Here is a 72,089-nt window from a genome sequence, read left to right as displayed (position 1 = left end):
CAAGGAAAATCTTGTTATTGGATCTTACTAAATTCAGAAAAAAAAATATAATTATTAGACAAAATTCCACTCCACTCTCCTGCGAGATGCTAAAATGACATTTTCCTTTCCTCTATTTTATAAATGTACATTTTCTTCTCTTCTAATTTTTAAAAAACTTCTTCTTTAATCCATTTTAAATTTTTTGTATTAACTAATATTAATTTTATCTATTTTTTAAAAAAATAAACTATTTTTTAAAAAAATACTCGTTAACAAAAATTTTATTTTTTATCATTAAATTTTATTTACTAAAATACCTTTTAATATCCTTTTATCACGTTCCCTCTTTTTTTTTTGGTATTTAAACGGGGCTAAAACGCCCAAAAGGAAAAAACCAGAAACTAAATACAGGTAGAACGGGGTAAGGTAGCCCCTCTCTCATCCTCCTGGAGAATGCTAACTAACTCTGGGAATGGATAGTCCTAGAACAAAAACCCAAAATCAAGATCAATACTCTTCTTAGCCAGGCAATCTGCACACTTGTTGCCTTCCCTGTAGTTATGTACAAAAAAAATTCTCCAATCAAGTTTTTTCAGCTCACTAATCCTTCTAATAAGAGAATTAGGGTGCCTTTCTAACTTTCTTTCCTCATTCAATAACTTCACCACTCCCTCTGAGTCACATTCTACCATTATCTTCTTCATCCCCAATCTCCTTGCCATGTTCAGCCCTTGCACAACACCCCACAGTTCGGCGATGAGGGCAGAGCAGTTTCCAATCGTGTGAGTGAAGTCCGCAACCCACTTCCCGTTCTCATCCCGCAAGAGGCCGCCGCACCCCGCCTTGCCCGCATCCCTTCCCGATGCTCCATCGACATTAAGCTTCAGCCATCCCTTCGGCGGGGTTTCCACCCCACCCGGCCCAGTCTTCTCGCCCGCGCTTTTCCAACCAGGTAAGCTTTTTCAAAAGCTTTGTTAATTTCCTGAATTTCTTTGATGATTTCTGTGTATGGCTGGATTGGTCTTCTGTAGTTGTCCTCATGATTTTCCTTATTTCTCCAAAACCAGATTTTTGAGCATGTAACCATGTATATATCCTTCCAATCTATATTTTGGTTCTGTCCCAATTGTTTTGTTAGGTTAGCTTCCACCCAATCTCCCCAATTAAGACTGAAGAATTTATGCAATTCCATAGGATTAAGAAAATTAACCCAAATTGTTGATGCTTTAGGGCAATCTCTGAATAGGTGTAGAAGATCTTCTTGCACTCCTTGGCAAACCTTGCAGTCTCCACTTCCACCAAACAGTCCTGCTATTCTCTGATTTGTAAGAGTTCTCTTATACATAACAGTCCACATGAAAACCTTGACTCTTTGGGGGCCTTTCCAACTCCATAGGTGACTCCAAATAGTTTTATTGGGTTTGCTCCAATTGTTTAGAGCTTTATAGGTCGATGCAATCGAGAAATCTCCCTCTTCATTATGCTTCCACCCTTTTCTATCCTCATCTGCCTCAGAATGAGGAGGGTATGTTGCTGTAATTTTCTGGACAATCTCTTCTGGCAGATAGGTATTGAGTTTTCTCCGGTTCCATTCTCCATTATCTTCCACCCATTCTGAGACAAGGCTATTGCTATCTGAAATCTGTGTTTTGGCACTCTCTTGCAGTGCTCCTACCCCTTTAAGCCAGTGATCATGCCAAAATCTAGTACCCCTTCCATTCCCAATAAACTTAATAGTGTTTGATTGAAAAGTTGGCCACATCTTGAGAACTTCTCTCCAGAAGCTTGAATCTGTGTTTCTACTTTGCGTGTCATCATCAATTAGGTTTCCATCATAGTATTTGTGCTTAAGGACTTTCACCCACATCTGCTCTGAGTTTTCATCCATTTGCCATAAAATTTTTATAAGGAAAGCATCATTCATGGATGATAGCTTCCTGAACCCCAATCCTCCTTCGTGCCTTGGGAGACATATAGTCTTCCATCTAATCAGGTGCAATCTTTTTTTTATTTGGTTCGTCTCCCCATATGAAGTTTCTTTGAAGTCTTTCCACCTCTCTACAAACTCCCTTAGGTACCTTTTCGTGCTGCATCTGGTAGTTCAGAATCAGACTAATAGTTGATTGTGCAAGTGTTAACCTTCCTGCCAAAGAAAGACACTTAGTCTTCCAGCCTTTAAGTTTGCTTTGAACCCTTCTCACTATATCCTTATACCTCTCCTTTCCTTCCCTTTTGTCAGAGATGCTCGCTCCCAAATATTTTCCTAGCTCTTTCTGTTCTTTAAATTTAGACAAATTTAGAATATCCTCCCTTGTGCTTCCAGCTGTACCCTTAGAGAACACAATAGCAGTCTTCTGTTCGTTTATTTTCAACCCCGAAGCATTGCAAAAAATTTCCAAGACACCTTTTATTCTTGCCATTTGGTCTTGTGTTGCTTCCGCAAAAAGAAGAAGGTCGTCCGCAAATATAAGATGGGAAATTTTTGGTCCATCTCTACCCACCCCAATCGGCTTCCATTCCCCGTCCAGCACATTTTGTTCTATGAGATGCGAGAGCTTGTCCATGCACATAACGAACAAGTAGGGCGAAAATGGGATCCCCTTGTCTCAATCCTTTTCTTGGAATAAATTCTTCCGTCTTATTCCCATTCCAAATAACATTGAACGATACCGTGCTCACGCATTGCATTATAATCTCAACCATCTTATCCGGCAATCTGAATTCTTCCAATCTAGTCTTGAGAAAATCCCAACTCATCCTGTCATAGGCTTTTTCGAAATCTATTTTGATCACCATGAACTGTTTTCTCCCCTTCATTCTCTTCATAGTGTGAATAAGCTCCTTTGCAATGATGATGTTGTCTTGAATTTTCCTTCCCGGTATGAAACTTGACTGGTGCGCCGCTATTCTGTCATTCAAGTGTGGTTTTAACCTTTCCACTAGCACTTTTGTTATGACCTTATAGCACACATTGCATAGTGCTATAGGCCTGAACTGGTTAATCAGCTCTGGATTGTTGATCTTAGGCACCAAAGCAATGAGGGTGGAGTTTGCTTGTCTGATAGTTTCTGGATTCCTCCAGCACATATCTATGAATTCCTGTACTTTTCCTTTCATGCTGTCCCAGTTACTCTTATAGATGAGAGCAGGGAATCCATCACTTCCAGGTGCTTTCAGGGAGCCAATGCTGAAAATGGCTTTCCTCACTTCTTCTTCATTTAAAGGTGTTATGAATCTCCTGCAATCATTATTGGTAAAATCAGGTGGGGCATAGTATTTTAATTCAAAAGGAACAGTCATTACCTCATTTTGATAGATATTTTTGAAGTGGTTAATAATGTGGTCTCCTAGCTCCTCCTCTTCTTCGATCCACTCCCCATCTGTTCCTTTGAGCTTCATAATTCTATTCTTCCCCCTCTTGACAATTATTTTAGTATGGTAGTATCGGGTGTTTCTATCTCCATCCACGATCCAATTCTCCCTAGATTTCTGCAACCAAAAAGATTCCTCTTTGTCCAGAATGTCATCTAGCTCTCTATTAAGTTTTTGCTCTAGATCTTCAAGGTAGGGATTCCTTCCGTAGCTATTGCTTCTTTGAATTCCTTCAATTCTATTAAGAAGTCTCCTTTTTGTTTTGAAAATGTTGCCAAAACTGTTCTTGTTCCATTCTTGGAGGTCCTCTTTGAGCTTATTAAGGGCACTGCAAAGCGAGGCCTGATTGTTCCAGCTGTCGTTAAAACAGTTCTGAAATTCTGGGTGAAGAGTCCACATAGCCTTAAACCTAAAGGGTTTATTGTTGGCTATATGTGTAACTCTCTCTGTTTTAATCAGCAGCGGGTGGTGATCCGATCTTCTTCTCGTAAGCACCTCGACAGTAGCATCATGCAATCTCGTTCTCCACTGATTATTAGCCAGACCTCTATCTAGTCTCTTAAAGACCCTCTCTTGTCCCTCCCATTGGGGTCCTCTCCAGGTGAACCGGGAGCCGATGAAACCGAGATCAATTAGCCCACTTTCATTGATCCAATTAGCAAACCGGTTACAAGCATTAAGGTCAATAGCCGCTCCACCTTTTTTCTCTGAGCTGTCCTTGATCTCATTGAAGTCCCCTGCTATTAGCCATTCGCCTCTCATAGTGTTGGCTATATCCAGAAGCTTTGGCCAGATCAATATCCTCATTTGATAGTGTGGATTAGCATAAACCGCAGTAAAGAACCATTCTTTCTTTCCATCTTCTTGTATTTTAGTGTGAATAAATTGTGCATGGGATTCCACTATGCTAATATTCAGGTCTGCTCTGTTCCAACAAATCCATATCCCTCCTGCAAAACCCTGGGCTTCTTCCCAAATATAGTTGTTAAACCCAATCTGTCTAATAACATTCTTTGCATTCTCTCCACTGCATTTAGTTTCTAACAAGATAGAAATATCAGGCTTGTGTTGTCTGATTATTTCTTTGAACGTTCTTCTAAAAGCACTACTTGCTGCTCCCCTGACATTCCAAATTAAACTAATCATTAAAAAGATTGGAAGGGAAGTAAAAAACAAAACAAAATATTTAAAACAGGCACTCAATAAAAGCACAGGAAGCCCAACACCTGGCACCCTAATTGTCATCCATTTTAGCGTCCTCAAGAGCACTGATGTGAGGAGTAGTGAAGTCTACTCCCTCCAACAATCTTATATTCAGGTCTTCTGTCTCTTCCTTCATTTCCATGGGAGCTGGACTATTTTTCTTTGTATTATCTAAGTCAGGTGGTCTTCCATTGGTTGGAGTGTTTTGATTTGATAATTCAATGCCTTCGTTCATAGTGCATTGGGTAGAATCAACTTTATCTATCCAATTTTCTTCATGATGTTCTCCCTTTTCTTGTTGTTTAGTCATGCTTCTGCTTTCATTTCCTTTTCCCCCCTTTTCCTTATGTTCTGTGTTGAGTGTATGCTGTTGCTGTTCAACATTGTTGGCTCCCCCTATGCCTTTTCCTTCCCGATTCTTCCTTTGTGTTTCAGGTTTATTTTGCTGAATCTTAACCCTCTTCCCTTTTGCATTATCTTTCTTTCCTTTTTCCTTCTCCTTTTTTCCCTCTGATTTTTTCCCATTTTCACCTTCAGTTGTCTCTTCATTCACTTCCTCAATATGCAGCACACTAAATCTGCTCTTATTTTCTGTCTTCGTACTTGTTTCTTTTGTCTTGCTGGATCCTGCCTTTTGGCCTTTTCTTCCTTTTTTTGGTCTTTGGACAACCATCCAATCACCAAAATTTTCTTGACTTTCTTGCATGACTTGCTTTCCTTTATCCAGCTTCTTTCCGTCTTCCTTATTATTCCTTTCATCACTCATATGATTTTTCTCTGGTAACTCCTTCTCCCTCTCTCCTTGAACACTTGGCACATTGTTTTGGGCTACTTTTAACGGACAGAGCTTTTGATCATGATCTATCCGTCCACAAGAAAAACAGATCTGATGTATCCCTTCATATTCCACCCTATACTCCCTTCCGTTGATTAGGTACTTCCCCACAAGTGGCTTTGTTAGGTCCACTTCTACGCACATTCTCGCAAACTTTCCTCTACTTAGCTCTGCTGTATTGCTATCCACTTTTATTGTTCTTCCAACTAAATTTCCAATCTTTCTTAGCACCATTCTGTCATACAGTTCAATGGGGAGTCCCGGTAGTCTTATCCAAGCAGTTACCTTGTCTATACTTGCTGTCAGGGGATTGAAGTTTGGTTCCCACATTCTCACTGTGAGGTAATGATCATAAATCTTCCAAGGTCCTTCTAGTAGGGCAAAATCAAAATCTTCCATCGAATAGAACTTTACTAGGTAGTATTCCTGGCCCAAGTCTATCACATCAATGCATCCTTTCCTACCCCACATAGTTTCTAGCCGTCTCTTCATTGCTGCGTATCCAACCTTCCTTCCTAATAGCTTTACAATGAGTGTATTCCACCATGGCTTCCATAATCTTCGTTCTGTTGTCTCATTTATGATTATATTGTAGAGCCCTTCCTTAACTGCCTCTACTCTTATCTCTGGGCTGGTTTACTGATCTGTTTCCTGCACATTTTCTGACCCTTCAACTCCTTCTTCTTCTGATGACATGGAGTCATCTTCCAAGTTATTTTCTGTTGGTCCATTCTTTACGGTTTGTGCAAACGATCTTTGTCTAACCTGGTCCTTCTTTCCACCTAAATCTTCGAACATCCACTCCTCTTCCCTGGGAGTAAGTAGTTGATCTCCTGTAAAACCTCCTTCATTTGTTCTTACTTTTTTCTTTCTTCCTTGCAGTGTTTCTCTTTCCTCCATCACTGGAGGATGTTCTTGGGTAGCTCCTCCTGGATCTCCAGGGTCGCCGGCGCCAGACATCAAGAGCGAAAAGGGAAAAGCACTCACACACAAACTCACTTCAGAGAGAAAAACTAGCCGTTAGAAGTGGTATGACTTTATCACGTTCCCTCTTTATTGGATCTATAACATCCCAAAAATATTTTCACTTTTTTTGTTTGAAAAAATATTTTCATTTTGTTTTTCTTAACAAACCCACAATACCAAACCTTCAACTGTTGAAGCCTGATACCACCAAAAAAATCAAGTAGCCCATAAAATCAATTTCCCAGAAAAGATTACCGTAACAATATTATTATGCGAACCTCGTTAAAATTGTTGCCCAAAAAAAAAGAAAAAAAAAACCTCATTAAAATTAAAATCATTCTCGTGACAGACCATCGAAGTCAAAATCTCTGTTTCTATCAGTGTATTTGTAGCAACTGTTAAGGGTGTGTTTGGGGTTCACGTTGGAAAACAAAAAAGCTCGTTTGAACGTCTTGAACGCCACATTGTTATGTTTGGCAATTTTTTGAAACCCCTAACCCAGAATTGCTTTCACCTGTGAACGTACGTTCACGAGAAGCTAAAAATTCAAGCTTCTGCGTTCACGTTGGAAAAATTAATGACCGTTGGAAGAGTTAGGTAACAAATTTATTTCATATCTACCAACTGTACCCTTCCTTTCTTCTATAAAAAGAATGCACATAACCACATAATTTCACACAATAGTAGTTCTTTCTATGTTCTTAGTTACAAAATTTTTTTTATCAAACTCTTTCAGATTTGTTTCCATCACTGCCAAGGTAAAGATTTTAATTTTCTTTTTAATATTTTTTAGTTCTTTCTTTCATATTTTAATTTTTATGTTTTTTATTGTATTTTTTATTTATATGATAAATATTTTTCATATTATTTTTTTAGTGTTCTGATGTTATTTTTTTAATTTTCTATTGTTATATTTTTATTTTTTTGTTTATATGACAACTATTGTTGATATAAATTTTATTTTTATTAATTTTTATTATGTTTTATTTATATAATTATTTTTTCTATCCTTTATTGTACTATATTTATGTTATGTATAAAATTTTTTATTTTTTTATTTGATTATATTCATATAAATTTTATTTACTTTTTATTATAATTTTTTTGTTCATATGATATATATTGTTGGTTGTAATTATTATATACTATATTTGTATAATTTTTTTTGTTTTTATTTTTTATTTTTATTGTACTTTATTTATTTTTATTATATAGTAATTATAAGTAATAAAAGAGTTATAAATAATAAAAATTTACAGTCTAAAATATATTAAATTAAAGAGTACTCACAGAACTAAAATAAATTATAAAATCTTTTTTTTGTTTAACATTATACAATGTATAGTACTCTCTTTTATATTTTTATTTTTTATTATTTTTTAGTTCATATGAATTTTTTTATCTTTTACTGTTCTTTATGTTTAATATGTAAGATGTCTTTTTTATTTTTATTTGACTTTGTTTTTTTATTTTTTACTTATTTTTATCATTGGCCTTTTTTATATTATTTTTCAGTGTTGTAATCTCTCATCTTTCAGGTATATTATTAATTTTTTTATGGTTTTTTTTATTTCTTGCTCTTATGAATTTTATTTTTCTTTTTTTATGCCCTGTATTTATATTGTTGGTTTTATATGATATATATTGTTCATATAAATTTTATTTTATTTTTATTATATTTCTTTTATTTATATGATATATATATTATTGATTTTATAAAATTTTTATCGTTTTTTATTTACATGAATTCTCGTTTTATATTTTATTATAGTTTATTTTTGTTTTGGCTGAAATTTTTTATTTTTTATTCGATATGTAAAATTTATAATTATAATTTTCATATATTATATTTTATTGTAACTTTTTTATAATATAGATTAATTGATCTCATCAAAAAAGACAAATTAAATAAAAAATATTCATAAGTATTAATAAAATTATGAATGTTGGATGTCAAAAAAGTCTTATAAGAATAAAATTATTGAGAGTATGGTATAAAAAGGTAACATATTTGATTAAATACTCTTATATATATATATATATATATATATATATATATATATCTAAAATTTATATTTTTTTTAATAGAATAATAAATAACAATGAATCTCTAAAGACAAAAGCAGCATGGGACACGGAGACTACTAAACAATTTATTCAAGCATGTTTAGATCAAGTTGCTAAACAGCAACGTAACGGAACCACTCTTACAACTGGGAAACAATATGATAAGATTCAGTTAAAAAAGAAATGGGACAATCTCAAAAAGGAATGGTCAGCATGGTACAAACTTTTTGGCAAAGAAACGGATTTAGGATGGAATTATACTAAACATACCGTTGATGCACCAAATGAATGGTGGGAGAGAAAACAATTGGTACGTAGTAACTTATTATTAAAGTAAAAATTTTAACTTTAATTTTGGTAATAAGTCTTGTGTTGATTAGTTGTACACATGCAGGAAAATCCCTTATATGAAAAATTCAGAAATAAAGGACTTCCTTTTAAAGATGAGTTAACTATATTATTTAAAGATGTTATGGCCGATGACAAATTTGTTTGGGCTCCCTCATCTCGGATGTTACCAAGTAGCATAGAAGAAGATGGTGATGGATATCGACCATACTTTGAAGAAGGTCACGTTGATATAGAAGAAGGTTCTGGAGATAGTGAAGAAGGTATAGGTGCTAGTGTGGGAGTTAGTTCTGAATTTCAACACATAAATCTTAGCTCTTCTCAAAAAAATAATAGTCAAAAGAGTACGGGAAAAAGAAAGAGAGATGTGGTTTGTGAAACAATCAAAAAGAAGAAAAATTTTAAAGTCCCTGCCTCAAAGCAAATTGCAGATGCAATAAGTAGAATTGCCTCTGCATCTGAATCACGCTCAACTATTGTGTCCACATTTCTAGTACCCGGTGCATCTATTGGGGAAGTAATGGCTGAGATTCAAAAGATGGAAATGATTACTAGTAATCTCGATTTTCATAGTCGTTGTTGTCAACTAATGATGTTTAAACCTGTTAGAGAAATGTTTGTATCTTTAAAAGGATATGAGCAAAGATTGTTGGATTGACTCAAACATGCAGCATATAATCCACTACCATTCATGCAAAATTAATCTTTTTTTCTTCTGATTTTCATGCAAAACTAATTTAGTTATTATTGTACTCCATTTTAATTTGTCCATGAATTTTTTGTTCTGCTAGGATAAGACAATTGAAAATTTTATGTGCTACTTATTTAGCATTTTATAATATAATGTTTGTGGTACTTAATTATTGTTCTTATGATATATAATTTATTTCTTAGTTTGGTATTGATAAGAATTTATTTATATTTTTATGTAGGACTTATTTTTTGTTAATTAATTTGGAATGAACATGGAGTATTTACTTGAAGAATATGAAAAACAACAACATGAAGAATCAAAATTACTTTCCATTATAGAAGAAGAAACAGATGAAATTGAAAATATTTCTCCATTAATTGGTTAATATGCAGTCAATTATTTGTGCAAAAAACCATGCAGAACTAGTGAACAAACAGGTTATTTATGGGTGCAAAAAATTTTAGGTGGTCATGACATTCGTTGTTATGAAATGTTTCGGATAGAAAAATATGTTTTTTTTTTCAATGTTGTGATGAATTAATTGAACAAGGATTAAAACCTACAAGACAAATGGGAGTTCAGGAAATGGTTGCTATGTTCTTAAATACGGTTGGTCATGGAGTGGGTAATAGGATGATACAAGAAAGGTTTCAACATTTTGGAGAGACAGTAAGTAGACATTTTCATAAGGTATTGATTGCTTGCTTGAGATTATCTATTAAATATATTAAGCCATCGGATCCTAAGTTTCAAAATGTTCATAGCAAAATAAAAAATACCAACCATTTTTTAAAGATGCTATAGGAGCAATTGATGGTACTCATATACCATGTGTGGTTAGCCCAAGTGATCAACCCAAATTTATTGGAAGAAAGGGATATCCAACACAGAATATAATGGCTGTATGTGATTGGGACATGTGGTTTATTTTTGCTTTACCTGAATGGGAAGACACTGCGCATGATGCTCGTGTATTTGATAATGCTATTACAGCTCCTACCATGAATTTTCTGCATCCTCCTCCAGGTTAATTTTTATCATTTTCTACAAATAAACTATATTTACTTGATTATCATGTAACTAATTTTATTCCTCATTAGGTAAATATTATTTGGTAGATGCTGGTTGTCCAACATCGAAAGGATATATTGGTCCATATAAATGTGAACGCTATCATCTTGCAGATTTTAGGCGTTCTTCTGGATTTACAAATCATAATAAAGTATTTAATTATTATCACTCAAGCTTAAGATGCACAATAGAAAGGACTTTTGGAGTGTAGAAAAATAGATTTGCTATCTTGCGACACATGCCCAAGTTCAAAATTGAAACTAAAGTGCAGATAGTGTGTGCAACAATGGCTATTCATAATTTTATTAGAAGACATTCTGAAACAGATACTGAGTTTAATCAATATGAACATGCAAACATTCTTGATGGAGAAGATAATAGTTATGTTGGTGAAAGCTCAGATCAAACTCTAACCATTAGCTCTTCTGCAGAAATGGATCGTGTTCGAGACTCGATTAGAGATCAAATTATTAATTACATGCAGTAGAAATAATAGTGTTCTTATGTACTAATTTTGTATACGATATTATTTTTTATGTATTTTCATTAGTGTTTTATCTTTTAATTTAATATTTATTAGTGTTTTTATGTATTAAAATATATTTTGTCAATTTTTATATGTTACTTTAATTTAATAAGTAAATATTAACTTTATTATAAAATGAATTAATAAGATCTATTCAAATATTTAAAGTAAAATAATAGAATAATATAAAAAATTATTTTAATTAATGTCTCTTTTAGTAATTTTTTATCTAAAAGTGATTTTGAATAGTATAACCCAAATAATATTTATTTTACTATAATCAATTTTAATATAAAAATTGCCAAACATAAATCACATTAACACAAACTTATTTTTCATCAAAAATAAGTTTACAAAATCACTTTTATGTAAACTCTCGTTTGCAAACTGAAATCCAAAACACACTAAATCTGTCAAACTTGTTATTGAACGAAGTGTCACATAATGACACAGTACACTTAAAATCTATAGATGTAAATATTTTATACCATCTACACCATAAAATTTGCCTTTATATATATGCCTCCCCTGAGACCATAAATATTGTGCCTATCGTAGTTTATTTTTTCATTTTTTTTTCAAAAATTAAGAATTAGTGGAGAAGAGATACATATTGGTTTCATGTTTCTGCAAGGTGATTGCATTGAAAGGGTTATTTATTTAAATAAACTGTTTGAAGATAGATATTATTAAATTGTCCTAAATTTGAATTAATAACAATTATGTCCTCCTAATATTTATATAAATCCTGGGTGAACCGCAAGAGTTATGAAAAAATAAATCTTCAAATAGTTTATTAAGTAAATTATCCTCATTGAAATGATAATTGAATTATTAAGAGTTTGTTAGGACGTTATTTTTAGAAAATATTTTTTTTTAAATTTTTTTATAAAAATAAGAGTGATTTTATGTTTGAATATCTTATGTAAAATTTTTTTATTTATTAATTATCTTTAGATAAAATAAGATAAAAGTACTTTTTATTCATTTATTATATAAAAAATATTTTTTTAAAAATAAAAAATATAAATAATAACTTTTTAAAAAATATATATTTTTATTTTTTTAGTATTTTTATTTTTACTATTAAAAATTTATCAAATATACTAAAAAATAAAAAAAATTATCGATTTAATGGATCCAAACAAGTATTAAGTATAAATGGGGTGAGGATTTTTTGGTTCTGAGAAGAGTATAAGCTTCATAGTTGGTTTAATTAGTTGTATCACTTGAAAATCGGGATTATAATAATAAAATCATCTTTTAAATTTTGAGTTATTTATTATCCTTGACTAATTCATTTGATAATAGTACGTATGTGTTCTCAATATTGTTTAATTTTAAATATTTACAATGATAAATAGTAATATATTTTATGATCTTATAAATATATTTAAAATGAAATTTAAATAATTCTTTTTTATATATTAGGATAATATATACGTAGATAATTTTTAAAATGAAGATACGTAAGTATTATTATAGATTTCATTACCACCATATATATATATATATATATATATATATATATATATATATATATATATATATATATATATATATATTCTGTCTACATTTTATATTGTATCATTTTTTCAATCTATCCTGAGATTTGATATCTTAAATTATTGATAGGAAGACAATTCTACTGAGAGTGAAGACAACCTACATTAGAATATGTTCAGAGTTGTAACCTAGGACTCCTTTAATCATTAAACATTTTTTCCAAAATCCACTCGTGCAATGAAATTATAAATTAAAAGGAGTACATATCATAGTCTAAAATCATATACAATTATTTTAAGATTCATGGCTCAGTTCTATCTTCACATTTTCGAAAATAATTTATTAGAAGTAAACAGTAGTTTGGAAGATTCCAATGGAAACTAAACAAGTAAACACAGTATTATTTTTATTTATGATTCTTTTGGTATACAGAATTCATAGAGAAGTTTATGTATATTCTATTAATAGAAAATTTTATGTATAATGATTAGCACTCAATTTTAAAATATCACAAAAGAATAAAAAAAATCAGCAAAATTGAAATCTCATACATAAATCTCTTATATCATCATTTTAACTACTTGTTCCTCTTTTTTATTCCCTCTTTTTTTAAAATATTATTTTTTTATACATAAATCTCTTATATCATTTTATCTCTTGTACATAAATTTATTTTTTTCTTCAAGAGTGTCGCTGGCCAATAAATTACTGCTTGCTTAAGCGAATGAATACACTGACCACTCGAGTTGGTTTCTCGTTCATCTTTTTAGTCTTTATCTTTTACTATATTCCTGAAAATCTTTCTAACAATGCAATTACTTTCTCCTGAAAATCTTTTACTCTTGGCACCCAAATTAAAGTTAAGTGCATAATGGATAGCATAATAAAACTGTAGCTGCATCTGTATTAATCCTTTAATAACACGCAATCTCTTACCATTCATTTAGGGGTAAAAATGAAACGCCAAAGAATGAACAAGGATAAACTAATATAAGGACCATTATAAACTATAAGCATAATTTGTAGATTAATACTCGTATTTATCCTAAACCCACAAAAGGAAACCTGCTGCTGATATGTGTACGGACGCCAAAATGTTCACTCATCAACTAACTTTACCAAGCTTCCAAATTCATATATGAACAATGCATTTTCTTCTTAATAATTATGATGATGATCTTCATTATCAACCTTTTGTTCCAATTGTAGCAGGATCAGTACCAGGCTTTGCACCAATTGCAAAGAACTCAATAATGACTTCCAAAGGCATGCCCTTTGTTTCAGGAACTTTCAAGTATACAAATATCCATGAAATGATGCAGCCGGCAACGAATAATCCGAAGACGCCAGTGAGGCCGAGGATTTGGAGCAAATAGGGAAATGTAGAAGTGACAATCAAGGTACAAACCCAGTATGTGAGTGAAGTCATAGAAATGCAGATTCCGCGAACACTGGTTGGGAAGATTTCGGCGCATATTATGTTGGGAATAACACCAAAGCCCATGCAGAAGCAGCTTTCATAGACCACAACACTAACAGCAGTGATTGCTGCATTGAGGACAGAACCCATCTGAAACGATTCCCGGACTACTAGTATCACGAGACAAACTATCAGAACAGGGATTGTGTACAACATTATTGACCTGCCATCAGAAAATATATGATGTCATTGTCAGAGGTACATACAGAGATTCTGATAGGATACATCAGGAGGCAAACGACTTTCATTAACTGGCAACAGAAATAACACGAAAGTAAGGACGTAATCAATGTCGTAGTTTAATCATACCTCCGGCCAGCAATATCCATGAGCTTGATGGAAAGACCTATACAAGGCAGCATACAGAATGTGGTAATGACATTTACAAGTAATGAAGAAGATGTAGAACTGATGCCCAAATTCGATAGAAGAGCTCCTACCCCAGCTTGTTCAAGAATTTGGGGAGCATAGTATAGAAATCCATTTATACCAGCAGCCTGCAACATATATTACATTTTCATAATCAGATATGAAGAAACCATAAGAGAGAACAATATGCAAGTGCCCCCTGTTTATATTGTTTGTCTTAGCTACTTTTAAACTATGAGGAAAAGAGCACCCTGGAAACAACATATCAAATTGGCATTCCAATCTTAAAGCTCATGAACAATTATCTTCATGACTATTAAAACAGTAATTTGGGCCTTCATAACATAATCTTAAAAGCTGGATAAACATCCTATTTCAGGATGAATACAAGGGAGATCAAACATAGGAAATAACCAAGTGATGTAATTCTACTAATACAAATGTTAACTAACTGTACCTGTTGAAGAATTTGAAGCCCTATTCCGACAATCAATGCTCGCTTGACACCTGGTTCTAGCAGACTTCTCCACTTTGGACCTTTTTTAGCCACTTCTGGCATACTCAACATATCATGAGTACCTAGAACAGACTGGCTGACTAGAGCAGCAGCCTGATAAGTTTCGACATCTACAGGAATGTCATACCCAGAAGCTGAAACAAATGAAACATGCTGTTCTTGAGACGGTGCAGCAGGATCTGCATGCAAATAAACCCTTTGCACTCCTTTTCCATCATCAGCTGGTTTATAAACCAATTGCCAACCTCCACCGATGTTTGTATTTCTAGGTGTCTCCACAGCATTCCCATGAGCGAAACTGCTTCTCAGGCTGCTAGTGCTCCTGAAACCCAAGTTGTCCTTTGATCTCTCCCCAGCATCACCTTGAAATGACATTAGTGGAGCATGCAGATTGTCGCCAGTACCAAAGGGGCTGGAATCTCCAAAGATGCTGTTTGCATTATGGATTAGCATGCTGCGCGAACCTCCACCCTCAGGGAGAGTGTTCTCATGCAAACTCCCAAAGAGATTGACAATAGGATCTTTAAGACTGCCAGCAGCCTGAGACACAAAGCTTCCTTGCTGCGACAACATACTGCGCGATATCAAGCTACCCTGTCCATTTACTGGGTGAGCAACCAATGACACTCCCTCATTTGGTCCATATAGCTTTATATAATCTTTCCCTGCTTCCTGGTGAACAAGAGCCTCACTGGCTGGGGCAACTATGTACTCTTCCAATGAAGTGGCTTCGCCACCAGGACTAAGACCCTCCGCGAGCAGAGCCAACTCCCCTATATATCAAAGTTTACTCCAAAATCAACAGAAAGTGATTACACAAAAGAAATAAAATAACATAAAAAAAAGAGACTAAATTACAGCAAATTGCTGTCACCTGAAACGTCTTCAACCCCGCGAAGTCTTCGCAGAACTTTTTCAGCCTCGGGGACTCGACCTTTGCTAACAAGCCACCTAGGGGACTCAGGTAGGAAAAACATGGCAAGCAAGAAATAGCCAACAGAAGGAATAGATATAACCCCAAGCATGGTTCTCCAACTAGGAGAAGACAGCAGGGACATCAAGAAAACCAAGATGTAAGCCAGAAACATTCCAGCGGAACACGAAAACTGTGTGACAGTGTTCAATTGGCCTCTGATATCGGCAGGGGCTACCTCCGATATGTAAAGAGGAGTAAGAGTCACGGCAAGCGAAATAGCAACCCCATCTAAAATCCTTGAGAGCAGAATAACAGTAACATTAGGAGCCCAGAGAATCACCAAACCACTGAGGAAGAACATAATGGATGAAACTATCAGCATAGGGCGTCTGCCAAGCAAATCAGAGACCGTGCCAGCAAATATGGTCATGATGGTGCCACTTATGAAGGACATAGATACTATTAGCCCTTCAAGTGTGGGATCAGATTCCAAGTTGAACTCTTGCTTGATGTAGGTCATGCCCCCTGCATAAGGGGAACCAACATGTTTGTTCAATTCTCTGAGTCATTAGATCAAACACCTTACACACTAGACACTACTATCCACAACAATAAAACTGGGGATACCCATTTGAGTTTCATATCATATATCATTAGAAAGAAAACAACATATGCAACAATCAACGAATTGAGAACACAGAATTAAATCAATTAATATTCAGAATGAAACATGATTAAGATAAAAGACCAACCTGCAATGGTTGAACTATCCCATCCAATCAGTAGATTCCCAACTGTTGCAGCAACTGCAATGATCACAACCTGCATCATTTTGTTTCTTCCTCTTCTTAGCTTTAATCCCTCCTCTTTAGAGAAAGAAAAAGCTAAAAAGAAAAGAATAAGCAAACACAATCACTCAACAAGAGCTCGTCATATGTAATGTGAAAAGATCAAGACTTTAATGTTGAGTTCAGATGTTCACTACTCCCCAACTTCACAAACACTGTCAATCCAAATAATGCACTCTTATTTCTTCGTATTATTTATTTATAAGATATTGTGTTTGTTCGGGTGAATTTTTAAAATGAGATTTTTTTTAATTATTTTTTTTAAAAGATTTTATGAAAAAAATAAAAGTAATTTTATCTTTTGATATTTTATGTAAAAAAAAATTTTTATTTATTAATTATGTTTGAGTTTAATAATATAAAAGTATTTTTTTGTTTATTTATTATATAAAAAATATCTTTTTTTTTAAAAAAAATTTAAAAAATATAAATTACAGTTTCTTAAAAAGATTTTTTTACTGCTTTTACTTTATTATTAAAAATTTGTCAAATACAATAAATAATAAAAAAATATTTTTTATTAAAAAAGATTTTTTTTATCCAAATAATCGGACCCAAACAACTAACAGATCTTTTTGTTTATTATATCACCATGTTTTTACTATTTTATTTTTTGAATAAGTTTTTAACTTTATTTACTCACTTGAATTTTACTTGAATTGTGTTGGTGTTCCGATTTTTTGTATGTTTTTTCAAGTAGAAAGATGAAGAGAAATTCTAAATTTTAATTTAATTTTTAAATGAAAAAGTTATTTTTATTTTTTTATATTTTTAAATATAACATATATATATATATATATTCAAATTTTATTTATTTGAATATTAGAAAAATCATTACTCTTTTAAGTAAATTACATAAGTTTCTACAAAGACTTTTCAAATTTGTTTACCAAAATAAAAAAGAATTTTTAAATTTGGCATATATAAAAAATTGATAATTTATAAAATTTAAAAAAACTATGCTATTTGAATTATATTTGATTTTTTTTTTTTTTGTCTTTCAAATCATCTAGTTGTTAGAATGCTATCTGATGATGTTATCTTTAACACCTGAATTTTGTTTTAAGATAATTTAATAATTTGATTTACACAGAAAATTTTGGTTACCAATTTTAGAAGAAAATCCATAAAAACTAGCTTAATTCAAATTTAAATTTTCAGTAACTAAATTAAGTATTTTTGCTTTTATTGTTATTAAACAAAGGAAGATGATATGAAATATAATTGATTTAGGATGATGAGATAGATTATTTTGAGACAAAATCCCACAAATATTAGCAAACAAATAAGATTTTGATGAAGATAGTTGTTGGCTCCAGAAATGAACATGTACGTATCAATCAAAGTGTTTTCTTTCTCAGCAAATCAAAATCATATCTATGGGGACTAACTGGCTATATGCTTAGCTGTCCCAAATTAAATTATTATTATGTTATTCCCTCATAATGATATGATTGCAATTTTTCGTATCTAACAATTTGCATAAAATAATTATTGAGCAATTAATTACTAGTTTAATTTAGAAGTCAAAATCAGATCTAAAATAAAATACAAACAAACGAGGAATGTGGCGTGTGTTTGAGAAGTGTTTGACTCAGAATGTGCCACGTTGCATTTTTGGACGGTCGTGATTAGCATTTGCGTAATCATTCAAAGTACTATATAACACTCTTGTCCACGTTTTTCTACAAGACTTTTCTTTATTAAGTATTAAACAATAAACTAAGATTTAAGAACCGTTTTTAAGCATCTTTTTAATAAAAAATGGAATTTGATTAACATGTACATAAAGGGAAAAGTTTTGATTAAAACATTAAATTAATTTTAATATGATTAACAAGTATCTTAAAGGTACACATAAAGTATTAACGGATTTTTTAGGAGGAAATTTAATTTATTTAATAGGTTGATTTTATAACATTCCATTCTCTTTATGAAAATTTATCTTAAAAAAATTAACAAATACTTAAAGATATTTGCTAGACTTTTTTTTTTTATTTTCAATTTATAGCGAACTATTTATGTGTTGTTGTGGATGAATTAATTTGTTGAAAACACTTGTTATTAACAAACAAAACTACAATAACGGAAAATATGGAAGATATTTGTATGAAATTAGGAGGTCATGTTTCAGTTGAGACTTGAGAGGAAAGTTCAAAGTACATAGAGAAAGCCAATGAAAGATTTTAGGCGGCAACAACCTTATCCAAAACACGTGTTTCTGATTCACTTACGAAATCCAGCAAAAATTCTTGCATAAATGTTGCCAGCCGTTCCCAACTACCTCAACAATTTTGGAAGGGCTCCTCATAAACTAAAGTAAAAATTTACTAAAAGGTAACTTTTTAAAATTTAGGACTTAACTAAGCAATAATTACAAAATACTGTATATATATTTTGGAAAATTTTAGTCTCCAGATTGGAGAATTATTTGATATACTAGTTGTATTTTTTTATTTACTGTTTAGGAAAACATTTAAGAGAATTATTAAGATATTATTTTAAATTCTCGCTAGTCTTATATTTTGATATTAAAAAAAATTAATTTAGATATACTGATAGTATAAATGTTTGATATAATCGTATAATTACACTCATTCTTTTAGATGATCGTTTATGTGATTAATGTGAAAAGTAATTATGTTTACTGATGTGACATTACATAATTAAATATACGTGTAAAAGCATTACACTATTTTATATTGATAGTGTATCAAAATTAAATTCTATTAAAATTAGTAAACAAAGATAATTCTCTATATTTTCCAAAGCTCTTTTTCTATTTTGTTTTTAATTTTGAAATGGGTGATAAAGCCCAATAGAAAGAGAGACTATTTTTATTCATAAAACTTCACCTCTGTGGATATGTCTTTTTTGTCTGGGTTTTGTTATCCGTATCTGAATAAAATTAAAAATAATTATGACCTCGTATTGTAGTGGATCAGCGTTGGGTTAAAGCACTATAGTAATAACTAATAATAGGTTAGATTGGGCCACTGTTGGGCTTTTTCCTTTTTGGGACCACAAAACTTCAATAGGTGCTAATGTAGTATCTTTAATATGGGCCTGGTATGAGTTTCCCAGATAGACCAAAAGTATGATGAGTAGTTGAGTACAACACCAAACTGAAATTTTTTGGGCCAAGCAATTGAACATTTCAAACCCCAAAAAGAAAAAAGATGTATGAATTTTAAAAATATTATGAAAATCCTGACCCAAAAAAAAGAATTCATGAAAACAAAATATTAATCACAATTATATTTATAAATTATAATCCTATTTGTTCCCTCAATATCCTTATTTTATTCAAAATTTAAAAATCATATATATAAAACTTATCTTTAAATGTTTTCAATAACTTTTTTTAATAAATAAATTTTAATTTTTGAGAAAAAATAAAATTTAAAATTTATTATTTCATTCAATATTTCTAATAATAAATTATTATTTAAAATATATTATATTTTTGCTTTTTTCTAAAAGGCATTAATATTCTTAACATGAGTTAAATAAAACATATAGAAAAAGTGTATATTCTAGAAGAAACAGCATTTTTTGTGTAAACGAAATTACACAAGTGAGAGTACTTATTAGTTATTACAAAGAAAATGAAAAGCACAATTGAAAGTGACTTTGGCAAACCAAATAAAAGTCAAGTTATAGATTCAAATTCTGAAATTCCATTTAATAGCACTGAATCATGATCTATCAATCAATCAATATTTATTTAATTTTAGTAACGTGGCCATGCATTTTGCCAAAAGAAAAGCATGGCTATAATACATCTCTTTGCTTATACAACAATTAGAAACTTCTTTCTTTTATTTTTCTTCTTAAATACATTTATTTATTTTATTTATTATTATTTTTCCATTAAAAGAAAGGGGCCAATTTTGAATTGTTCCTCATTGGGGGTTTTTCTCGAACACCTTCTCCGGAAACCCCAAAGAAGTTCCTGCAATATGGGATTGGAGGTATCTGGATTCGGGTTTAGCATTTTTATTTGCATTTACATTTTGTAGAATCAGATTCCATAGTCCTAGTTAGAGTGGCGCGTATCACTGCCTAAATTTGATTCCTTTGTTTGTGCCCACAAAACTATTGAGTGGTCAAAATCTATAGTGTGCTTAAAAAACTTAACTTTGATGAGTATTTTTGTTAGTGTGAATGGAGGTTGAGTTCTTTCACTGAAGAAGGAACGAGTTAGTTCAGTTTTTTGTTCCTTTTTCATTTGGGGTGGCTTGGTTTTTTATCATGGCCATGGAAGGAAGAAGAATCTCTGAGGAATTGAGCCCCAGGTATTATGCTCTTTGTGCTGTTGGCGGAATGCTCAGTGCTGGCACTACCCATATTGCTCTAACTCCTCTTGATGTCTTGAAGGTCAACATGCAGGTGCATTTCAATTTTATGTTATTTTTTTTTTTTTTTTGGTGACTGAAATAAATTAAACAAAGAAAAACAAAAAAAATAAAACAAGGAACTGCTTAAATAGAGGGACAGTCCCGTTTAAGACTACTCTTAAACTCCTCCCAAGGTGAAAGAAGCTCCACATGCGAAAGTTGTAACTTCATCGCCATCTTTGCCATAGTATCTGCCACCGTGTTTGCATCTCTCATAATCAAACGAAAGTCAACACGCCAATTCCAATGCATGATATCTCTTATTTTGAGCACCAGTGGATCAATAAACCCAAAACCATCTTGAGTAACAAGATTAAATGCTTCCACACAATCTGTCTCACAAATAACATCTCGTTGACCCACATCCCAAGCTAAGAGATATCCTCTCCAAATAGCAAACAATTCTCCTTGAAGAATACTATTACTCTCAATCATTCCCAAACACCCCCTTTGCCAGCTCCCATTACAATCTCTAATAACACAAGCAAAACCAACACTATCACCCGAACCAAAATAACTAGCATCACAATTAATCTTAAAAGTACCAATGGATGGGGGATTCCAAAAACCATTTAGAGTAGAGGGAAGGGACATACGTTGTAATTCAAAAATATTTCTAAGCTCCTTTTCTGAAGTTAATGCCAGACAAATGACTTTTTCCGGAGGCCAAGTTTCATGGGGATTAAAGATGTCGTTATTCCTTGCTCGCCATATCCACCAAAGTCCCGAAAAGAACTTGAACGGGTGCTCTCTGCTATGATACAAGAACCAGTTCTTCAAATCCAAAGGATGACAAGGAATATCCAACCTTTGCCAGACAAGCTGAGCTTTTGGACAATCCCGAATACAATGTATAACCGATTCCTGGCTAGAAAGACATCTTGGACACATATCCGATGACGACATCCCTCTTCTAAAGCGAAAACTTGCAGTAGGAAGAGCCTCCTTAAGACACAACCAAGCCAAAAATTTATGCTTTTCCGGAACAAGCTGACGCCAAAGCCAAAGCCAATTCTCCCTCTCCTCCCAACCAAACAGCTGCTTACACAACCACAAGTAACCATTGCGTGAGTCATAGACTTTGGCAGCAGACCCACTCCAATACCAACCCACTTCCGGACCTGCTTGTTCATCTGGATTGTAAGAGAGAATATTATCTTTCAGATTTTGAGATAAAGGAGAATAAAGAGTATCCAAATGCCACCTACCAACCGACCAAATATCCTGTATCCGGAGATTCGAATCAGAAATGTGGACATAATCCATCTCATTAGATAACCGTCCTTTTCTCCTCCAGCTAGAAAACCAAAAATTCTGGTTCAAATCTCCAATACACCAAGCAAACCCATCCTTCAACACTTTCCAAGCCTTGCAAAGACACCTCCAAATGGGAGAGTCCTTGTTCTTAGGATAACTAAAACAGTCATATAGAGATGATCGGTATTTGGCATCCAATAATTGGACCCATAGCTTGTTTGGCTGCTGGAAAAAAGTCCAAACTAGCTTCCCAAGAAGAGCAATATTTACACAATAAGGATCTCTAATCCCCAAACCTCCATATTTTTTTGGAGTAACCAGTACCTTCCAACTAACAAGATTCAATCCTCTTCCATCAACTTGTCCTTTCCAAAGAAAATTCCTCATCATAGACTCCAATTTACTAATGATTCCTTTGGGAAAAATAGAGACCTGCATCTGGTACGTGGGAATAGCAGCGGCAACAGAATTAACCAAGCAGAGTCTACCAGCCCGATTGAGTAAACTCCCTTTCCAGCTTGCTAGCCTACTCCGAATCTTATCCAGGACACCATTGAAAGCTGAACGAGTCACCCTAGAATGGCTAAGGGTAACTCCAAGATACTTGCCCAAATCCTGGACAAATCTGATAGAGGATACCCCAGTGAAAACCTCTTTCCTTCTTGCAGAGACATTCTTGGAGCAAAGCGCTTTAGACTTCTCCACATTAATCTTCATCCCAGATGCTTTGCAAAAACTCTCTAAAACCAACATCACATTTTGCACTTGTCTCTTTGTAGCTTTACAGAATAGAAGCAAGTCATCCGCAAACATTAAATGGGATATTCTTGGTCCCCCTCTAGAAATAGCAACCGGCTCCCACAAGCCCAAATCAACCTGATGACTAATAAAGCATGCCAGTCGCTCCATACACAACACAAAAAGATAGGGTGACATAGGGTCTCCTTGTCTAAGACCTCGGCTAGGAGTAAAGCCATTCAGACGACTCCCATTCCAAAGAATAGATAAGGAAGAAGCAGTGACACAATTCATAATCAAATTAAGTGTAGGAATAGGAAAACCAAAGCTCTTAAGGGTATGAGCTAAAAACCTCCAGTCAACTCTATCATAAGCTTTCTCCAGATCAATCTTAAAGGCCAGTGTGCCTTTCTTTGATTTAGTCTTCTTCATAAAGTGGAGGACTTCTTGAGCAATAATGATGTTGTCAGGAGTTCCTCGTCCCGGAATAAATCCTCCTTGAAGCGGGCCAACAATCTCCGCAAGATGAGGACGAAGCCTATTAACAAGGACCTTCGTGATGATCTTGTAAACTACATTGCAGAGACTAATCGGCCTGAAATCTTTCATAGATACCGGTGATTCAACCTTTGGAATGAGAACCAGTAAAGTCTCCAACATTCTCGGATCAAGAGTAACACCGGAGAATGCCTGCTTAACCATCTTCCAAACATCAAAACCAATGATCTCCCAATATTCTTTGAAGAAGAAAGCTTGAAACCCATCCGGACCTGGAGCTTTAAAAGAGTTCATGTGAAAAACAGCTGTTTTAACTTCCTCCATAGTAACTGGTGCCGTAAGATTATTGCAAGCTTCCTCATTCAGAGAAGGAAGAGGCACATCACCAAGGCAACCCAAATCAACATCATCCAAATGACAGAATAAGCTTTTATAGAAAGACTCTGCTTCTTGACTCAGAACCTCTGGATCAGTTTCCCACACTCCATCCTTGAGAAAAAGGCCATGAATCTTATTATGCTTCCTTCGCGCAAGAGTTTGAATATGAAAGAATCTTGTATTCCTATCCCCGAACCTTACCCACTGCTCTCTGGACTTTTGGAACCATAGGAGCTCTTCTTGCACTAGAGTATTATTATAATCATCAAGCAACTGTTGCTCTTTCTGACGCAAATAAATACTATCCACCACTTCCAAACGCTTTTGTAAATAATTAATCTGCTGCTCTAATTCACATTTCTTAACAAAAATGTTACCAAATACTTTCGAGTTAAACTCTAGTGAATTCTTCTGTACTTCTGAAAGCTTGCCATGAATTCCTCTATTTCCAGACCACCATGACTGGTTCACAATATCTTTATACCCAGGATGAGTAGCCCAAGCAGCAACAAATCGGAAAGGTCGATTCCCTTTAGGCTGAGGACGACCTTTACAACGCACCAGAATAGGGCAATGATCAGACTGAAGCCTATTTAAAACTTCTGCATAAGCCTCTGGAAAGATAGATAACCAACTACTATTTATACATACTCGATCAAGCTTTTTTGCCACGTCAACATAATTTTTCACCCTCCTGTACCAAGAAAACTGCCTCCCGATAGTCTTCAGATCAAACAAACCACTATCCCCTAATGAAGTAGCAAACATGTCTGCTCTTTGATGAGAAAATTGACAGCCCTTAGATTCATGAGAAAATTTGACTTCATTAAAATCACCAAGAACAATCCAAGGTCCTTGAAAAACCATGGATTGTGCAACAAGATAATCCCAAAGGAGAACCCTTTTATTAAATTGAGGACTGCCATAAATACCACTACACCTCCAAATTAAATTATCAAAGTGAACCTCAACAGTAACACCCTGATCAAAAGCATCAATGAACTTACAACAAACACCCTTCATAGAGGATAGAAACCAAATACCTCCCTTATGCCCCTCTGCCTCTACTATACCAACAGAGTGATACCCCAACCTTTCCCAAAATAATTTTAAATGCTGAAAAGGGGAGTGAGTTTCAACCACAATAAAGAAAACAGGTCTAAATTTCCTAACAAGTTCCTTACAATGCACCCGGGCTAACTTATTAGAAGCACCCCTAATATTCCAAACAATCATATTTAAACTATCCATAAATAATAGGGACATAATAAATAAGAACATAAACTCTAAACAGAATCACCAACCTCAATAGGTGGTTTGTCCTGCGGTACTGGCACACTCTGATCCTCAATAATTGCCACCTTTGGACCCCCTGACACTGCATTTGCCATGCTTCCATCTACTAAGGTTTCCTCCGTTGTGCCACCATTTTTATCAACTGGCGAGTTCTGCAAGGAGGAAGGCCGAGGACGCTTCCGTAGAGAAATTCCACGACGTGCAGGAGTTCTGCGCGATGGAGATGGCGCAATTTCATGTTTTTCTTGCTTCCCCATCCTAATGCCAGTTGATTTGCCTCCATCACCATGCAAATTGGGCCTTGGAACCCTTCTCGAACCAAACTTGTGCTGCTTTCCATCTTGGTCCTTCAAACCTGATGACTGGCCCATTGTAAATTTTTTCTTACGCAGCACTTGTTGCCAGCCCTCTCCATCATCCATGCATGCCTCATTAACAAGACCATCAGGCACGTGAGGAGCCAATGATTCCGTAACCACATCCTTCCCTTTAACAACTCCTAATTTCTCACCCAAATCACGAGCTTCTGATTCAGCCTCTTTTTGAATCTCATGATTGTTGTGTGGCACTAGTGTTGGGGCTTCATTATTTTTTCCATCACCAAAGGAATTTATGTTTCCTTCCAAGGACTCCTTCTCCATGCACAACGATTTATCATGCCCATACCGTGCACAAGTAGCACAAATCAACTGTAAACTCTCGTACTCCACTTCATAAGTCACACCCTCCACTATAATATGTTTAATTACAGGCAACTCAAGATTAATTTGAACACAAGCTCGGGCATATTTTCCTCTTTCTGCAAGCTTAGTAGCCAAATCTACTTTCACCGGAATCCCAATTGCAGAAGCAATTCGCAGCATTGCTTGTTCCTGGTAGCACCAAATTGGAAGTCCCGAGACTCGAATCCATACCAGCGTTGATCCAAAGGATTTTTCGCATGGCCTAAAATCCACATCCCATGGCTTTACTGCAACATAGTGACCGTCTATCAACCACGGGCCACCAAGAATGACTTTCTCACGATCCCCAGCAATATCAAATTTAACCAAAAAATATCCAAATCCCACATCCAACAAATCAAACCCTCCTTTGATGCGCCATACTATCCGGAGCTTATGCATGAGAGCCGTGTAGCCATAATACTTATCCAGCACCTTGATCACGATGGCTTCCTTATAAGGTTCAGCTAGACAGCTCTTTGCCTCCTTGGTAAAACTGACACTTGGTGGACGAGAATCACCCTGCTTACCTGTCACCGTCGCGATACCATCCCCAGATAAAGACCCTACTAATGCAAAGGCCTTAGACTTTTCTGCACCAATAACTTTATCTCTAAAAGAGACCTTGGTTGGCTTTCCTAACCCCTCTCGAGAAGAACCCTCCTTAACACCGGATGCACACCCACCCACGCTCTCCCCCTTATCTCTTCCGATGGCATGGCCATCTTCCTCACCGTGTTTCACCCTCAACCGCTCGTCCCCGCTTTCTCCTTCTCTCATTCTCTTTGAGTACGGAGTACGTACTCTTTCTCTGCTAGGGTTTTTGTACAAAATTAATTTAAACAAGAAATAATAATTTTTATGTTATAATTACACTGATTTGTTGCAAAAGTTTTAATATTTTAGGGTGCCCTTATGTCATGTGAGTGAGATATCATCAATTTTGTATTAGCAAACAATTTTGTTAGGATTGAATTTTGTTTCAGGGGGTGCCCTTAACAGCATGAGAGTGTTATGAGTGTTTGTAATGATTAATTGAATGATCTTGTTGTTAACTTGATCATGTCTCTTATGGGGAATTGGTTTTTTGTTACATATAGGTGTACCCTGTGAAGTATTACAGCATTTCCAAGTGCTTTTCTTCCTTACTGAGGGAACAAGGGCCTTCTGCCCTTTGGAGGGGATGGACTGGCAAGTTCTTTGGCTACGGCGCACAGGGTGGCTGTAGGTTTGGTCTCTATGAATATTTTAAGGGGGTTTATTCCAATGTGTTCGTAGACCAGAACAGGAACTTTGTTTACTTTCTCAGTAGTGCGTCTGCTGAAATGTTTGCCAATCTAGCATTGTGTCCATTTGAAGCTGTAAAAGTGAGGGTTCAAGCGCAACCATGCTTTGCTAAGGGCTTGCACGATGGCTTTCCGAAGTTATATGCAGCAGAAGGCACACGAGGGTAAAGAAAGATTGAACTCGTTAAATTTCGTGCTTCTAATGAACTTGTCTCTAGGGGTGATCATGATTATTTATATTCTATGTTTGGTTTACTCCTTGCAGATTCTACCGTGGACTTTTTCCACTTTTGGGTCGAAACCTTCCATGTAATTTCATAATCTCTTAAAACTTGTATTTAATTTAGCTAGTTAGGCTGGTAAAAATTTATACTTGAAAACTAGGGTGTTCTTAACTATCTGCCAGAAAATTCTGCAATAGGTGATTACATCTTGCTTTTCCCCATCTACTTAACATCCCAAAAATATGTTTCTGTATAACTTGAATCATGCTGATACGGTTATTGGCATTAGTTGCCTGATGGGTGATAATTGACAATAATAATAAAAAACTTATTTTAGGCCAATCATGCTGAGTACTCTGTAAGCTTGGACTTTGTAATTGTTAATTTTGTTCATTTGTATTAGGTGAGGGGTAAATAGTTGCAGTGATGATATCATCATATCATCAATGAACTGAATAAGTGTCCTGTTTCCTTTTGGGCAGTTTCCATGGTTATGTTTGCAACATTTGAGCATTCCGTTGATTTTTTGTATCGTAATGTTGCTAAAAGAAGAAAGGAAGATTGTTCTATAGCTCAACAGCTTGGTGTGACATGTATAGCTGGATATGCAGCCGGATCTGTTGGTAGTTTCATTTCCAATCCTGCTGACAATATTGTATCCTCTCTCTATAACAGAAAGGCCGATAGTTTCATGCTGGTACTCATTTTTCCACTTTTTGTTTTATGATTTCTTTTTAAGATTCGATATGTTGTACTAAATGTGATCCGCTAATTCTCCGTGTGCAGGCTATCAGAAAAATTGGGTTTGCCAATCTATTTACCAGGAGCCTTCCTATTCGACTTTTGCTTGTTGGTCCCTCGATAACTTTGCAATGGTTTTTCTATGACACCATCAAAGTTTTAGGCGGACTGTAAGTGCGTTACTCCTAGGCTTTTTTAAGTGATATTTATTAGTTTTCTTTGTGGTCTTCTGTTTGATTCAAATATTATTATTAACTCAACTTTGAATCCAACATTCTGCACTTCGGTTATAATTATATTTCAGGATGTAATTGTTTTCCTCCTTTGATTGTTAATGAGAAAACAAAGGAGGGAGTAAACTGAAGTAACTTGCTCATAATTAATCATTCAACAGTGAATAACTTTCACTGAAAATTTAAATTTGCAAATACATGGAGAAGAAATTTGATCTGATATATCTGTGAAAGGTTCCTTTTCATGAAATATGGATTTCATGTGTTGATTAAGTTTGTATCTTCTAACATAGGCCATCAGCTCATTCCACTTGCACATAGTTTATAGTTTACATCTATATTTGCACCAACATTGAATCATTGATGTTTTTCTTTGTCTCTCTGTCATGACATGATCATACGGAAATGCCGGTATATAAATAACGATTGAATTAGTCATTTGCATAATAGTTTGCTTCAGAAAGAACTGAACTATTTTCAGCTCCAAAAGAAAATTTGGTGATAGGTGGAAGCATGAAAACTATGTCACCTAGATAACATCATTATTTGCTTGAAGGGGATTAACAAACTGTAACAAAATGATCAGCTGGGTCACAAAAGCTATTGTTGATTATTAATCACAGTCGATATCAAATTTGATCTTTCTCTAGTAAGTAACAACAACAACAGAGCCTTATCCTCCCACTAGGTGTGGTCGGCTAATCTTTCTCTAGTAAGCAGAATACAAGAAAAGATTATAACCATTGGGCTATGATCTTTGACTTCAGTAGGGCCTTGAAATGTTTTTTACTAACAATGTAAGGAGTGAATGAATGTATACAAAAAAAACATATAAATCTTTTACTGCAGGGAAGCAGGTTTATGATTTATGTTTTCTGTAGTAATGATGTTAATATTAGAGAATTATCATTAGGATATGTTAACCAACAAAAGAAAAAAAAATGCTGAGAATAGAACTGCATGGCTTTTGAACTTCTGAACTAGCCACTAGCATGTACTGCTTGATCAGAAAAAAAAATGTTATCTAATGAGAAGTTTGGAAAGCCATTAACTGCTAATTATCTAATAGATTTTGTTTTGATTGATCTATGTTGTTCCATTTGATAACTCTGAATCAACCTACCATTTATGAAATCCAAGCATTTTGAAATGTATCTTTTTGTGATCTCGCAGGCCGACTAGTGGCGAAGTTGCAACCGACTTGAGAGATGATGCAAGCTAGAATGGAATTCCGCAGTCTGCAGTCTGCAGTCTAATTTTTGCATCGATTGCAAGACGATTTTATAGTATACACCGGAATAATTTTTTTGTGGCAGCTTTTTTGTTTTCTGCCACCATTTATCAACCTTGAATTCTGTCATGATAGGGTTTCAGATAAGCTTTTGAAGTTTGGTTTTGAAGAAAAGAGCCAATTTCTGTTATTACTTCTTGTAGTAGCCATGGATTTAGCCAAAGAACTTGAACATTTACCAGCAATGTCTTTGCTATCAGTTTACCATTTATGGTGCCATTGCCTCCCTCAATTTTATCTGATATTAAGTTCTCACTTCTTATATTGTTTGTGGTATCAGTTATTTTCATAATATTGTTTGGACCAAATTTTCAATTTAACCTAAAAAATTGAAGCATCCACAATTTAGTCTATAAAGAAGCTTAAAAAGGCCAATAATAACCTTGAAATATAATTTTTTTGACAGATTTCACTAAACTGACACGAACATAAAATAAAAATATTTATTAGGGGTGAGCACAGGTAGCGGGTTCTGATTACCCGTCCGAACCTGAACCGAACCAATTAAATTGGTTCTGGAATCAACGGGTAATTGGGTCCAATCCGAACCAAACCGATAATCTTTGTTAATAATTGGTTCGGGTATCGGTTTTGGAGTGCGGAACCTAAACCAACCCGCGAACTCGATCATATATTAATTAAATAAAAAAATAAAAAATATATATATGATTTTTTCATTAGACAAAAATTATTCACTATTAATATGTTTTGATTTTAATGAATTTAGTTTTTAATGTATTTGGTATTTAACATGTTTGGATTATTTCTATTAATGTTACATGTTTATTGTATTTGTTGAATTTTTAAGATAAAGATTTGTTTTTTTGTTATGAATTTCAAAGTCGGGTACCCAATTACCCGAACCGAACCAATCCGTTCTTAATCGGTTTGGTTCTAATTTTACCATAAACCCGAACCAAACCGACCCGTGCTCACCCCTAATATTTATGGAAATTCACAAAGAAAAAAAAATTAGAGCTTCATACACGACAATTAGAAATTAAGTATTTTAGGTGTTTTAGTCATTTTAGTCGTTGATCTTAATTATAAAATTTATAAAAAAGCTTAAAAGGCCAATAATAACCTTGAAATATAATTTTTTTGACAGATTTCACTAAACTGATACTTAACATAAAATCAAAATATTTATGGAATTCACAAAGAAAAAAAAATAGGGCTTCATACACGACGATTAAAAATTAAGTATTTTAGGTGTTTTAGTCAGCCGTTGATCTTAATTATAAAATTTATATATATAGTTAAATCAACAGCTAAAATTACAAAAATACTTAAAAAATAGTGAAACACTTAAAATGTTTCCAATATTATCCTTGTGTTGATTTGAGTAAAAAGGTAGAGTTAGGTGTTAACTATAATTAGTAGTATATAAGAAAGTGAATGATGGAGAGTATTATTGAATTGAAGAGAAGAAGGATGATGGTGTTCACGAGGAGAGTGGCATGTAGCTGATAAATGAGGGTATTGTCACAACTCACCACATGTCATTGCAATTTCATTATCATTAACATGACTTTGTATAATGTCAATATCCACCAAAACTTTAAGGCAAGGGTTGGCCCCCTTAACTACCCTTCTTTTTATAACACAAGATTCATGATCATGTCTTTGCCATATTCTAACTTTCTACACAAAAACTAGGATTTAGGGCCTCCACAAAATACAACAACCAATTATATTTTATGTATATAAAATATATATTAAAATAAGTTAAGAACTAAATACTAAGTAGAAGCTAGTGAGGGTGATTTTTTACCAAATCTTTTGACGTGGGAAGATGGTGAGGGTGATTTTTTAGGATCATAAAAACTATTTGTATGACGTGTTCTCTCATATAAGAAAGCTTTCACGGGATTCATAGCAAAGTTGTTTTTGATAACCCCTTTTTATATATTTTCGAAAGCAACAAATTTCTTTTTGATTATCATAATATTGACCCAAAGCTCTTATTTCTTGGTCCAAATCGTACCCAGCTTCTATAATAACCAAAAAAAATAGATGATTTGAACTTGTCAATGTAAATCTTCAAGGTGTTAAATTAGCAAATTGTACTAAGTGATGTAATAATAATAATAATAATAATAATAATAATAATAATAAGGTCAGGGTAACATAATTGAATAATTCCCAGTTGTATATTGCCATACACTTTTCTGGCAACCAACCATTCATGCAAATATATAACTGTGAGGGGGGCACACGTGGGGCCACCTGGAACTCCATTAATTATTAATTAATACATATAAGCAGGACCATTCTTCAAACCATCCTTAAGCTTCTTCTAGATCTTGAAGCCACAAATAATTTCTCATTTCGGTTTTTTTTAGTGGTATTTCTCAATTCGATAAATTAAAAATTAATTTATTATAAATTTGAGTTTTATTAAAAAATTAATTACTGATTAATAAATTATTACATACACAAAATAATAAAATTTAAACTTTTAATACTTATTTTAATAAACGAATAAATTCACCACTAAATTAACTTAAATTAGTTGTATCTCAGTTTTTGATCAAGTATAATGCTTTGCAAATCTGCTTCATTAACTCAACCTATGAATATTATTGGTTTAAAAATGAGAAGTACTTCTAGTAAAAATTAGGTAAAGTGATAAATATTTAATCATGTAATTAAATTTGTATGTTAAGATTGAATTTTAAGAATGATGAGTGTGGATTATTGTGCATAAATATGACTCATCAATGTGGGGTAGGGAAGGTTGGGAATTGATCGCCAACTAAGTTATATAATTTTTAAATAATATTCGTGGTGTGTATGCTGCATTTATTAAACTAGTTGCAATGGCCAATGATTAAAGAATTGTTATGGAAGTTGAAGAACCTTCTCCCCCTTCTCCAATCCATTGATGAGTTGATATATAGTTGCATAAAATATTCAATATATTACTCTTTTTCATAATAGTTATCCAAAGATCGAATCTAATCCCACATAAGTGTGGTTAGGTGAATGCTAAACAGGTCTTTTTTTTTAAGGTTTAAATTTTTGAAAAGTGAAGCATTTTATTTTATTTTTGATACATAAAAAATATTTATCTGTTTAGTGTTTGTTTTTTTAGTTTTTGAAGAATTAGAAATATTTTAAAGTTAATTTGTGTTTTTCAAATAAATATTTATATTTATTCTTACTCTTTATCATATTTATGTATATTGAAGTTATTTTAAATGTGAAAAGTAATTTTAACAAACAAAATTTTGTAATTTTTTAAAATTTAAAAGTTTATCCAACTTCACTTTAAAATCTGTGCTTTTACTTATGCATTGAAAAAACAATACTAGCCATCAATTATTAAAGAGTAATAATATTTTATTAAAAGATATTTATTACACTTTCTTTCTTATTTAATAATCTGGTTATCCAAATAAATATTTTGTATACTAAATTCAGTTATTAAAATTAATCATTAATATAAAATATATGTTAAAATATAAAATATACATTAAAAATAAATTAAATAATACATATATTTTTATATAAATACACAATGATTAATTTTAGTAACTGATTTTGATATATACCTAACATGAATGTTTTGTTATTAATAATTATTGGGAGGATATTATTATTAGCTATTGTATCAAAATTGTAAGAAAAGTATTAATCACTTAATATGCTGAATAATGAAAATTACAAACTAATCCAACCACTCCCAAGAATAAAGAAAAATAATACTACTAGGAGCAGTTATTTTTTTTTTCTCAATAAACAATTGTTACGCATCATTTTTAGCTCCATAATAACATTTCTTCAATAACATTAGAATTAAGATTTTTTTTTCAATTAATATATGCTTTCTAGGAACACCATATATGAAAATTTTATGCTCATTGATTAAGAGGGGGGAATGAAAATAACAGATAAATAGTTTAATATCCCTATCAACAATTTATATTTCTCTTGATTCTGATCACTTGCTAGATTGCTACTTGGCACTGATTTATACCAAGAAAGGCTCCGATCCCTCCTCCAATAATTATTATGAAAACCAAAAAATGATATTAAAAACAAATTATCAAAAGGACATTGAAACTCCAATCAAGATTAATGTCCTTAAATTATTTTGCCTTACCTACAAAGGTCAACTTCTATAGATTTTGGTGTCGGTGACAATTTAAAGCTTTACTAGCATGAAAATTTAGCATTTAGATTTTAAATACATTATACTCATATTATTAGTGAAGTGATATTTTCAGCTGTGATCAATCATTATCTTATAGAATGATCTAAAATGTCATTTCACTAACATTGAAATTATTTATTTATTTATTTTGAAAATTTTGAGATTATTACTATTCTTCTGTTCTTATAGTAATAAGGCCTTTGCTTTTGATTTTTCATGTAAATTAAGAAAATGATTGAAAGTGTTAGTGTTATGTAAATTAAGTCACATAATTATCTCAAATAACTATAAGCATGTAATATTAATTTGCTAAATTAACACTTATTTATGAAAAACTAACTCTGAAAAAAGGACACTTATTTGAGAATAAAAAAATATAAATTTAGCTAATATATAGTGTTAAAAATTGGGTAATTCACTTAAATAAATTGTTTCAATTTTAAAATTATGTAAATGCATTATTTCAAGACGAAGACGCAAATACATTGTTTCACATATCTATAAAAATCGCTACTGGCAGTAGTAATTTACATAAATACAGAATCCGCTGCTGCCAACTGCGGATTACGTTTAGTTGTGGTAGCATAGAAACTGCTGTTGTCTGCCGCGATTTCTGCATGATTATGATTGGTCATAAACCGCTACTATCAGTAGCGATTTATGTGCATTGGTTTACGTATGTAAACCGCTAAAGGCAGCAGCGGTTTACGTTGAGTATGAAAACAAATAGTAAAACTAATCTTTATCTAAAAAATAATTACAAAATAAATAATTAATGGTATATACTGTTTAAATAATATCATAAATAAAAAACTTAATTTGTCATTCTCTTTTATTTATATCAACCATACAAAGGAGATTCGAAGAGTTTGAAACATGGGTTGTGTTCTTTGCTGCTGATTTGCCTTTGAGGTTCTAGCTAAATGAATTTTTTTTATTTGTGCAACTTTATTGTTTTATGCCAAAAAATAAAAACTATTTGTATTTTATAGTTGATTGATTGGATAAATAATAGTGATAGCATCATAATTTTGATGAATAAAATAAAAAATATAAATATGCATGTAATAATTTTTTATTTGCATTTCTTATTAAAATAAGACTAAATAGCAAATCAAAGAGTGAGTATTGACAGAGTACTAAAATATATAAACTAAGACTATTTTTTTTATATTCATCCCTTCTAAAACTCATGAATGATAAAATAATTTATTTTTAGTAAAAAATAGTGAATTTTTTCATTAAAAATAACAAATCAAATAAAAAAATTTTACTATTTTTTACTAAAAATAAATTATTTTATCATTCATGAATTTTAAAAGGGATGAAGATAAAAAAAATTAGTCTTAGTTTATATATTTTAGTACTCTGTGAATACTCCCTCTTTAATTTGCTATTTAGTCTCATTTTAATAATAAATATAAATAAAAAATTATTATATGCATATTTATATTTTTTATTTTATTCATCAAAATTATGATGCTATCACTATTATTTATCCAATCAATCAACTATAAAATACAAATAGTTTTATTTTTTGGCATAAAACAACAAAATTGCACAAATAAAAAAAAAATTCATTTAGCTAGAATCTCAAATGCAAATCAGCAGCAAAGAACACAACTCATGTTCTAAACTCTCATAGTCTCTTTTATATGGTTGATATAAATAAAAGAGAATGAAGTGATTTTTAAAGAGAAAAATATATGATTTAGTGAACTTTTGGCTAAAAATAAATTATTTTATTATTTATAAATTTTAAAAGAGATGAGAATAAAAAAAATAGTCTTGATTTATATAATTTAATACTTTGAGTATTGTATTTTTTTAATATTATCTTCCCCATCCATTTATGAATAACACTCTACCTCTCCACATTTGGCTCCTCTATGGTTTATATAGAGAACCCATTAACACATATTAAACGTAAACCGCTGTTTACGCACGCACACCAACCTAACATACATGTAAACCGCGTTTGGTACTAGCAGTTTTTGTTCTCTTGTACCTACTGCCAATAGAATAGAACAATTTAAATAAGTAAATTGCCCTTAAAGATTACTATTAATAAAGTTTTTAAATTCATTTATTTTAATGATTACATAATAAATGCAATAAAATTTTAAATTTGATATGTTCTTAAAAAAATATTCTTAATTAATTACTTTAACATGTGTCTTAAAATACACATATTAACCCAATTCAAATAATATTTAATAACAAAAAAAATTAGCCAAAAATAATCATAATTTATCTTATTTAATATTTATTAATTATTACAATAATTAATAAATATTAAATAAAATAAATTTTGACTGTTTTTTTTCCTAGCATTATTGATAGTCTGATAATAATATACCAATGTGGACTTTATAAACATCTAATAGAATCTGATAATAACATTTATGGGTATATTCGTTGAATCTGAAGGCATCCATAAGTAATTTCAAAAGTGGGCCAATTATATCCATGAATAATTTGAATGTTATTCTCTAATTTGAAGACTACTTTGTATTAACTATCACTAGTATCACCTTTTCCCAAAATTTTGTGAACAATTCCTAAGACAATGCAATAAGAACATGTTTAAAATAGCAATTTGGTGTCCAAATTCTAATTAAGCCACGCCAGAACTTGAAACATTTCAATATTAAAGTTTGACATTTTGGCCTAAACAACCACATAAGCTGAATGTATTTGTCTGCCCCCACAATGCCTTTGACATTATGCTTTTTCTTTCAATTTTTTATTGACAAATAAGTTTATATATAATTATATATGTGTGTAAAATTTATAAAATAATCCAAACTTTAAAAATATTATTTTTCAGTTTTTTTTTTTATTTTGAAAAAGCTAAAAATATATATATTTTTGGATTAAAATTAGCGTTATATATATAACACTGTGAGTGTAAAAAAAATAACAAACAATTAATTGTTTATTGCCACATTAATAACTAACTTTTAAATTTATTATTTAAAAAATAATCTAAACACATGAATCTAATTAGATAACCATGCAAAACTCTTTATACTATTAATTTATCAAAATTAATATATATATATATATATATATATATATATATATATATATATATATATATAATTCAATTTTGTAAAATTATATGTACATATTTTGGATGAAGGAAAGGGATAATCCTTCCATGATGAAACAAAGGCTGACCTGGATATTGAATCCTTATTAATATAAATACACTTTTTTCCTTATAAGAGAGATATAAAATATAAGTATGAACACTTGTTATTATTAGCTGTAAATCTATGATAGTGAAAGCTTGTTGCATGATCTAGTGGACCCCTTCCAGATACTCAAAGAGGTACTTGACACCTTAGAGAAGCTGAGAAATTTGATGTATTTGGTTTGGTTTGATTTAATTTAATTTAAATACAATAATTGACCTCATTTTATTTATTCTTTTTGTTAATTTATGATTAATGGCATGTGATGTAGCACACTAAGCTTCCAATTTTGGATGAAGGGTTGAGTTAGGATATAGGCATGTGTTGGCCAAACTATCTTCTTCCATGGTCACAAGTATATATATTATAGAAAAAGTTTTAAGTGTATTGAAAACACCAGTGTTCTAATTATTTTAACCGTTAATTTTAATTAATATATATTATATATATTTTTTATAATTCAAATCAACAGTCCGGTATTTCTGATACACTTAAAATTCTTCCTATATTATAACCCTTTCTTTCCATTTGTTTCTTTTATTAAGAATTAGCAACTTAGTTGTAATTTTCCCATTAACATTGGCAATGCTTTTGTCTATAGGGAAAACAACCAAAGTTTATGAACATATATATTGACACTAGTGGTCAATGTCTTTTTTATGGCATTAAGTAATTATTTATGATTATTCAACATTTAATTTAAGTTAATGTTTTCTATAGCTGCCCATGTGGTTAAATGAACCATAACTAGGGACCTATGATATTAACTAATGATGATGATAATGATCTTTTTGTCCTTGAAGTCAACAATAGAAACAGAACCAAAGTGAAAGTAGCAGTAGCATATTCATTAATATGAGTGGCATAAAGGTAAATGTTATTCATTTAACAGCTGAGAGTGAATGTGAAACAACAATTTGAGGACACAAATACATAGATAGACACAGATTCAGACACAGACATAGTACATAATCAACCTCGGTTCTCCCCCAACTACCCTCCCATTTTGCCTATTGTACACTTTTCTTTTTGACAAATTATGCTTTCAAGACAACACTTACACAACAAATACAAATGAGATAAAATTGAAAAATCAAATTATACAAAAATAAAGAAAAAGAAAAAGAAAAAATAATCAGAAAATATACTACAATTTTGTGCAGCCAAGTCAAAGCAAATTTGCAAATGAAATTTGCCAATTCATTCTTGTTGTACCATTCCCTTTGTCTTGCTCAGGTTACTGACTGCAAATGACAGATATCTATGTCCCTTTTTTCTTTCCTTTTTGCCCTTCACTTCACATCTTTCTCAAATGGGAAAACAGAAGATATCAGCAGCCATTGTATCATTCCCTCCAGAAGAAATCCAGCCATGTCACAACCAGGGAACCTGATACAAACAGAACAACAGATACAACTATACAATGGTTAAACTTACAGCTAGGACTATTTCATCAACTACTCCCTTCGTTCCGTTACTACTGTCACTTATCCGGTCGATCGCTACAGGGATAAGCGATAAGTGATAGTAACATAAAACGGAACGAGACGAGTAAATTTTGTGGAAAAAAGGTTATCAAACTCGACAGTTCGTCTAAACTAATAAACTCAGGTTGGGACACAAACTAGTAAACTAGTAAGGATTCCCGAGTTAATTCGAGTTTGATAACTTACTTCGAGTGGTGGAAAACGAATTCAACTTACTCAAGGGATCTGTTGCATGCCAACAATGGTGTGATTAAAAAATCATTTCAGGTTTTCACATAATTAACTCCATCACGCTTTCTTTTGTTAGAATTGGAAAAGAAGCAGATCTGAGCCCAGCTCTTTTTCTGCTTAAGTGGCTGGGTTTTTACATCTTTCTTATCCCTCTTCTCCACTAGCTCAGTCATGTACTCCACAACAGCCTGAGATACAACAAGAGTGATTGTGATTTCTAAAAATAGAAAGGTCTATAGCGAAATACCAAAAGAACTAGACGGATAAGGGAAGTTACCTGTGCCCCCTTTTCAGCTATATGTCTTGGTGGAACTTCAAGAGGATTCTCTTCCACTCGCAGGACGCGTAGTCGTGTGAGCATCCTAAATGAGTCCGGAAGGACTCGTATCTGATTGTTACTGATATCCAGTTCCTCGAGCATTTCAAGGTTCCCAATAGATCTTGGTAAGGATCTCATGTCAGCGAAATTGTTTCCTATGTTCATCTTGACAAGAGAGGTCGCGAAACATAAGCTCTCCGGTACTGACTCGAGCTCATTGAAACTCACATCAAGTTCCTTCAGGTTTATTAGAGACGACATTGTTGTAGGTAGTTGCTTGAGGTTATTGTACCGGACAGACAAAATCTCCAGACTCTGAATCTTTCCTACAGCTTCCGGCAGGGCCTTCAGACGATTGTAATCGGCACGAAGCTCTCTAAGCTTGGTACAGTTACCAATAGAATGTGGAATTTCTTCTATATCATTTGTCTCCACATTCAATATTTTTAGGCTAACAAGTGACCCTATGGTATCGGGAAGCACTGGAAGCATATTCGAACTCAAATCGAGCTCCTCAAGCCGTATCAATCTGCCAAAAGAAGCAGGCAGTGATGTTAACTGGTTTCCCCTCAAATCAAGAAAGACCAAGCTGAGGAGACCTCCAATAGAATCCGGGAGCTCAGTGATCCTATTCGAATGCAGGTCCAATCTGGTCAAGGATGAAAGGCCCCCAATGGTGGCAGGTAGGGCCGTAATCCGGTTCTCGGATAAATCAAGTGTGACCAAACTCGACAACTTCCCTATCGAATCAGGCAACCAATCAACCTGGTCCTTCAGTTTGTTCTGCAGCTTGAGATCACGAGTACCTTTCTTTGCAGAGACCTCAATTAAACTAGCAAGTTTGATCAAACTTAACTTATCACTACCATCTTGGCCTGCACAACAAAGATTCATTTCATCAGAACAAAAACCATCCCCACCTATTCAAACAATCCAAGTTCCAATATGACTACCTAAACATAATCAAAATCATCATAAGAATAATAACCCAATTCGAATGTAAAGAAATGAGAAGCATATATGGTTTTACCTGCACTTGTCGTGGCTTTCAGAGATGGATCCAATATCTGAGGCTTGGATGGTAAACTTGATTCAATTCCAAATCCATTAGAGTAGAATGTAGACTTTGAATTCTTCACATAACTATCATCTCTTGTTACCAACTCCTTAGCCTTCCCAAGCTCCTTCTCCGCACGGAACAATATAGAAGAACCAGCAGCAGAAGAGCTCGGAAGGGCGTCAAAACCGGCCTTAGAACCCGAAGCAGACGCCGAACTCTGCGCCGCAAAGCTCGTCGAAACAGAAGCAGTTGAAGCGGAGCCATTGGAGTAACCATGCTTCCTTGAATCCGAAGTGTTAGAAGCAGAGGGACTGGAAGAAACACACCTTGAAGCTCTCTGAATCAATTCGTCGAACAGAGAGTGGACATTCTCGAGATCAAGTAGCTTCAGTGCTTCCCTCTTCTGCTCCTTGCTATGATAATAAACCAAGCTTCTCTGCATCTCTTGCAGCACCATGAAAAGCTCTTCAGGCACTTCGGGACCCTTACTCTGCCTGGAAATGGATTCAATTCTCGCTTGGTCCTCTTTGTCAACGTTCAGAATCAGAACCTTTGCAGCTTCAACCTCGTCAATGGCGGGTCTAGAAGGTAAGGATCTGTGAATCCTCATTATTTCTTCCACCACCGTGTCCACCGACGACCAAGTTTCCATTTTTATTAGCTTCGAAATCACGTTATTCCCAGCAATTCACAGAAACTAAAAACAAAACAAACTTTAATTACTGTTGGGTCCAAAGCTCAAAACTTTACCCCCATCACAAAACACCCAGCTGCAAAAACGACGCCGCTTCGCAGTTGAAATTGGAAATGGAAAGGAAAAGCGAAGAATCAGAAGAATTCCAGTTTCGTTTTTTCGTTGATTGTTCGAAGCTAATTTTGGAGTGAATTTTTTCTCTTTTTTCTTTTTTTGAATTGAAGAAGAGAAGAATTTGAGAGGTGAGTGAGAGAGAATGGAACAAGATCTGCGGGTTTCTCTGCTACTAATATTTACTCCTTTCTTCTTCTTCTTCTCCTTTCTTCTGCTTGTCTTATGCGGCAGTTTTTTTAATGTGTTTCCAGATATGCCCCTGTTATGTTGGTTAAATAACGAGAGAGGACAGAGGGGTTATGCGCCCGCGGTATTATTAACGGTTTTTAAATGCCGTTGGTTATGTATTAAGAGAATTAGGAGCTGTAATGTTCCCTCCAACTCCAAGATTCAGATTCATTCTTATTCATTGATGTTGTAATAAAGCTTTCCATTTTGTTACTGGATAAGAAAGACTTGGATAGTGGAATGAAATCCAATCATGGTGAGTTGGCAAGCATCGGATACATCAAAATTGCTTATTTTGGTCACTTGAGTGTCAGTGTTTTCTTCAGTTTTTGCACTTCTTAATAAATTACCATCATTAACCTTTTCTCTAATCACCGTTATTATTATTATTATTATTATAACTTGGCTAAAAATTAATATAATAAAAAAAGTTAAGATTAGAAGGAGATTGGAAGATGGGGAGTGGGGACAGCTGCAAGAGCTGAGAAGGGTTACACGTTCAAAGGGTGTATCCAGCTGGCAGCTCCCTTTCCTTTTTTAGTTGTTTATGATATCGCAAATCAAAATTTTATTTAAAAATTTGTTATTAGTCAATAAATTATTACATGCACATACAAAATTTAAATTCTCAATCCTTATACTAAAGAACTAGCTACTAGACTAGCCAAAATTACTAATACTCACACTATTTTCACACCCCACAACAATAGACACTATCAGTTTCTCTACTAAATTTCTATAGTACTTAGTCAATATTACACCCATTTAGTTTTTAAGATTTTAATTACACTATTATCGTCTCTAAATCTAAATTTTAGATATTATAATAGTCTTTTATTTTTTTATTTATGATAACTCAACAAATAAAATGATAAATTAAGACTCTTTTATCATGTTAGATAATGATAAAATGACATCCTTTAACTTTAGTGTTCAACCAAAACAAAACCTCCAATCAAAATGTGAGCAGACTGTTTTATATTTCTATATTATCAAAACCACGTTGTTTTATTGTCTAATATAGTAAGAAATTAAAGTGGCAATTCATCACTTTATTTACAATTAAAAGACCACTATAATGCTCTAAATTCATTCGTAGATATATAATTTATGATAAATATTAAAAGTCATTAAAATTTATTAATTTCGGTCATTAATTAGTAATTAATATTTAAAAATATAAATTAAAATATATTATTAAATTATTAAACTAAAATAATTAAATTAACAATTAAAAATAATAATAAAAGATAATAATTTTGATAAATCTCTAATATTTCTCATAATTTATTTCTTTATTCTTATTAATTATTATTATGAATTTATGAGTGAGTGAGCGAGAAAAGGGTGATGATCATGGTGATGGGTGTCATAGCTTGATGCCCTAAATTGAAATAAAAATAAAACATAATTAATTTGTTGATGTAATTAAATGATTGATTAATAGTAGAGAGTCACGTGCTATGGCAATAGATGTCCCCTCACATAGAGGCGAAGCCCATCTTCATCTTACTCGCTTGCCCCCCTTATGCCTTGCTTCTCCATTATATCTTCTTAACCTCATTTAATTTATTACTATATTTATCTCAATTCTCACCAACTTAACCACCACTATTCTCTCATCCACACCTTCCTACTAAAACTTTTATTTTTTTAAATAATTTATAAAAATTAATTTTTAAAAGTTATATTTATCTTATCCGTATTTAATAAATTAAATTAAAAATAATTTTTAATATACACAAATAATAAGTGTGTTTGGTAAAATTATTTTTTAAATTTAAAAATATTAAATATTAATATAAAAATTTAATTTTTTAATTTTGACAAATATAATTTATTTTTTTAAAAAAGTTAATGTTTTTAAAAATATTTTTAACTTTTAAAAACTGTAAGTATAAGGATATGAGTTTTTTAGTTTACTAAATATAAATATCTTTTCAAAAAATTTTACCAAATTAAATTTCATAATTACATAAGTATCCGAAATATAACATACGGTAAATGAATACGACTTTTACAAAAATATTTTCATTCTAATTTAAGTAAAGTTATATCTCGATAAGCTATGTTATAACATCAAAATCATCTTTCTATAAAACGAACAAAAGATCACAAAGTGAGTGGTAAAAAAACTCAATCTTTCCCACAATTTAACTGATTTATATCTCTCTATTAACTTGAGTATTAAAACATTTTTTGCAGATACACACTCTGCGCTCAAGATCAAAGAAGCTTCCAGATACAATCGAACAAGATATATTTTTGGATATATTCAAAGACTCTCAACCAAAAACTTATAGATGTTCTTATTTTTTTTCTTAATTGATTTTATAAGATGTGATTTATATTATATGAAGTTTTCTTTTACATACATTTTTAGAGCCATTTAAGCTTTGTAGGGTAATAAAATGGGAAAAACTTTAGAGGATCCAAATCCAATAAAATCATATTTTATGAAACCAATTAAAAGAAATCAATTTCTCCTGAAACTACAACACGTTCATATATATACATGCCCCTACATTAAATATTCTCTATTATTATTATTATTAATTTTTTTTGGGACATCCTTTTATTTAATAAGTTAAAAATTAATCAATTATAAATTTAAATTTTATTTAAAAGTTTGTCGTCGTTTAATTAGTTATTATATATACAATATAAAATTTAAATTCTGACATTTATTTAAATAAAAGAATGAACTGGTTATTTAACTAATTCAAATTAATTAATTGTTTAATATAATTATATTGTTATTACAATTTGAAAGTTTGTATTTGTATTTATAACAACCGTGCCATATATGAGTAGTGCCATAAATGTCATTGCTCATTTATGGGAATGAAAATTTATTAGTTCTTGATTGAAGGAATAATATAATAAAATGAATGATGTTAAATGTAATGTATATAAGGCAATGTGAGAGAAAGTCGGGTACACCTTTCACCCTTATGTTATCTTGTTAGGCCTTGCCCCCCTTATCATTCATTATTCATGCAATCATATCACCATGCATATAACTCAACATATTTCAATTACGAAATTGTCTACTATATATATGGGTATGTATATAATACAATACATATTCCAATTTCACTCAATATATATGAAAAATTATTGAGATGCGGGATCCAATACACTATTGACCTCACAAAACACCTTCAATTCTTATCCGTTCGTTTAGAGGAATGAATCAATAATGTGTATATATATGCATATAATATGCATATAAAATTATATAGCTCTCAGAAAACAAATTATTTAGATGTATAGTTCAGTTTTTATTTGATTAATCAACTGTGAAACAGTGATAGTATATATTTTTCATCAATATAGTTGAATTAAAGTTGTGATATTGCATACTTTTAAATGGACTTCAGAGTTGCGACGAATTAATTTTTGGCCCATTGAATGAAAAATATCGTAGATAAACAGAAAAAAAACTTGTGACACTGCATGGAATGTAATTTTCAGATTTTTTAGAAATTTAGTGTGTTTGGTTTCTGATTTTTTATAAAATTATGTTATAATATTTTTTGTTTTTGGAATTTTATAATAAAATTAAAATTCTATTTTTATTTTTATTTTATATTTCACTTCTTCTCTTACAAAATTGTAAATACTGAAAAAAAAAAAGAAAAAACCAAACATGTCCTAAACTGGCATCAGTTCATCGGAGTTAGAAGGTATCTTTTGAGTATGAGGTTTAACCATTTTTTTTAATTAATGAATTTATCATATAGATGTAGCTATTTTATTATTGTGTGTCGTGTTAGTGAATGAGTTTTCTTTTATTTTTTTTCAGATATAGATTTAAAACCTAAATCATGATATATTGATTTCTCATCATGCACACGAGTGGGTGTTGGGCAAAATACAAGCAAATTAATTTAACATCCATGCATAATCATAGTAAGAATTTTTTTCAGTTTTTTATCAAAAGAACCAAATGTTATTCTTTTTTTCTGTAACAAAAGATGATTTGTTCAGAATACTAAGAACAGCAAAATTATTGGGAGTGAACATTGAAAAAATATGGTTTGAACTCTGCTATAAAATAACACACGTAAAACAAATAAAGGAATAAAAGTTATCGTGAAACCATTTATTTTAATTATTTGATGTATAATTGTTATTTATTTTTAGATTTTCGTTTCTTGATTTTGAATATACTTTTGGTATAAATTTATCCATTTTTTTTCAAATAATAATATTATAGACAAAAATAAACCAATTATAACAAAAAAGCTTAAACTAAAAACATTGTAGATTTTGAAGGATAAATATTAATTATAGAAAATTGGGCTATAATGTTAAAATTATGATTTTGCCACCACTAATATTCTATCATTTTAAATTTGGTATTTTTTCAAATCTTTTATGGCTGTTCTTTAAATTTTCGCAAAACCTTAAAAATAAAAATTAAATGTCATTTTCAATCCGGGCCTTTTTTTTTTCAAAAGACAAGGCATCCTTCCACAATTTGAAAATTCCAAATCGGTCCTTGATTATCCAAGTAATTAGTCTAAATTACCCCTTTAAATGGTGACTTATTAATGTGTCTAGACTACTTAGATCAATTACTTGGATGGTTAAAATCCAATTAGAGATTTTCGATTTGTGAAGAGATATTTTATCATTCAGACAAATGATTGAGAATCGAAAAAGGCATACTCAAAAGTAGAAAAATTTTGCTAACAAGTAACAAGAACACTTATTAGCAATACAGTTTAGGGAGAATAAAACTTTGAAGTTTTTAATGCACATAAGTATGCTTTTCCTATAACATCATTTCCTTCTAGTGCAATTGTTAGTAAATAAGTAAAAACAGTACCTGCAATGTTGAACCATAGCATTGGGAAATATAATACAGACTTTATTTATATTATCTATAGACTAAATTCAAGTCGAACAAGATTCATTGACATATATCCTTCCACTGAACAAAATATTTTCTAAGATTTCCCTATACACCAGCACAGCAGAAAATAAAACAAAATATAAACAACTTTTCATGTGGTTTTTGTAGCCTGCAAAATTCTATCGGAGTGGGTGCACCTTTCCCGGCCTTGTTGAGGAAGGTGATCTAGACTTTGAATCCTCATGATTTGGAGATGGAGGTCCTCTTCCCAACCTCTGTAAGGCCGAAGGTCTGGTGTTTTCAATTTTAAACCTCACCCTCTTCTCAGCTGTATTTTCATCATACAGTTTTGTTGAGGAAGGTGATCTAGACTTTGAATTCTCATGATTTGGAGATGGAGGAGGTCCTCTTCTCAACCTCTGTAAGGCCGAAGGTTTTTCAATTTCAAACCTCACCCTCTTCTCAGCTGTATGTTCTTCATACAGCTTTGTTGAGGAAGGTGATCTAGACTTTGCATTCTCATGATTCGGAGATGGAGGTCCTCTTCTCAACCTCTTTAACACCTGAGGTTTGGTCTCCTCAATCTGGAAGCTCACCCTTCTCTCATCTGCCATGTTCATCACACAAAGCAAAGGCTTCTGAAAAACCAAGGACTAGAAGACTATGTAATATTTGTGCTCTAGTGGAACTTATTTTAGGGTTCACTTCAACATCATTTAAAAAAAATGGAAAACAATTAATTGAAGACAACTTTGAGAAAGTTCTCATTGTTACAGAGTATATTTAATCATCTTTAATTAAATAAAGCCAATTTTCCCCAAACACAAAAAACAAAAAAAAAAAAACCTCGAATTTGTTGGTTCAAGTGACCTCACAAGTGTATCCTGAAAGTCTTGAGACTAAACAGAAGTGAACTTCACAATACAGTGTTGGTCCTAACTTCAAACCTAGCCCTTTTTTTGCTAGAACAAGAGTTAAAAGGAACAATTATTATATCTAACAAGTAACATTTGGTGTTAAGCAGACTTTTAAAAACAATCGTGCAAATATCATCTACTGGTTTGTAAATACTAAATGAGCAGATGCCTAACCTTCACCAGAGGCATTCGTAACACCTTCCATCTTTATCCTATCAGAATCTTTATGCTTGCAGTCATATCCTGAACGCTTATCGGAAAGATTAACTGTGCCAGGTGCCATCTTTTGTTCTTCATCTGAACATTGACCCCCAAAAGGCTGCATATAGCAGAACCTAAAATAGCAATAATTGCAAAAGGATTAATAATGCAACATAAGTAATCATGAAATATAGAGCAAATTTTCATGACATGAAAACACAGTTACTCAAGCAAATATGAAATGGACTATCGTTTAGGATACCATTGCATAGGTAATTTTTCGACGTCATAGTTATGAGGTAACATTCTCCACTTTCTGCACTTGTCACATTGCACCCATTCGGAATCAGGTTTGTAGATACAATTATCTTTATGCTGGAAAAAGAAACGAAAGTACAGTTCAGCACATTTCCCTAGTAAACAAAGATATATATGTAAAAAATTGGAGTTTGTAGCATGAATAGTGACTTCTAACCCCCTATTTATCCATTTAAAACATCAGTTTATTCTCCCATTCAACCAGAGATACTAGTGTAGGAGGAAAACCAAAGTGAATGTCAAATTTCTAACATGTCTCATAAGATGAACATAACTATTAACACAACGTTTACCTAATTACAAGCAAATTCTGTTACTCAAAACAAGAAATAGCAATGATAAATTGAGAAGCAACCCCTCTATTATTACAATAGAACAATAGAATTTTCAGAAGAGCTTTACCAACTTAAGTGAATCAAAATTTTTGTCCCAGTATTCATCTGCTTTTTTCGCAAGCCACTCCTCAAGTAGCGCATATGACTCAGAGTCTTGAAATCCCTGCTTGTTGTTATGCACCCAAACACGGCCATCCTTATCATCCTATGCCAGTAAGCACAAAACAAGTACAGGAGTTAAGATGTAAAGAAAGTGTGTTTTTAGATAAAATGAACAAATAATTGTTGACAGCATTCAAGTAAAGACTCTGATAACAACATTGATTCCCATAAGATACAGGTATTAGAAAATTCTTTAGAAGTTCAATTGGAGAAATTTACTCAAAGTAAGTTCCATGAAAAGTAGGCAGAACATAAGTATAACTGAGGCTCTTGAGAATAGAAAATCCTTGGCAGAATGCAAAGAACATAAAATAGCATTGCAAAATACAAGGATCAAAGATGGAAACTAATTAAATCAAGAACATGTATTTCCTCATATATGTACTTTTTAATTTTTAGATCTTCATGTCATTAAATATATTTAATTATATTAAATAGTTAAACTATCTTTTAAAATAAAATTTATATATGTGAATTGCATTAACTCATCGTAACAATGCAAGCAAACTAAAATATAATCTAGGAACATCAGACAAATAATTTTTGTTAAAAAAATAAAAATATTAAAAAAAGAGAGAAAGAAGACTTATCATTTAGACAGCTTAACAAAGTACATAATTCCATTTGCAACACACAACCAAATTAAGTAAAACTATCTAAGCATGTAAACATTATTCCCTCGTATGTTTGAAAAATGGTTGGAGTCTAGGAAAAAAAAAAGATACCAAAGCAACATAATGCTTTCAAGGAAATGCAATCCGAAAAGACCATACCATTAAATTGGTCACATCTATGACACCAATTATACCCCGCCCTACATCTGCACTATGGATCATACCACCAACTCTCTTGTAAGCCTACAAAGGAAAACAGACAAATATAAACTCCAGTATTATATAGAGTGAAGCTAAGCATGCACAGTCAAACATGAAAATGTGTTGGAAGAGTAGCCAAACAAAAGAGCAACAGAAATTTTGAAATAAAGAGAAAGTTAAAGTAGCATCTATTGCACAAAAATAAGATAAAATCTAGCTTTTAGTGGCTTTATCATTTTGAAACAATTCTATAATGCTTAAATTGTCAGGTAAAAGCACATCAGTTGTTTTATATTCTAACAGGCACATCTGGAATAATCATAGGAATGATTAATACCCATGAAATCCAAGATCATCAGGTTCATGTATCTTCCAATGGTAGTTTATAAATTATAGCATGCCAAGTTCCCCATAATGGTTACTCCAACAATGTGGACTAACTCACCTCAATTAAACGACCATGCCAGTACAAAAATATTCCACAGTTTCCCTGCTCCCATTCTAATTCACTATATCCCAGAGTTAATTCAACAGGATTTCCCAAGATGTCACCAGATTCCACAACAGTTTTTGTTAGAAATTTTGCTAGTGGTCGACTTTTAACCTGAGCAAAGATAAGAGGAACAATTAGAATGAAGCTAACAAGGCTTAAAGATCATAAATCATCAACTTCCGTGGCCCCTGGCTAGTTATAATGTATAAACAAAGGGTTGTCTTAGTTGCACTTCAATCATCAAGGTGTGTGGAGAACCTTGAAATAATGAGGAAGATTGAGGTGCACTGGTGCACGGATCACTTATAGTGCTCTGTATTAATTTTATATCTCTAGCCAGACTTCAAAGATGTTTAGATGCATTTGAAAATTACCTATTTTCTTTGCGTGATCTAAAAAATTGCGAAGTACCTCAAAAAAAGTTCTCTTAAACTTCAGAATAAGTCTATCTAATTTCAAGATCATATTGATAAAAATAAAATTGCTATATGAAATATTGAAATTTTAAATTTCTTCAAGAGAAAAGAGAAAAAAGAAAGTGTATAATTTTGTGATCACTTTAAATACACCTTTTTTGTCACTTTTAAATGTAACAAATCACAATTTGAATCTGACTAAGACTAGAAATTAATATAGTGCAATATAAGCAATTGATGTTTGCCCCCACAATCTTTACATTAGATTGTATGGTGCAACACACACCTGGAAATTTGAAGTGCACTGAAGCATTCTCCAAAAAGCATAATATTATAAGCAAGCTGTGCAAGAATGGATTACCAGTGTTCCTTGAACAAACATCTTCATTCGTGGAACTAAGAATATGACTTCTAAATAAGCTCGTAGCGAGAAGTCTAGTGGAACCTGAATGCAACAGAACATAAAACAGGATACATAGTTTCAAATGACAAACTTGAAAAAGCAAAAGTGGTGCCAAACCTTCAGACTAACTTGGCCTTGACGAGAACGAATCCTTCTAGAGCGGACAAAAATGTCGCCTTGGTGGAAAGAACTCCCACCAAACAGTCCATCTTGCCATTCTAGACAATAACCTGACCCCCATTCATCAAGGTTCCATATGTAGATCTGTGTTCCTGTAGCACCACAAAACAAGGCTGCCTTCTCCCCAATTAGATACTTGTCAAATGGTGAAAAGTCCTTAATAGCTTTCAAATTGTTTTTTGCCAAAGCTTCAGACTGAACAGCTGTGTCAATTTCCACCTGTTGTCCTTGCCGACAGTAACTAACTATTGGAATCTCAATATTCTGCAGTAAAATCATTTAAAAGGATAGCAGTATGAACTAACAGAAATTCCATCATTATTTAGAATAATAAATACGTGTCAATCAGCATTGGGTTGTTTAATGACATCTACCATCTGGAAGTAAGACGATTTATTTTTAAACCCACAACAACAATTAATGATGTATGAAATACAACAAAACAAAATTTCATAGAACTCTCCATACATCTTTGCCTTCATTCAAAGATTGTGAAAGAAACGCTAAAGATCTGGAGTTAGCAGTCTGGGTTAGAACAAGAACATCCCTCCCAAGCCTCATTGCTCCTGTCTAAGTAAGAAAACCACGAAGGAAAAACAATTATGAATTCAGTCAACGTCAAGCAAAAAGACAAAGTGTAAACTGAAGAGATCTTATTTATCTTATAATTTGACACAAAACAAAACAAGGCTGTGAATTAAAATCTATCTTATATGTCATCCTTTTAACCTGGAATGGGGTTTTGTGAGAGAACAAGGGGTTGTATAAGATCAATTTATGCTTCTGTCAATATCCACAATGATGCCAAGGTATCAGCACACAAAGCTAAGAGAAATTCCAACACACAAAAGTCAAGCAAGCAAAACAAGCCTTAACTAGTTTCAATTCTTCTTATATTTTATAAAAGATATTTATTCATAGTAGAGGCTTCGGAGGCAAAAGCATAGGTTGGTTAACCAAACTTTTTAACGAGATCCTAGCGTCTGAGAGGATGTCAAATGAGTGGAGGAAAAACACCTTAGTCCCTATTTACAAGAAAAAAGGATATACAAAATTGTAACAACTACAGAAGGATCAAGCACATAGGTCATACCATGAAGTTATGGGAGAGAGTCATAGAACATAGGTTGAGATAGGAGACATAGGTCTCTAAGAACTAGTTTGGCTTTATGCCAAATAGATCTACCACCTAAGGTTAAGATATATACTTGTTAAGGAGAATGATGGAGACTCTAGAATAACAAAAGGATCTACACATGGTGTTTATTGCTTTGGAAAAAAAAGAAGCATATGATAGAGTATCAAGAAAGGTCCTATGGAAGGTCTCGGAAAAGAAGAGTATAATGTGACAGAGAAATTTCCTATTGGTGTAGGATTGCACTAAGGACCATCTCTAAGTCCATATCTCTTTACATTGGTTTAGGAGATACTGAACATATCCAGGAATCAGCACCCTAGGCATGTTTTTGCCGATGACATTGTCCTTATGGGAGAAATAAGGAAACCTTTAATTCAAAAGTGAGAGTTGTGGAGAAGAGCCTTAGAGGAGTATGGTTTGCACATAAGCCGCGGTAAGATGGAATATATGGAATGAAAGTTCCGTAGGTGAGAGAAAAATAATAATACAAAAGTGAAAAATAGAAAAAGCATCCTATCGCAAGTAAAGTATTTTAAGTATCTTGGGTGTATCGAACAGCATAATGGAGAAATTGAGGAGGATGTAAAACATAGGACGCAAACGGGATTGTCAAAGTGGCAAAGTGCGTCTGGTTTTATATGTGACAAAAAAAATATACTTGAAACTTAATGGGAAATTTTATCGCCATTAGGCCGGCTATGTTTTATTAAACATAGTGTTGGGCGGCAAATAAAATGCGTCCAAGCTGAAATATCACAAGTATCACCTTGTCCAGGACCATCGCAGGAAAACTATAACCAAGATCTTTTTTATCTGGCATTAACTAGAACCACGTGCATCCAAAGCACCTTTTACTAAGATCAATGTAGTTGTATGTAAACCTAGACCAATAGCATGATGAACTAAGAATTCTCTGGGTCCTATTGTTAAGAATAGAGAATTACTACACTCATTTATAGCATTTAACCAACCGGGCAACCATATGCTTCGCCCTGCATTGAACGCCAAAGATTAGGTTGCTGAGATGGCTGAACGATCACACACGTATGCACAAAACATAGAACGAAGATATATGAGAGAAAGTTGGAATAGCACTTAGTGGTTTGGACATGTGGGAAGAAAATCGGCAAAGCATCCAGTTAGGAGGGTAGATTAGATGGAAGATAGACGTTAGCGAATGGTAGAGGAAAGGCAAAAGAAATCACACATGAGGTGGTCAAAAGAGATCTACATGTAAAGGGTCTCATTGTAGACATGATACATGATAGAACTCAACGGCGTTGTTTATTCATGTAGTCAACTCCACCTAGTAGGATAAGGCATTGTTATTATTTTATTCACATTAGAGAATAATTGTGTAAAATGGACATAAAGCATTCTCTTAAACCAGCCACCAAAAAACCAAAAGATAGTGATACAAAACAACTAGACTTTGTCAGGAAGATACTGGTTGTTGGAGATCCAAGAAAACAAAAGCTTTTCAGCATGTAACACCCACAAACACTTTGAAGTTCAAATAGGCATCAAAGACAAAGGCAAAGGACAGAGTTACCTTAGATTCAAAGACAATTAGACAAATCAACCCAAAGGGAGCAAAACTAAGGTGAGCAGTGGAAAACCCAAAAAGGAGGAAAAGAAATAACAACCTTGAATCCGATGCCAAATCTGCCAATGTGATCCTTGACATCTTTATCAGGTTGTTTATGCCCAAACGATACCATTTTCACAATCTCGTCATGGTTCATCCCTTGACCATTATCAATAATTGACAACATAGGAACATTCTTCCCAGATTTCTTCAACTTGATCATCTCTACAAAAATATCCAACCTGTGACATCCAAGCAATAATAGGTACAATTTTAAGAGAATACCTTGGATCCTTTACCTCTAATGTTGAAGATTTGATATAACCATTTATTACTATTTTTTTATAGGAAAATTAAAAGAAAAGAAATCAATTGATGACAGAGAATATTACAAAAGAGAGGACTAGGTATTGCCTTGAGAAAGGGAAAAAATGCTTGTAGATCCTAAGGAAACACTCGGTTCCTGTCTTGAAATAGGAAGAAAAAGAACATAGTGGAATGGTAGAGATGCATCTCCCAAAGGTACAAAAATTGGCTTAAAAATTGCCTCCAAGACATGTCTCTTTGTGTAGCTCCATTTTGGAAGTAAAGAAATTATTTTAAAAATAGCATTTCCAATGCAAACTCATGTTTCATGAAAGTAGATCCAAGAAAGAAAAGTTAGAGTAAAATAAAGTACTGGTAGATAGCAAGTTAACTACCAAAGAGAAACAAGCAAATAGCCAACAAGAAACAAAAAACCTACTTGGAGGCTTTGGCATCCCTTGAATTATCAACAAGCTCAGCTATCCCACCAAAAATCCATCCAGAATGAGCTTGACCAAGAGTTTTTAGGTAACTTGGGTCTGCTCGTATGTAATTTTTCTCGAAGAGTCTATCCTGCTTCATATGAGTTTTACTTTTCAATTCATCACAAGTTTCACTCATAGAATGGTTGGCACAATCATCAGTTTGAGGGCAGTTAGGATCAGAGGAACAAACTTCTGCACCATTTGCTGGGCCTCTCATCATCGAAGTATTAGGTCGGCGATGCTCCTCAGCCAAGTGCGAACCTGCTAAAGAATTATCTAGTCCAAATTACTTCACCAATTTAAATGACCAGGAGAAACTAAGATTCAAATATAGGACTCCATAGTCATCTTCACCATTTGGAAAGGAAAAGCAAACTCCCAAATTATAGATAAACCAGAGCTACAAACAACATGCTACAGCTACACCTCAAAAACAAACAATAAAATACAACACAATGCACAAAAAGAATAAATGCGTGCCAAGCCATCAATTAATTAGATCACAAATAGATTGAAATAATGTGCATGAGATTATTTTAACTGAAGTATTAACTGATTACATTGTTTTAAGAGAAAAATAAAATTCGATGTACCATAGAATGCATACCTGATTCGCAATCCCGTGGTCTACTATCCACAACGCATGTCTTGCCTATCCGATAGGCAACACTAACTCGGGTAGATGTCGAGGCTTTAGCAGGGGGCAGAATGTAAAACTTGTATGGCTCAAAGTCTGCAATAGCAATCTGCCAAAAATGAGTCTTAGACATTGCAAAGACAGTGAAAAGTGATTAACGGATAGGATAAATCACACTCATTAATCACAAAATCCCATTATGTGTTGTTTTATTGTCATCAAATGAATATTTCAGTTCTTTTTCTTGTTTTGATACATAATCTTTTAGTTTTTAATAGACACATAGAATCATGTAGCCAAACATGCATATGCTTAAGTTGAGAACAAAAGATACAGAGACAGGTGTCAGAGATAAGACATAAGAGTAGCATCTCTTCCTTGGTCCCCTTCTGCTCCCGCTCTAGTGGATACAAAATTAGGCAAACTTTGCCCTAGAACAGAGACATCTTGTATTTTATGCCTAGACCTTCCTCAAATAGATTTATGCCTCCCAGTGTTTATATTTTTTTCTTGAGACAGTTATATCAAACGAGGCCTAATTGGCATTAAACCGTGCTAACAATTATAGCAACCATTATAAATAAAGGATTTCATCATAATCACAAACATATGCATGCCAGAGCTGAAATAATAATTAATAGAAGTAGCACACCATGTCATACTTGTGCAGGAAATCCAAGAACCTTCTCCACTCGTGCTTTTCATGCGAATTTTCTGGGGCAGGGTCCAATGAAAACTGGGGCAACATGGAAATTCCTGATACTTTCATATGTTTCATTGTATGTATGTTCAACTCATTGGACCTGCAAAAACTTTTTTCACGTCAGCAAATGAATCACACACAATAAATGCTAAAGAATATAGAAAACTAAAGTATGCTTCAGTAAGAAGAATAATTCATACAGTTCAGTAGGCGCGTTTGTGGACTTGACACTGCATATAGTTTTCCGATCCTTTTTAAGGACAAAACTCATCTGCATAAAGAGGATCAAGAAGTGAGAAACATTAACAGCGCATTACGTGCTATTATATCAAAAATCAAAGAGCGATGAAAGTTCAGAAAGCTAACTTGTGAATGCTTTAGTCTTGTTACAAAAAAAATTAAAAAAAAAAAAAAATCTCATTTGAAAGAGAAAATGGCTCATAAACAGAACGAAGCTCGAAAGCTTTAAAACTTGCATTTTCAAGAAGATAACAGCTGCATGCAGCAATTGCAATGCAGGTTAGGAAAACAGCAAAAGTCAAAAAGTGCAATTAAAGAAAGAGAGAAGGAAGAATGTTACTTACTATTACTATGATAATGGTGATGAAAGGGAAGGGAAACCCTAGGTAGCAGTGGAGAATGGAGAGGGAAGAGAGGAAGTGAAACGACGTCGTTTGGGACAGAAGGGAGAAAGAGTGAGGAGAACTGAGGGAAGAAGAACTGGGAAGAGAAATGAAGAGACGTTTACCCGCTCAGAGCCGATATATTCGATTAACACGTTGGACAGTCTCACATTATTTTTTTAATTGTTTAATAAAATGTAATTTCTTATTTTATATTTTTTAAATAAAATTAAAAAATATAAAAAATATTAAATAATAAAAAATTATAGAGAAAAAATCCTAAACAGACAACTACTTCAAAAGACAACGAAATTCTTGACAAAAAAAAATATTCAATTGGACTCCTAAACTTTATTTTTATATGACTGATTAACTCTTATGTCAAAAAAAAGTCAATATTATTTTTTTTGCACAAAAACTAATTAATTCCAAAAAATAAAAAATGAAGACCGAGTTAAATATTTTTTTTTGTTCCGCTACGTTACCAACAGCATATCTATTCTGCCAACTCTTATTTATAATTGTGTTTTATAGAAGTGTGTTCGTAGATGTGTCTAATAATTAATATATATTTTAAATACATATATAAAGAGACACATCCAGAAAAAAGATAGTTATTAAACACAGTTATAAAAAAAACATTTTTATTAGACACATCTACGAACACACTTCCATAAAACACAACACAAATATAAATAAGAGTTGGTAACAAAGTAGAATGACGAGAGAAAAAAAAAATCAAACCAAAGCAGAAAAAAAAAACGATAACGATATTGAAAAAAACAACAGAGTGTGTATGTATAATAATCTTAACTTAGTTAAACTTAATTTTAAAAATACTTGCCGCCTAATATTTCTAATAATCGTATTTGTTTTTATATATTTACATTAACTTTAAATGGATAAGTAATCTCGATTTATTTTATTGTTTAAATATGTGTATATAATCTAGAAATAGAATAAAAGTGCATTTAGATTTGTATTTTTATTTTTTATTTTTTAATTTTAAAATTTTGTGAAAAAAATACAAAAAATAAAAAGTAAAAATAAAAAAATATATAATTTTATTATTTTTATTTTTTTATAAAATTTAAAAATAAAAAATACTAAAAATAAAGATAAACTAAATGTGTCCTAAATTTTCCTAAAATTTACATATCATTCAAGGATCCCACTATTAAACCAATCTTGATGATGTTGATCATTACTAATTAGTCGGGAATAACAAAGAGCTATTTAAATTTCTCTCGTTAAAAGAAAATGTTTACACGAAAATTAAAATGCATTAATTGGCGGCGAATCCGGCGATATTACTCCCGAGTGAATAAATTCAAACAGCTAATTGCTTTGTGATTCAAATTTATAACATAAATACATAATAATTCCATTTTTTAATATCTAATTTAATAGGCAATGTCTAGTTATGACTTTTTACTCTTTTAGGCAGTTGTTGCATGCAATACAACTGTAAAAAATGAGGAATACTTAAAGGTTAGTTTAGGTAAATAACTTAATTAAGTTTTTTTGAAAAAAATAGTTTAAATAATAAATGATTATTATATTAAAAGTAGTTTATAAATAAGTTATTTTGTATTTAAATTTTTAATTTTAAAATATTTATTTTATAAAAATATGATAAAAAATAATAGTATTAGGAGATAAGTCATTTTTTTTAACTTCTCTATAAGTTTCTAAATAATTTTTTAGAAAACCACAATTAATTTTAAAAATTACACCAGACATTAATACTACTACTTTTCATAAGTCAAAAGCTAAAAAAAATTACTTTTAAAGCTTTTCCAACAGACCTTAATCAGACTCTTGGTAATTTTTTTGAAGGATTACCAAGTTTTTAAAAAAAAAATACTTTTTATTTTTTAATATTTAACTTTATGAGAAGTTAATTACTAATATAATTTAATTTAATTTTTATAAATAAAAATAATTTAAAAATTATTAATATTTTTTAGTTTTATACAATAAATTTAATTAATATATTTGAGAAAAATAAAAAAAGTAAAAAATAAAAACAAAACAGCTTTGATAATTATCTTCAAAAGATAATGAGATTACAAAAAAAATGTTAATCTTAGTTGGTTCTTAATAGATAAATCAACAGTCTAACATGTCATGTAGGTTTATTACGTAAATATTAATAGAAAATATTGACAAAAAAAACTAATTAGTCTCACAAAAATAAAAATTAGGGACTGAAAAGGATTTTTTTTTTTTTTGTTGAGGACCTCATTGTCTTTCGAAATAATTGTCAATAATCATTTAAAAAAAAATTTCTCGTAAAAAATTCATGGGCAAATCACTTCATTTAAAATGAAACATAGCTAATATTACCCATTTATTTTTACAATAAAACACTACGTCCAAGCCGTTGGTAAGCCATTTAACCAACTAAGTTTAACTAAATTCCTATAACCTAATTAAGTTTCATACGTCACTATCTCTAACAATTTTTTTTACCTAATGTGCGACTATATATAACTGCGTCTTTTATGCAAATTTTTTTTTTCAATTTTCTCAACTTTTTCTACCTTCTTTGTGTTTTCTTCCCTTTTTATGTTCTCTTCATTCTCAGCATTCTCTTTGTTTACGATTAATGCTCTTTGATCTGATTTGAAGATTTTGGATCAAATTTTTTTGATTTGTTTTTTCCATGAGTCTATTTATGTTATGTTTAATGGTAGTTTCGGTGCATTTTAAAACACAATTTGGTGTAATATAAAATTTTTTCGATATCGTACTTATAAATCTTCGGTGTCTTTTATGTCTATTTGTCCCAAAAATTTAGATGACTTTTAATATATTTGTGGCTTTTTTTTCACCTTTTTTTTCTCATGTTTCTTTTTCATTATCATTATCATTATTATTATCATCGTTGTCTTCTTTTTATATGTATAACAATTCAAATCTAGAATATACCGAAATTTTTTAATAATGACGACACATAAACAATCTTAGTTTAAAATAAGTTCAGACTACAAATACACTTTATTTAAATCCATAATGCACTACAATTACTTAATGATAACGACACACAAATAAACTCAATTCAAAATAAGTTCAGACCAAAAGTGCACCTTATTTAAATCCATAATATATCGATATTCAAATTCAGAATGTGAAGGATTAACATGTATTCACAACACACAGTGGAAAAAAAATAATCCTAAAGATTTATTTTGTGCTTAAACTTTATTCAAATAATATATATAGATCAGATCTAAATTATATACCTTCGAACGCTTTAGTAAAAACCTTATTCTTCGATTCTACAAAGACTCTATGTGTATCCACACCAAGACTAACATTTGCTGTCAACTCCTTGACTAATGAACATCTAATCTAAATTGAGAAATCTCATGCAACTCTTTACACGCCATAAAATTCTTCTCCAAGAATTAGACTCACATACGTTTATGTGTGTAGAGGTAAAGGAATAAAACACTTTCTCACGATTTTCCTCTACTCTTGACATACATATATATAGTATGAGATTTGTTACTGATTTTAAATTTGAATCTCAATTCAAATTTAAATCATATCTTGTTATTTTAAACTTGAAGCTTTAAAATTTATGAATCATATCATAACTCAATTTGAAACGTAATCAGTTAGGATCTCATCCAAATTTAGAATTTAAATTAGAAATAAAATAACTAATTATTCTCAAATATCATTCTCAATTATCATACTATTATTATATTCTTGGTGTTAGTAAATAATACATTAATATTCTATTTAAATTAATATAATTATTTATTTGATCAAATCAAAATATTAATTAAATAATTGCTGCAGCAAAAATTAAAACACTCGTTAGTGTGTGACCCCATATGTTCAATACTAAGTGGGTAGTAAATTAGTTATACTAAATTTACTAATCAAGGTTGGTGTCTAACAATACTCCTCAACAACCTAATAGTATAAAGTAATATATTTTTACTAAAAACATGATAAGAACAAAATATAATTCATTCTATCTTTCTAACTTTTGGTTATTCCTTAGAGTATGATTTAATTGTCAAATTCTAACTTATTAACATTATTATAACGAACTCTGAATGACCTAAGAAACTTATTTCTTCATTCATTCAATCTTCTTGGCCAAGGTTTTATTCATCACAGTTATTATAATCATAGAGCTCAAATTATGTATTGAGAGTTGACCGATTTTTTATTGATTAATTATTAATTCTACAATTATTTAAATCATACCCAATATCCATTCAACTAGTAGCATCTTAGGGTATTTGGTATCCGGAATCAAAGTATAATAAATACATTATTAATTACTATGACAGTCGCAGGTCAAAAGAAACTCCATTACTATATTCATCTTGAGAATATCCTATTGACAAATATACGATAATTATAACTATTATGAATTCTCAAAGTGAGTCAATTCAATGGTCATATCTCTATATGCACCATATATATATAAATATTGATCTAGAATTAGTCAAAAGGTCCCAACATCCTGTCTTTATAAACGAAAACACAACCTAATGAACTTAGCTCCCAAAAGACTAGAATTAGTCAAAAGGTCCCAGTAATATTTAATGGTGTGAAAGCGCTATCTCTTTGCTATAACGAGTTACTTTAGTATCAAAAAAAATACTTTAATTTCCCAATATCCTTAATTCTAGAATGAGATTCTAAGATTCGCTTAATGGTGGTAATCTCGTAAATGGAATTTTCAATAAGCACAATATCATCAACATATATTAGCAAGATTCACACAGTGTGTTGATATCCACGAGAAAGAAAAAGATTGGGGAGTTTTTTATACTTACACTTGACTAGATTGGTGCAATCCATACAAATATTTGTGGAGATGACAATATTATTTTGGAAGACTTGAAGAGAGGCTCGGTGGCAACTCCATGTATACCACTTCCATAAATTGCTACAAAAGAATGCATTGTTGACGTCAAGCTGCTAAACTGACCTTTGTTTAATATAATTTAAAGCCATAATCCTAACAAACTTGTAAATTTCATAAAAGATTTCGATCCTAATAGAATAATTTTATACAATGAGTCACTACGTTTAGAAAAAAGAGAGGTGAAAAGATGTGAAAATGATCTAATCTGGTTAGGCCTGATTTTGCTTAAGTTTAGCCAATTATAATGTCTAGTCCAATAAATAGAAAGAATGCGAAAAAAAGAGAGTAAATATTCATTTCTATATACAAAATTTGGACGCTAACAACACTAACAATAAAAAATTGAAAACTATATAAAAATAAGTTTTGTTCGATAAAAATAGTTAATTATTAATTTTTTCATAATTCCGTAAATATCCTCCCATTTTCTCTTTCGATTGCTACATGTTATCAGAACCAGATGGTTTCTGAGGTTTTGGTGACACTACTGGTGTTGACTTGTACTCTACTACCATGTCATGATACCACTCATCCCAAAAACTTTAACTAATGAAAAAAAGTAACACTAATTATTATATCTCTAATATTCCATAAACCTCTATGACTCCTCATACTTTCCCTATAAAAAAATTTCTAACATTACTATAGAAATCCATAATAAAGTGTGTGTGAACGTGTATAGTGTAAGGGCAAAAAAATAAAATAAATTGAAAAAACAAAAAGTGTATTTAGTTCTTTTGTACCTGTTGTAAGACAATAGATATGGAGAGAGAAAATCAATTTGGTTTAAGTTTGTCTGAATATAAAATTTGGTGATAATTTTTTTTATGATGAAAATGAAACTCAACTAAAATTATTAGTTAAAAATTGTTAAATAATGTAACATGTTAAACTAAATTATTATCCAGTTACTTTTAATTATTAACTTCACAAACAGCTCATACATGTGAGTCTTTACTTTCTCTTATTTTTTAATTGTTGTTACAGCAACTTCCACCCAATAAAGGGAGTTTTCGGTACAAATAACAAAAATAAAAACAACAAAACATACATGACATACATTTTTTATTAGCTTTTTATTTTCACCTACCCTATCATAATTTTTTTGGCATTGCCATCGAAATGATTGTGAATTAAAATTTTATTACTATTCTCACAATGGTTTTACATCTCTCTCCGCATTTGGATGAAAGTGAAATTCTTTGGATTAGCTTTTTCAAATTGAAGTAATCTAATCTGTTGGATAAAATTATTAAAATTATTTACCATGTAGTGCAAGAGAATGAGTGGAATAATTGATGATAAAGTTATTGGAAGAGAAATAGGAATATTATGAAAATAAGAACAAGCTAAAAAAACAAAAGTTCATTAAAAAGTTTAGGTCTGGCATACAGAGTCTATATCCCTCTTTTAACCCAAAGACAAATTTTTTTCCCTACCTCTGTCACAATATGGGGAGATACAAATTAAACACACTTTTCTCAACCATCACTTTATAAGAACAACTTTCGATCAAACAAAACAACAAAAATCTATGTTCATTTACTTCATTAGTTCATTATTATTCCAAAAATTTATTCATTCTAATTAAATTACTGCAAAATTTAATTCCAACACCTACTTCAAGGGGAGCATGTATGAAAAAGAACTAAATTTATGCAATGGACCAGGGACAACTTCATGATATTCCATACAAAAAATACAATCACTTGAAAGATCGAATAATGGAAGATCGCAAACCATCTTTAATTTCCATCCAATTTAACACTAGCTAACATGACATTTCATCATAATCATATCAGCAAAATCGCAGAAGTTTGATTTGACTGAAACCAGAGCTTCACTGTATATATATATATATATATTGAAAAAAAAACTACCTTATAAGCTAATTAGTAGGATTCTGGCTTACCTCTGATCCATGAATCCACTAATTGACATCATTTTTGCATGCAAGATCTCAGATCCATTTTCCTCCATCCCCACCAACCAAAAATTTAATTTTATTCGAAACAAAAATGACGATAAACACAGAACGGCTAGATTGAAAGTTTTACATCTCATTTGATTTATCAACAAAAATAAAATATAAAATACAGATGTGCAAAAGAAATCGCAAGTCCATAGATGAAACAAGGAGAAGACGGTGAATCTCTTTGGAATTAGGATCATTGCATGCAAAAATGATGAGAATTAAATGGGTTCCGCAATTGGAAGAAACTGCATGCGTTCGCAAAAATTAGAACACATTAACTGACATCATTTTTGCGTGCAAGATCTCAGATCTATTCTCCTCTACCCCACCAAATAAAAATCTAATTTTATTTAAAAAAATGACAATAGATACAATCAAAGCGGCTAAATTAAATATTTTGCATCTTTTTTATTTATAAACAAAAATAAAAAAATACAGATTTGCAGAATCGAAGTCCATGGATGAAGATGGAAAATATCTATGGAACTAGGATCATTGCATGCAAAAATGATGAGAATTGAATGGTTCCGCTGTTGAAAGAAGCCGCATGCTTCCCCAAAAATTAGGTCAATATAAATTGGGAATGAAAAGAGAGTATAAATAGGAGAGGCTAAGCTCTACATAGGAACCTGCGGGTACCCACCCGCTCCTATCCGCTCAGGGCGGATTTTTAGCGGGATGGGTTCTTGGGAGGGATAGGACGGGGTCGGTTTAGACAATACTCGTCCCGTTATATATGTAATATATATTATTTTAATATATAATATGTATAATATATGTAAAATAATTAATAAATAATTAACAATATTGTATCATATTTAAATTTTTACTTTAATTTATGTTATGTATGTGATGATGGTTATATAAATATTGAAATTTAATTTTATTTATTGGATTTTAATAATTATAGGAACGGATAAAGGAGGAACAGGTACCCGCAGGAACGGGTTAGGGTTCAGCGTTTTACTACCCGCAGATAGAAGTGAGGGATTCTATGCGGGTTGGTGTACGGCAGAGCGGAATCAAGTAAAACAAAAACCCGCCCCTACTCGCTCCGTTGCCACCTCTACTTCTACAAAAGAGTCAAACCCACTATTAAGACAAACTTAATGGCATTTATTGAATGTATTTTTTTTTATGGTAGCTGAGATTTTTTTATTTGATTTACATGGAATATGTTCGATGAAAGTTTTTAAATTTATTTACTTAACAATAATATAAAAGCTTAAATTTTGTATATATTTTACTAAATAATTCTTAATGGGTGATTTTAATATGCATCAGTTTTATTATTATTATTGGCATATGTGCAAGTCAAAATACATTTTATTTATTACCCTTATATAGCACAAAGTATACAAAATTATTATTTTGTGATTAATAATAAAAGGATTATATACACATAAAAAGTTGCTTATCAAATAAATTATGATATATTTATATATAAATAAATACATTATTACATATATTTATAATATGTATTTTATATATGTATGATTTTTTATGTGCACTTGTTATAAATGTGAAAGGATTAGAATTCAACAAAATTTGCTAATGAGTGAGAAAAAAATTAGTTAAAATGTTAAAAGTAAAAAATACGTTTTTATGAGTGTTTAATAATAATTGTTAGCAAAATAGTTTTTTTTTGTGACTTGTTAGCAAAATAATTTGTTTCCACCCATGTTACCATCTATTTTATTTTCACGGAAATAAAATCTACTACCTTGGAGAAACAAAATAGTTTCTGTTTCCTCCGTGTTCAACTTAAAATGTAAAATTATTTTACACTCATTAGTCATTACCGAAACAAAATCATTTTTTAACTTATATTAATTAATTAAAGAAACTTTTTGTTATATCATTTTCACACGAAAAGAAAATGGTTTTTTCTTTTTCTTTTTTCTAGGTATCGGAAACAATGAAAAGTGGCCCAAAGTATAAAGGGACCTTTTTTAATTTGGATTCTACATTTGATTCGTGGGCGTTTTCCCAAACTGAAACGAGCACAAAGCCTTTTGCTCTAGTCCTTTTCTTGTTTCTGGTTTCTAATTTCTATTAATCTTAATGGAAATATTATATGAAAATATTTTTTTGAATGCAGTGTTTTGTTTTGTTTTTTCTAATTGTGATTAGGGTTAGAGACTTAGGGTGTTGCTGCACTGAGTTTATTTATTTATGGTGGATGGTGTTAGTTGGCTCAAAGCCTCAAACTAACATAATCTTTTTACAATATTACCAATTTTGTTCTTTTTTTTACGTTTTTTAGAATGTTTTTTTGTAATACCAATTTTGTTCATTATCAGGCCACAAAAAAATGGTATATTGGTTCCTCACTTCCTCTAGGCCTTCCGAGTCCAAATGAGCATAGTTCTATTTTGACATGTAGTCCATATTACACATTTAAGTTTTTTTGGTAACTAAGTTCAATCAAGTCGGTTCAAATAAACAAAAATCAGTTTCATTAGTGAAAGTGTGTAGACTTGAATGAACACGTATTATAATCTTATTTAATTAAATGAATGTAAAAAATAAATTGCATATTAAAATATCACAAGATAACACCAACATTACTTAAATTAACATGTTTGTACTATATTCGAATCTTATTTAGTTGCATGAATGTAGGTTCACATTTATTGGATTGAATTTTTTCCAAAAACAAAAAAACATTGAAATTTCCTAATTTTGACACCAAAGTATTATTACAAAAATACAGAAACAAAAATTTAATGATTTTTTAAAAGTTTTTTTTTGTTACTCTTACTTCTTTCAAGAGCATTGCTTTTCAATTAGACTTGAATGCACACTTAATGAATTAAAATCTTACATGCAAAAATTTAAAAGAGAATAAAAAAGGAAAAGAAAATGATAATAACGACGATATAGCGATGATGATAACGATGGAGGAGGAAGGAAAAGAATAAGGAAAATAAATTCAAATAAGAAAGGAAGGAGGAGAAAGAGAAGGAGGTGGTGGTGATGACGACAATAACGAAAAAGAAATAAAAAAGAGGCAGTAACGGCAACGATATGCGAGAAGAAGAAAAATTACAAAACAAAAAAAGCGGCTGAACGAAAAATACATTATAATAATTGGGTTAGACTTTATTAGATAAATAATTTGAATGTAAAGCTTTTCTATTTAATATGATAAAAGTGTCATCAAATTTTTAGAATAACAAAATTATTTATTCAATCAAAATAAACTTGTAGCATCCAAACCTCTATGATATGAATAATGCATGTCATGAAGTTATCACAATATTATGAACACATTTTATTATGTGACAATAAGGTCATGAGTGATATTTTGATTTAGTTAATTTTAGGATATAGAGAGTTGCTATTTATTTTTAACTCTTAGAGTTTTAGATAGGTAATCAAGTTTAACCTTTTCTTTAAAAGATTAATGATGGTTATTACAGTATAACTAATTGGTTGTAGCGCAGGAGAATGAGGGGAATAGTTGATGATAAAGTTACTGGAAGAGAAATAGGAATATTATGAAAAGAGCAATGCTAGGGCCAGCAATTTTTGTGATTGTTAGCCATTAACTAGTCATCAATGGTGATTTGATGGTGTGAGATTGGTATGAGATTTTATCCAATGGCTCACCTTCTTCTGCTGATTACATACTGACCAAAATTCAATAAACTGCTGGTCTCCTAGACTTTTCCTTTATAAAAATAAAAACATGCTCAAAAACAAAAGTTCATTAAAAAGTTTAGGTCTGAGAATCTATATTCCTCTTTGTAATCCAAACACAAATTTTTTTCCCTACCTCTGTCACAATACGGGGAGATACAAATTAAACACACTTTTCTCAACCATCACTTTATAAGAACAACTTCTCTCAACTCATATCAATCAAAACAACAAAACAAATATAATTCTTAAATATTCTAACTAATTACCATTTCGGCTAGGGTTCATTTACTTCATTAGTTCATTATTACTCCAAAAATTTACTCATTCTAATTATATTATTGCAAAACTTAATTCCAACTCCTAAAGAAGAACTAAATTTATGCAATGGACCAGTGACAACTTCATGATAATCCATAAAAAAATACCATCAATTGAAAGATCGATGAATGAAAGACGCAAACCATCTTTAATTTCTATACAATTTAACACTAACTAACATGACATTTCATCATAATCATATCAGCAAAATTGATTTGACTGAAACCAGAGCTTCACTACAAATATATATATATATATATATATATATATATATATATATTGAAAAAAAAATAAACCTACCTTATAAGCTAATAAGTAGGATTCTAGCTTAGTCTCTGATCCATAAACCCACTAATTGACATCATTTTTGCGTGCAAGATCTCAGATCCATTCTCCTTCATTCTCACTAACAAAAAATTTAATTTTATTCAAAACAAAAATGACGACAAACACAAAGCGGCTAGATTGAAAGTTTTACATCTCATTTGATTTATAAACGAAAATAAAATAAAAAAATGCAGATTTGCAAAAGAAATCGAAGTCCATAAATGAAACAAGGAGAAGACGGTGAATGTCTTTGGAATTGGGATCATTGTATGCAAAAATGATGAGAATTGAATTGGTTCCACGATTGGATAAAATTGCATGCGTTCGCAAAAATTAGAACCCATTAATTGACATCATTTTTGCGTGCAAGATCTCAGATCTATTCTCCTTTACCCCACCAAACAAAAATCTAACTTTATTTGAAACAAAAAAGACAATAGACACAATCAAAGCGGCTAAATTAAATATTTTGTATCTCTTTGATTTATAAACAAAAAAAATTTAAAAAAATACAGATTTGCAGAAAAATTCGAAGTCCATGGATGAAGATGGAAAAGATCTATGGAACTGGGATCATTGCACGCAAAAATGATGAGAATTGAATGGTTCCGCCGCATGCGTCCTCAAAAATTAGGTCAATATAAATTTGGGATTGGAGAGAGAGAGTAAATGGAAGAGGTTGAGCTCTACAAAAGAGTCAAACCCACAATTAAGACCAACTTAATAGCATTTATTGAATGTATTTTTTTTACGGTATCTGAGATTTTTTTTATTTGATTTACATCGAATATGTTCCATGAAAGTTTTTAAATTTATTACTTAACAATAATATCAGAACTTAAATTTTGTATATATTTTACTAAATAGTTTTTCATGGGTGATTTTAATATGCATCAGTTTTATTATTATTATTGGCATATGTGCAAGTCAAAATACATTTTATTTATTACCTTTATATAGCACAAAGTATACAAAATTATTATTTTGTTATTAATAATAAAAGGATTATATACACATAAAAAATTACTTACAAATAAATTATGATATATTTATAATATGTATTTTATAGAGTTAAATTTTAAATTAGTCCCTCACTTTATATTAAGTGACTCATTTTAGTTTTTAAAATTGAATGTTGTGCACCAAACTAGTCCCTTCACTAGTTTTTTTCCTTTTTTTCGATAAAGTATAGGGAGCCAATGACCTAAGCGTACAATGTGTACAATGGAGGTTTAGGAAGTATTAAAGATGATAAAGTATAGGGAGCCAATGACCTAAGCGTACAATGTGTACAATCAATATCTTTGAATTCATTAATTTCAATTCTATTTTTTCACATGTTATTTAAATACAAGTATTTTTATAAAATATTTGTTCTCTTGCGAGTATTTTGAACCGCTATTTTGGAGTTGACGTGAAGATATTTCAAGCACCCCACCACGAGCGGAGCTAGATAAAATATTAGAGGGGCCAAAAATATTTAGACAATAAAATAAGATTAAAATAAAATTTTAAGGGAGGCTAAATTGAAATTTACATATAATTTACATGTAAAAAATTAAAATTAGGGGGTATTGCCCCCCTTTCCTACAATGTAGCTCCGCCCCTGACCCACTACCATTTCCGACCTCTTTCGTCTAGACTAAAGAAGTCGAAAATGGTAGTGAGAGTACTTGAAGTGCCTTCGGTCGAACCCATTTATGCACAATGAAAACATGTATTTTATAAGAACCGGAAAAAAATGTGTATTTTAGTTATTGATTTCTTGTTAAAAACACATTTTTTGTTTGAAAAAATATGTCTAATCAATCATATAATTCTTTTTTTATAATAACATACTTATATATTACAAAATTTACTAATGTTAAATTATTATAAAAAAATATATAATTAAAACTAAAATTTTAAAATTTTTTATATGAGCAATGCTAGGGGGCCAGCAATTTTTGTGATTGTTAGCCATCAACTAGCCATTAATGATGATTTGATGGTGTGAGATTGATGTGAAATTTCATCCAATGGCTCACCTTCCTCTGCTGGTTACATGCTGGCCAAAATTCAATAAAACTGCTGGCCCCTAGACTTTTCCTTTTTATAAAAGCACTTGTATTTGAACGATATGTGAAAAAATAGAATTGAAATTGCTGCATCTAAAATATTAAAAATTTTAAATTAAAAAAATGAGAAAAAACTGGACTAATTTGGTGCACGACATTCAATTTAAGGGACTAAAATGAGTCCGTTAACGCAAAGTGAAGGACTAATTTGGTGCATATACAATGATGACATAATAGATGATACGTGGACGAATATTATTGCGACACGTGGCACAAACAGACACGTGCCTAAATAGCATTGTGACACGTGTCACAACTATCCACGTCAGCATGTCACGTGTCACTGGTTAACACATTATCATATTATTACATGTGGCCAAATTATGGAGTGACACGTGTCACTAACACGCCATGTCATCAAGTTATGTCATCACGTCGTTAATAGAAAACGGATAAGGACTAACGTGGTGCAGTTTTGTGAATCTCATAGACGTTATTAGTGTCGTTAGAATTTTAGGGACGATTTCAGTGCACGACGCTAATCTCAAAAACTAGTTTAGGGTTTAACTCGTATTTTATATATGTGTATGGTTTTTTATGTGCACTTGTTATAAATGTGAGAGGACTAGAATTCAACAAAATTTGCTAATGAATGATAAAAAAAATTAGTTAAAATGTTAAAAGTAAAGAATACGGCTCATTTTTTTTATACGAAAGTATGTGTGTGTTGTACATTATTGTGAAAAATGTGAGTATTAGACATATATGTGAGAATAATTTTTTCTGAAATGGGGATGAAGAAATTGGACTATCTAATTTCTTTGTAAAAAAGTTAAGTTTACTAATGGGACAGTCCCATTAATGTGGAAGAGGAAATTTAAATTATTGGTGAAAATAATCAGACCCTCTGATTTATATTTAAAAAATTAAAAAAATTTGGAGTACACAAATCGGACCCCTCCAATTTGTGTACTCCAAAATTTTTTAATTTTTTAAACAAAAATCAGACTCTCCAATTTGTATACTCAAAAATTGGACGGTCTAATTTTTATTTCTAACACCACAGTTGTGTAAAGTATTTATACACTCTATATCTACGTTTTACACTATTTCTCCTCCCACGTCTAAATACGTCTTTTTGAGTGTTTAATAATAATTGTTAGCAAAATAGTTTTTGTTTCCACCCATCTCACCATATATTTTATTTTCACGGAATTAAAATCTACTACCTTTGAGAAAAAAGTTTCTGTTCCTCCATGTTCAACTTTTTCTTTTTTCTAGATATCGGTAACAATGAAAAATGGCCCAAACCCCAAAGGAACCTTTTTTAATTTTGATTCTGCATTTGATTTGTGGGCATTTTGCCAAACTGGAACGAGCACAGAATGCCTTTTGCTCTATCCTTCTCTTGTTTCTAATTTTTATTAATTTTAATGGAAATATTTTATAAAAAAATTTTTTAGTGCAGTGTTTTGTTTTGGTTTTTCTAATTATGATTAGGATTAGGGACTTAAGGTGTTGCTGCACTGTTTTAAATTGATTTATTTAGGGTGGATCGTGTTAGTTGGCTCAAACTAACATAATTTTTTTTACAATATTACCAATTTTGTTTTTTTATTGTTTTTTTGGAATTTTTTTTGTGTAATACCAATCTTGTTCATTATTAGGCCATAAAACAAAAATAATGGTATATTGTTTCGTTCCTCACTTCCTTTGGGCCTTCCGAGCCCAAATGAGCATAGTTCTATTTTGATATGAAATCCATACTAGCGTGTAGATTTGAATGAGTACGTATTATAATTTTATTTAATTGAATGAATGTAAAAAGTAAATTGTATATTAAAATATCACAAGATAACATCGAAATTACTTGAATGAACATGTTTGTACTGTATTCGAATCTTATTTAGTTGTATGAATGTAGATTCACATTTATTGAATTGAATTTTTGTCAGAAACACAAAAACATTAAAATTTCTTAATTTTGACACCAAAATGTTGTTACAAAAATACAGATTTTTTTAATGTTGAAATTTTTTTCTGTTACTTTTACTTTTTTGTAAGAGCATTGATTTTCAATTAGACTTGAATGCACACTTAATGAATTAAAATCTTACATACAAAAATTTGAAAGAGAATTAAAAAGGAAAAGAAAACGACAATAATGACGATAGCGATGATAATGATGATGGAAGAGGAAGATAAAGAAAGAGAAAAATAAATTCAAATGAGAAATGAATGAGGAGAAATAGAAGGTGGTGGTTGTGACGACGAAGACAACGATAACGAAAAATAAATATGAGAAAAAACCTTAGACTGTCTTACGATTGATGCATGCCTATCCTACGGCTGATGGAGCTCATCTGTTGGTTATCCAACCAATCCGACAAGTCCAAAAATCTTAGACTGTACCTCGACGTGTATCCCCAAGAGTCTATGCATAGTTTTTTTCTCAAATAATCAATATTGCTCAATGGGGTAATATTCCCGGGAATTTATAGTGCCCGGTCACCCTTACGTCGTAAGGTCAACAGAGTATCGAATTTTCAACCTGGTACACGTAGTGGCAAGCCACGGTACTTTACCCAGGGAATCTCATATCTCAGATCATTCAAATTCATAAGCCATATAAATAATTCAATTATAATTTATCAACATCCACATCATTCTCAATCGCATCTCATTCATCATCATACATCAATCATATTTAATCCTTATTCTTCATTATCACACCTCCTATTCCATTCATCAATAGTTCCAATTCAAAACATAATTCATTCTTTTCTAAATGAATCAAACTTAAAACATACTTATTTTCTTAATAACTCAATACACGCACGCACGCACGCACGCACGCACGCACGCACGCACGCACGCACGCACGCACGCACGCACGCACGCACGCACGCACGCACGCACGCACGCACGCACGCAATTTAATACTCAAAGCTCAAATTTAATAAAATTAAAATAGAATTATCGTATCTTCACCTTATCCAAGCTTCACATAAGCAAGAGTGAACA

The 72,089-nt window shown here is 31.7% G+C and overlaps 4 protein-coding genes across 24 annotated transcripts; 1 reads left to right on the top strand and 3 right to left on the bottom strand.

Annotated features, from left to right (window-relative positions):
• Window positions 1-13,446: 13,446 nt before the first annotated feature.
• Window positions 13,447-16,904, bottom strand: LOC112800236 (monosaccharide-sensing protein 3-like). The gene is made up of 5 exons (XM_025842405.3): window positions 16,605-16,904; window positions 15,811-16,377; window positions 14,877-15,709; window positions 14,360-14,547; window positions 13,447-14,213 (listed from the first exon to the last, which is right to left on the bottom strand). Exons 1-5 carry the CDS (start codon window positions 16,681-16,683, stop codon window positions 13,757-13,759), a joined length of 2,124 nt encoding a protein of 707 aa, XP_025698190.1. The 5' UTR covers window positions 16,684-16,904; the 3' UTR covers window positions 13,447-13,756.
• Window positions 16,905-20,374: 3,470 nt separating this feature from the next.
• Window positions 20,375-30,026, top strand: LOC112800235 (mitochondrial phosphate carrier protein 1, mitochondrial-like). 2 transcript variants are annotated; one of them, XM_025842404.3, is made up of 6 exons: window positions 20,375-21,092; window positions 27,090-27,439; window positions 27,541-27,584; window positions 27,982-28,196; window positions 28,286-28,410; window positions 29,647-30,026. In XM_025842404.3, the coding sequence occupies exons 1-6, from the start codon at window positions 20,955-20,957 to the stop codon at window positions 29,693-29,695; spliced, it is 921 nt and encodes a 306-aa protein (XP_025698189.1). In that variant the 5' UTR covers window positions 20,375-20,954; the 3' UTR covers window positions 29,696-30,026. The 2 variants fall into 2 exon arrangements, with proteins under 2 accessions (XP_025698189.1, XP_029154023.1); XM_029298190.2 differs by having other exon boundaries at window positions 20,415-21,092; window positions 28,286-28,414.
• A 7,953-nt stretch (window positions 30,027-37,979) lies between these two features.
• LOC112800234 (plant intracellular Ras-group-related LRR protein 4-like) lies at window positions 37,980-41,568 on the bottom strand. 2 transcript variants are annotated; one of them, XM_025842403.3, is made up of 4 exons: window positions 40,191-41,568; window positions 39,119-40,035; window positions 38,827-39,029; window positions 37,980-38,539 (listed from the first exon to the last, which is right to left on the bottom strand). In XM_025842403.3, exons 1-3 carry the CDS (start codon window positions 40,870-40,872, stop codon window positions 38,874-38,876), a joined length of 1,755 nt encoding a protein of 584 aa, XP_025698188.1. In that variant the 5' UTR covers window positions 40,873-41,568; the 3' UTR covers window positions 37,980-38,539; window positions 38,827-38,873. The 2 variants fall into 2 exon arrangements, with proteins under 2 accessions (XP_025698188.1, XP_025698187.1); XM_025842402.3 differs by having other exon boundaries at window positions 37,980-38,512; window positions 40,191-41,471.
• A 4,546-nt stretch (window positions 41,569-46,114) lies between these two features.
• LOC112800232 (uncharacterized) lies at window positions 46,115-63,444 on the bottom strand. 19 transcript variants are annotated; one of them, XM_072196273.1, is made up of 16 exons: window positions 62,653-63,444; window positions 60,649-60,761; window positions 55,418-55,488; window positions 55,167-55,317; window positions 54,485-54,623; window positions 53,832-54,141; window positions 53,145-53,328; window positions 50,829-50,930; window positions 50,298-50,624; window positions 50,139-50,222; window positions 49,314-49,472; window positions 48,827-48,910; window positions 47,959-48,096; window positions 47,501-47,613; window positions 47,212-47,372; window positions 46,115-46,727 (listed from the first exon to the last, which is right to left on the bottom strand). In XM_072196273.1, exons 3-16 carry the CDS (start codon window positions 55,486-55,488, stop codon window positions 46,300-46,302), a joined length of 2,451 nt encoding a protein of 816 aa, XP_072052374.1. In that variant the 5' UTR covers window positions 60,649-60,761; window positions 62,653-63,444; the 3' UTR covers window positions 46,115-46,299. The 19 variants fall into 19 exon arrangements, with proteins under 19 accessions (XP_072052374.1, XP_072052377.1, XP_072052387.1 ...); XM_072196276.1 differs by having other exon boundaries at window positions 53,832-54,138; XM_072196286.1 differs by having other exon boundaries at window positions 54,485-54,610.
• Window positions 63,445-72,089: the final 8,645 nt, after the last annotated feature.

This window comes from Arachis hypogaea, chromosome 5 (assembly GCF_003086295.3).
Source record: "Arachis hypogaea cultivar Tifrunner chromosome 5, arahy.Tifrunner.gnm2.J5K5, whole genome shotgun sequence".
NCBI lineage: Eukaryota > Viridiplantae > Streptophyta > Magnoliopsida > Fabales > Fabaceae > Arachis > Arachis hypogaea.
Note: the sequence above shows the minus strand (reverse complement) of the source record. Positions and strands in the feature narration are given on the sequence as shown.

Coding starts and splice junctions, on each gene's coding strand:
- LOC112800234 (XM_025842403.3), bottom strand. CDS start 40,872: ATGGAAACTTGGTCGTCGGTGGACACGGTGGTGGAAGAAATAATGAGG. Junction 40,036..40,190: donor GAAAGCCACGACAAGTGCAG/GTAAAACCATAT, acceptor TTTGTTGTGCAG/GCCAAGATGGTAGTGATAAG. Junction 39,030..39,118: donor TAGCTGAAAAGGGGGCACAG/GTAACTTCCCTT, acceptor GTTGTATCTCAG/GCTGTTGTGGAGTACATGAC.
- LOC112800235 (XM_025842404.3), top strand. CDS start 20,955: ATGGCCATGGAAGGAAGAAGAATCTCTGAGGAATTGAGCCCCAGGTAT. Junction 27,440..27,540: donor GCAGCAGAAGGCACACGAGG/GTAAAGAAAGAT, acceptor TACTCCTTGCAG/ATTCTACCGTGGACTTTTTC. Junction 28,411..29,646: donor ATCAAAGTTTTAGGCGGACT/GTAAGTGCGTTA, acceptor GTGATCTCGCAG/GCCGACTAGTGGCGAAGTTG.
- LOC112800232 (XM_072196273.1), bottom strand. CDS start 55,488: ATGAGTTTTGTCCTTAAAAAGGATCGGAAAACTATATGCAGTGTCAAG. Junction 50,223..50,297: donor AAGGCCAAGTTAGTCTGAAG/GTTTGGCACCAC, acceptor TGTTGCATTCAG/GTTCCACTAGACTTCTCGCT. Junction 48,911..49,313: donor GGCATGGTCGTTTAATTGAG/GTGAGTTAGTCC, acceptor TTTCCTTTGTAG/GCTTACAAGAGAGTTGGTGG.
- LOC112800236 (XM_025842405.3), bottom strand. CDS start 16,683: ATGATGCAGGTTGTGATCATTGCAGTTGCTGCAACAGTTGGGAATCTA. Junction 16,378..16,604: donor GGATAGTTCAACCATTGCAG/GTTGGTCTTTTA, acceptor CCCCTTATGCAG/GGGGCATGACCTACATCAAG. Junction 14,214..14,359: donor ATGGATATTGCTGGCCGGAG/GTATGATTAAAC, acceptor TTCTGATGGCAG/GTCAATAATGTTGTACACAA.